Below are 72,089 nucleotides of genomic sequence, written 5' to 3'. Positions count from 1 at the left end.
CATCCCTCTAACGTGTAAAATCAACCAAAGTCTTACCTTTAAAAGTGAGAAAAATTCTGAGGTAATAAAATGGGAAAGTTCTAAGGATGTCATGATGTATACATAAGTGTGGCAGAGATGTATCTCAGTATTTCTACTTTCACTATACACTTGATAAAATGGGTTTCTGTGATCAACATACACCTGAGTCAGAATATATTCTCTTCAGACCAACTTAATGCATCACTACTCCTTAATATGATCTCTTGTCTTTGTTGGGGTAAGTTATTACTACCCATCTTTATCTTTTCTAAGTTAATATATGACTTCCAAGAAACTGTGATTGTTAATGAGCTTGGTCCTAAAATTTAAAACTTAAGAAGTTTTATCTTATTATTTGCTATTTGAAAATATGATGTAGTAGTCTAATAAAAATTATTGGGTACACCTGAAAGTGGGGTAGGCAATTAGAATTTTTGAGCACCTATTATGATGATAAACATAACTAGGTGTTTGCATATAGTACTTCAATCTCTAAACAAATTTTGGATAAATGTTACATCTGCATTTACAGATGTAGAAAGAGCAGCCAAAAATAATTAAACAAGGTCATCTAAAACCACAAAATAGTAAGGAGCAGAGGTGAAACAACTCTATCTTCTCTAAGTCCATGTTCTTTTCATTACACATTAAGGCTGAGTTTGCTAGTGATCTATCTGTTAGTGTAATATGGTATGGCTCCCCAACAATTATGTCTTAGAAATAAGACAACATTGCATGCATTGCTTATTGTTTGTCTACTTCCTCTTTCCAGGTGTAGAGTTAGAGTGGGGAGATTTTTATAAACACCAACAGGTAGTGCCCACATGACTTATTTTGAACTTCATGTTAAACACTCTTTCAAGAAAATAACAAATTTAAACTCAAAGATTCGCTGAGCTACACTTAATAATATACCTTCTCCCTTTTAAAGATTCGATAGTAGATGCATGGATTTGAGAACAGTTCTGTCTCTTATTAAACCATAGATTACCCATTGTGTTAATCTGTGTCTCTTAAACAGATATACTTGCCATAAATTCCGCCTTAACTTTATTCCAAGAAAATCATTTAACTCTCTACAGGAATTGGCATTACAGATTTTTGACTGAATATAAAATTTATTTAATGAATCATATTTTCCCTTTTTCTAGATCTTACATAATCTGTGACTTAGATAGTTTAGGATTATAAGAAAAGCCTGACTCTATCTCACCCAAGTATCTGGAAATAAAGCACGTACCGTCTGCTTTTCTTAGATATGGTTGTATTTTCTTCTGAACTTCAACTATACTATAAAGTCTTGTGACAAAAATTTAAGCCTTCTAAAGTTCTTTAAGAAGTCAGCTATATATATATATATATATATATATATATATATATATATGACAGTATATATATTTAAATACATTATGTAGGTATATCTATTCCATCAACTTTTACTCTATATTTAAAAATTTGCTCTCCCTGTGCTATGTAAGCACAGATTAGCTATATTCTCAGATAAATCTAAAAATAAACATATGCATTAATGAGAATGCATAGATCTTAGAACAGGGGAGAAGGAATTAATAATGTTAATGATACTTTGGATAACAGATATAATTAATCTATTTCTGTGTACTTGTTTATATCTTCTTTAATCATTACAGTATTATTTATACATTATTATCATTATTATATTTATTAGTACAAATTGAAGCTTAGAGAGGGTAATAAATTTTGTCATATTGCCCATAGATACCATAATGGGGACAGGAATTCATGTATGTTTAACTCAAAATCTGTGTTATTAACCTCATACCTACTGCCTTCTAATCTCATTACAGGGAATCCACTCTATTCTACATTCACAGTTTTACTGCTTCAGCTTCTAGTTAAGTTCTTGTAAAGAACTCAGGGGCAGAGCAAGCCCATTATTATATTACCAGCCTTTGTGATTATAGAACAACCAACCAAAATGGCCTAGGAAGATTTACAATTATCAAGTTTCTTACAAAGCTCCATAAACATCAATGTTAATAGTTCTGCTGTCTAAGGACTAATACAGTACATTTTTGCCTAAGTGCATATGCCACTTTGATGTAGTTGTCTTAGGTTTCCTTCAATAATTTTAGAGGGGAGTTTCATACTGGAATGCATTGACACAAAAAAATTCAGGAGGATAAGCTATGGGAATAGCCATTTTTATAAGGGTCAAATTGCCTAAAATATGTTTTTTTCCCCCTAACAATTGTTTCTGCATTTGATCACTGGCTTGAAAAGCTGTATCATTCAGTGGGAATCCCATGGTGTTTGAAGGTGTTACACCTGAGTTTTGAGTTCTAACTTGGCCATCAATTAGTTGCATCAACTTGGGTAAGTCAATCAACTAGCTCTAGGATCTTCATGTTAGAATGATGATTCTCAAATAATAACTATTTTATAAGCTTGTGCTGAAGTCAAATGAGATTATATTAGTAAAAACCCTCCAGTAAGTGGTTTGTAGTCAATTGCTTTGTGTTTTAATACACTAGGTGAATAAAACTATTTTTTTCTCCTTTTATATATATATTCCCATCATGTTTCCATAGATTAATTAATAGATGTCATATTCTTTTAGAAGGGGTATTTTACATATATTTTGAACTTAACAGAAAATGTGATATAATTGATCTCAAAAAGAAATTTCCTGATGTGTACTGCATTTGTTTTTATCCTTAATGATTATGTGAACTCAAAAATGCATGCAGAGCTATTTTCATTAGATTGAATTTTTGTCTGTCCACATTCTGGCCACTGCTGGAAAGAGGAATGCCATAAAGCAACTCAGGAGCTTCCAAGAGCATAGAGCTCATTTACTAAGTAACTCTAGGAAAGCAAATCAGGGTAAGTAGTCTCTCCTGACACATCACAAAAATACCTCCTAGATCCACCCTACCACACTCTTTCCTTCCCATTTCTCCTGTATCTTTCTTATCTCAGTTCTGAAGGCAGGTTCCAGAAACACTAAAGTAAGTTCCAGCAAAGCAAGATATTTTTGCTTGTTTTTTAATTGTAATTTTGTTGTTTGTTTTTATTTTTTTGTTCTGTGTATTCTCCCCAGTCCCCGAAAGGAGGTAGCTAACACATAGTAGGTGCTTAGCAAATATTGCTGCCTAAATAAATGAATAAATTTTAATTTAAAAAATAGACATTATGACAATTATTTCTCAGCACTTTTCAGCTAGACAATAATGGACTCCTACTGGAATTGAACCCAGGTGAGGAAATGCATAGCAATTTCCTAAGGGAGGGAAGGAACAAGGCAAACGCAAAAACCCATGAGAAGTGCTGCCTTTTAGATTTGACATTAATGGAGATTAGTTAAAAAAGAGCTGCTCTGCAAAAAATAAACAAAACATTTCAACTCTTTCCCTTCCCATCTGTCACTCTAGTCTTATCTTTTAATTAAACCTGTACTTTAAAATAAATGTAACTGGCCTGCTAGTTTATTAAATGGAATATCAATAGAGAGTTTCTAGATTCAGCAATTGGTATGCTATAGAACGCCTTTTCAAAATAATGGCCACAACAAAGGCTCTGATTTTATTGAAAGTCCAAATTTATAGTTCTCTTGTTAGAAAGGAGCAAAAGTGTGAAAATTGAAACAGTTTGATTTCAGACTCATTTATATGTTGACATGCTCATACAGCTTTATTTAAGGAATGATTAACTTTTATTAAACATACAATCTTTGCCAAGAAATGTAAAGTGCATTATGGTTTATACAGTGCAAGCCAACTTGAAAGACCTGAATTTGCATGCATTGTCCACTGTTGTACTTTGCTTGAAATCTACCCTAATAACATTCCCTCTCTACTTTTTCAATTAATCTCATAACATTTGAGTTAGCAGAGGTATTTGTTTTTCAGCTATTATTTTATCATTAGCTAATGGCATGAACTTATCAATAATAAGAAAACCAAGGATAATGACTTTGTATGTAGGCATACACATACCAATCACACTTATGAAACTTTAGCTATGCTAAAGTATATTATAAAAACACTGGGTGTCAGGAGTTTGGCTCTTAGCCCTGGCTCTACCACATTGTGTGATTTTGGCCTTTTCTTGTTATATGCCTCAGCTTTTATTATGAAATAAGAATGGTAATATTTGTCCTCAATTAATCCTATGGTGTATGGAAGTATATAAAGGAGATAGGTAGAAATGTTTCAGAACATTTTTTTAAATATTAAGGCAAAGTATTCAATATTAGTAATATTTTTAGAAATCAGGTTTTCCTAACAGGAAAGATAATAGTTTTACTATTGTTATTTACCTTTGTTATTCATTGTTTCTATCAGTTTGATCCTTTAAAAATGTCTGCATATTTGCATATATATTCAAGTATGAATGATATTGGCATAGTAGGTCTTTAAATGTACATTGTACTGTTTATATCCAAGGAGTATAAACTAAAGCAGGAAAAAAAAGCAGAAAAGAAGAAAAAAATGAAAAGGTGAATTGTGGAAATGTAGATCTTTATTCTTGGAATAGAGAAAATCATGGGAGGTGGTATTGGTCATTTAAAAATGAAATATGATGTCTGTCCAGAAGGTAACCAGCCATGTAATATGAAAAATAGAGACACTTATTGAAAAAGATATGATACAAGAAACATTGTACAGAGGATAATGATGCTTCAGTCCCCCGCAAAGTAGGCACCTTGGGACCTCACACAGTTCTCCCAGTTGTCATCAGCTGCCCCATCGTATTTTCCTGAATTTCATCGATGGTCTGAAATCTCTTACATTTCAAAGGTGATTTTAGTTTTGGGAAATGCCAGAAGTCACAGGGTGCCAAACCTAGGTTGGAGGGGAGCTGAATCACCAGGGTGGTTTGATGTTTAGCCAAAAAATCTCTGCAAGAGATGATGTGATACATGAGTGGATGTGCTGTGATGAAGCTGCCAATCACCAGTTGCCCATAGCTAAGGCCTTCTGAATCATCCAAATAGTTTCCATGGTGAAATATTCAAACATAAGGTAAAATTCAATGCAGACTTGTTGCTGTACTTGCTCAGTTATTTTGAATGCAACAGTCATGCAGTATACATGCTTGCTCAATAGTGCCTACTGCCCCCACTGACTAGTACAATGAAGTAGTCACTGTTCACACATGCACATTCCTATCCACTCTCCTTGGCTGTCAGGTTACATCAATGTCATGCAAACCATTCTCTTCATATTAGCAATGGCTGGGCTTTTTCTGGACAGACCTCATATATAATTAATATGTACTATTATAGAAGAAAAGTGCAGCTGGTTGTATCTTTGGTCTAAATCCATAAGATAAACTTAAACATAAATGTTATTAGCTAGGATCTGGATTTTAAAAGATGACATAATGCATACATGGCAACATAGATCTGGTTGGATAAAAGTTTATGTTAGAAAAGACTAGCAAGTATTATTCAAAAGTATCTTTTTAGGCTACTTTGATAAAATATATTGCAGTATTCAGTTAAGGTAGATGGTACTTCCACATTACAGTAATAGGTTTATTTTTAGCTACATCTTTAAAGACAACAATTTAGTGTGTATCTGAAGTGGTAAGAGACCCATAAGCCATGCACATGATAAACGTGTGAATTGCTAGGCCTGACTAGGTGCCACTCCCAAGTGCTATCATAGCATTTAGGGGATTTTAACATAATTTACTAAACTGTTTACTTGTCTGTAACCATTGTGAACTATAAACCCTATGATATACCATGTCTCTGATTCTCTATAGAATCCCATGTGCCTACCACATACTAATTTTACAATAATTTTCTCCTGAAATGGATGAATAATATTTTTGGAGGAAAAAAATTTCACAAATGACATATTTGGTACATTCAAAGTAGAAACAGGTACAATAACAACAACAAAATAAATTAAATATAGGTGTTATTCTATTACAACGAGTGACATGAATTTCAGCTCAGTTTAAAGGAAGATTTTATAACCATTAGATAAATCCAAATATTTAATAGGGTGCTTCAAAAAGTAATACTGATTTATCAGTAACAACATTCAGCAAGATACTGGATAACCATCAATCAGGATTATTCTGGAAGGAGACATCTGGCCGTAGGCTCACAGTTTAAGTTAAATAACTTTTAAAAGTCTTTATAACCTAGGTCTCTTTTGTTATGTGATTCAGTTTATAAAACCAGAGCAGACAGAATTTAGCATTATCCAAATGCAATGATGACAGGTCTTTCCTCATTAAACATGAGTCACTGTGCGGACCAGCTCAGGGCTGCAAAAGATGTCTGCTAGAAATGGCCACTTCCAGATCTGCTTGGTTTCTTGACAACATAGAAGACAGGGTACTGCTTTCAACAAACCCTGGTTTATTTTGTGCTCACTGACTTCACATTCTGCTTCTAAAGAATGACACACTTGCCTTTCTAGATACCTTTCCTTGTTGAGATCTAGCGTCTTTAACTCATTCACTTTTATAGGATCATGAAAATGAACAAACGGAATGATTACATTGCCAGCAGGTAGGCCTAATCTCATTGCATGTATGCTAAATACCTGAAATGTTTTGAAAACCACCTGGGCTGTGTTTCAAATGTTGACAACAAAAGTAATGGTTTTTACACCTAGACAAGCCAATGGTTTCCATCTATGGGTTTTTAGATTTGCCACGCAGAAAAATTGTGATCACTTTTTTTGCAATGGTAATAGCTTAATGTACATGGATTATTGTGAGGCAGCTGAAATAGCTGTGTAGTTCACTACTGTGTATTATCTCTCAGGGCCAGAGCAGGATTGCCATTTTTGGCAAGAAACAGCTAGCTATCCATTTACTGCCACTTAAAGGGAATAATATAGAAATTCATTTGCTTGCCAGAATTTTTCTGGCTCTGCAATCTAGGAAATGTATTCTGTGTTACTGCATTAATGCTCAATTTGAGGTTCATGTTTTTGTTTCCTTTTTCAGTGCTTTCTCTCACTCTTCTACTTAATTCACAACCTATAAGGAACTGCCGGGAAATCCTTTGGTCCTGTCACCTGGATTGGGCATTCAAATGTCTTTTGTCCCTTATATGAGAATAAGAATAGAGTCAGTGAGAAAGGAAATTATGTGAATTCAGCCGCCACAAGTTAATCATAGCATAACTGATGTCATGCAGATTCTGAATCTGTGGTTCATCAGAAGCTTCCAACCCCTGTTAAGGAAGGCCTACACAGACATGAAAACACTCGAGGGAAGATTTCTACTTGGCATTATGAAAGTATGATTTCCTTCTCCAGGAAGAAAGCTGTATTCAATAACTGCCCTCTGAAATAGAATCATAAACAGGACTAGCATCAAAAGACTGATATGAGAATTAAATGTGATAATATCTATGGGGCATTTGAAACAGTGCGTATTTTGCTGTGTTTAATCAATTATAATAATAATATTGTTGCTGTTGTTGTTACTACTATTGCAGTTACTGTTATTGCAGTGGGAAAATATTTAATCATTCATAGATAACTAAGATAGAAGCCATATAAAGAGACAGAGATGTTGGGAATGAATTATCAAATTCACCCATAGTAAGTCTTCAGATTTCTGGTGGACTGAATCAGTAAGTTGATTTACTTTTGAATCTATAGACTTCTTTCAGCATATTTTATTTTTATTTTTTTAATGTTCAATTACTATTGTCCCTATTCCCCACCCCCATTACTCTCCCCTCCCCTACTTATCTTTCAATGCTTTCTCTTGGTGATGAATTCTTTAAGCTTCAACACACTTAACAAATTCTTTATCTGACCTTTGTTTATGACATATATTTTTGGGGTGCATAGAATTCTAAGTTGAAAGATACTTATTATTTTGGTCACTACTTTGCAATGCAGGCAATGGTCACTCCATTGTTTCCTGGATCTCGTTGTTTCTGCTGTTTTTCTTATTTTTGTATCTTTACTTATTACATGTGTTTTTTTCTGACTAAAGACTTTAAGCTATTAATTATTATGTACCTTGACACAGTTTTCTTCATATTTCATATGTTTAACTGTCTGCTTTTATAGTTTTTTTCCATCATGTGTAGTAAAAGTTTGGCCATTGTTTTTAACAATGTTTTTCTGTTGTTTTATTTTGTTTTTCTTCTGCTTGAGTAATTTCTGTTGACCTATCTTAGCATTCACTGATGTTTTTTCCCATCACTTTCAGCATGCTGATGACAACTTTGAAGCAACTTTTTATCTCTGATATTTTGTTCTTAATTCTAGAATTTTCATTTTAATTTTTTTTATAGTTTTCATTTCTCTAATAAAATTCCCCATACATATTGGCGACATTTTTACTAATTCCTTTAATATGTTAATCATAGTTATTTTAAAATCTTTGCCTGGAAGTTTCAACATATGTATCATCTCTTGCTCTGGTTTTGAAACTGCAATATTTTTCACAATGTGTCTTTTTTTTTAATTGTATATCTTATACTGATATATTCAATGTCAGATGTATATTAAAGTATATTAGAGATGGATGTAAATATTAATTACATCCAGGAACATACACAACTCTTCTATATGTTTTGGGATATTGAGTCAGTATATTTCATAATTGAATTTGAAATTTGGTATTTTTAGTTGCATTACCTCCCTCCAATAAACCATGTGCTTCAAATTCCACAGAAGTGGCCTGCTGTACTCTTATTAATCTTGTACTGATAGTGGTGTTTTTTTTTTTTACCTTATTCTGTATTTACCCTCAGCTTTCAGAATGCCCAGCATGCCTGCTCCACATAAGTGACTCTCTCTAGGCCTTTTTCCTCTTGCTGCTCCACCTCATCAGAATGGCTTTACCATTCCTATTTCTGTCAACCCTCTGTTCAGGATTATGTAGAAATTTTCTAAAAAGTTTGAGGTTTTCTCTAGATCTCTCCTTTTTTCTTTCTGAGTTGTCACTATAATTAATTATAAAGGTTTATTCATAGTAATGCATGTTTTCTCTAACATGAACCTCAAAATTCTTCCAGCTTTTATCTATTACCTAGTTCCAATGTTTTCCAATATTTCTTCCCTATTTTGAAGTATTTGTTACCACAGTACCCTGCTTCTCATACAAATTTGTCTTAATCTATTATAATGGATTGGTATAGACTGGATGGTTTGTAAACAACAGAGACCTATTTCTCACAGTTCTGAAAACTGGGAAGTCCAAGATGAAGGCACTTGCAGAGTTAGTGTTTAATGAAGGCATGGCTTCTGATTCACAAACAGCTATCTTCTCTCTGCATCTTCACATGGTGAGAGAAGGAGCTCTCTGAGGTCTCTTTTATAAGGACAAAAATCCAATTCATGAGGGTTTCACTTTTATGACCCAATAATCTCTCAGATCTCACTTAAAATACCATTACATTGGGGATTAGGTTTCAACAGATGAATGTGGGAGGGACACAAACTTTCAGTCTATATTAGTCTTGTGTTCTTCATTCCTTTATGTATACCCAAGATTCCACCTGGAATTATACGCATTATACAAAAATAACTATTTGACATTTATTGTATTGTATATCTATCGGTCAAAAATTAATTCATCTTGGTTTATCCCAAATACGTCTTTATGTTCTCTTCTTTTTTTAGTAACAGCATTTCCCCTTGATTTGGAATTCTAGAACAATGACATTTTCCCCTTAGAATGTTAAGGAGGTCATTTCCTTGAGGTCTGTGCCTGCCTAGTTTCTAAAGAAAAGTTTTTGGTGATTCTTATGATTATTATCAAGCATGTGATACCTTCAGACACAGGTTGCTTTTAAGATATTTTTTTCTTTACCTTTACTTTTATTTACCTATGATATGCTAGTTATCGTTTCCTCATTGTTTATTCTCCTTGAGAGTTATTGAGCTTTTTGCATCTGTGAGTTGATATTCTTCCATGGAAGAGAACACTTTTTAGCATTATTTCTTCAAAATTTTTTTCTTCTCTATTTTTGATACTCAAATGACTAAAATGTTAGACTTTTTGGTATATTTCCAAAGGTGACAAATCCTCTGTTTATTTTTGCCAGTCTTTTTCTCTCTCTGAATTTCTGTTTAAGTAATTTTTCATGCCATATGTTCAACTTTATTGATCTTTTCCTTTGCAGTTTTCAATTTGCTAATGTTTTATCTAATAAATATCCTATTTTAAGTATTTTATCCTTCAGTTCAAGACTTTCTATTTCATTTTGTTTTGTCATTCATATTACTCTGTTGAAAACATCTTTTCTTTTTAACCAGTATATGTCTTTTCTAAATATTGATGTTTTATATATCTCATATCAAGATCAAAAATTATATTTGTGGTTCTATTGCTATTGTTGGTTTTCTTAATTATCAGCAAAACTTTAATGCTTATTTATATGTCTAGTACTTTTTAGGTTGTTAAAAATATTTTGAATGCTACAGTGTTGAATGTCTGGAGTTTATTGCTTTGCTTTAAAGAATAATGAGTTTGTTCTAGGATGTAATTAATTTACTGGTGGATTAAAGAGATAATAATTGAGCTTGATTTTAAACTATGGTGGAGTAGGTCTAGGTCAAGCCTTATTAAATGGCTCAAGTAATTCTTTTAAAGTATTATCTTTTAAAATTTCAATTGATAACCTTAGATATTCAGCGTGATCTCTCTCCTTTGTCAGGCTGGCATTCCTGTATCTCTGTATTTTTTGGCTCATGGGATCTCTGTTCATTGCTCAGCTTCACAGTAACTGGACCTCATGCAATTTCTTCTTGCATATGTGCAGCTATGGGATTTTCCATAGACTTAACTATAGATTTTTCTGTGCAGTAACATTTTTCCCAATATCCCACATTCCAATTTTTAGCTACTTTAGTAGGCTGAGCTAATTCTGCTTCTTCTGCTCAGCAATACTACCATGCGTTGCTAAGACTCCATTTCCTTATATTGTTGTCTTGATATACTTTAAGGCAGAAAACTGGAGTAACCATAAGGATTATCTCGTGTGTTTATCTTTTGTCAAGAATCATATTTCTGCACTGTGTATTCTCCAAAGTCTAAAAAATGTTTAGTAAATATTGTCCTGTTTTATACTTGCTTAAAGTGGAAGGACTAGTCTGGTATTAAGTTACTCTGTCACAGCACAAAAAAGGTATCTGGTTATATTTTGGATATATTACTTCAAGTGTTAAGTATATTTTATGAGCCCATTTGTTAGATTGAGTACAATCCAACAGATGGTTATTAAGGCATATATGAATCCATAGAAGAGCTTGGCAATGGAAAGTCAAACTAAATAACATAAGAATAGGAAGACAGTCTCTTTTCCCCTTTCAGATAGCTATTTGATCATTCTTTAATAATCTTTAAATAGTCACCAATAAACTGCCCCAATAAACAGTTCCAGTAAAACTGTTTTTTTTTAATTTAAAAAAATTAAGTTGTTTTCCATTGGCCTTTACAATAAATGAGAATATGATAATTTCTATCCTAAAATTGAATACCAATATTTTAGTTTCTATTTTAGAATTCAGAGATAACAGCACATAAGAACCATAAAAATCCTTAAGGTAAATAAGGCGTAACAAAATCATTTTAATCATGTTGCAGTTTTAGGATTTCACTGTCAAATATAACTCAGTCCCTTCACAGAAAGGACTCAACAGAAAGTTTCTATCCTTGAGGCAAAACTCAGTTTGTTTTCACTGTTTAAAACATGAATAAATATACCATGCTTTCAAGATTCTTTCATCAAATTGCGCTTTCATGTGTCTCTTTTTGCATACCCATACACATGTCCTACAAATCCAGACTTCTTCTAATTAGAATAGTGTGAGTTAACATTTTATTATACATACTAAATCAGGAAGTAATTAACTAATTTCCTAATGTAGACAGAGATTTATAGTGTCCCTCATAGCTGTGTAACCAAAGGTGTTTACAGTTGAAGTGCTGCATATGTAATATCTTTTAAGAAGACAGAATAGTAGACATCCTTTTTTGCAGTTTATAAGAAGTAATGACCTGTAATCCGTTTATTATTTTAACTGATATATTGCACCACTTAATTATAAAATGGACTGGCTCCCAAGTGATACTTATATTCTCAATAACCTATTTGTGGAAGCTATGAGGAAGAGTAACTGGTTATAAGTATTAGTTTGAAAACTACAGAGAAGGATATTAAAGTGACCTCAAGAAATTGTTTGATTTAGTCTTCTGTATTAGGTTAATGAGAAGCAAAGCATTGAAGGCAGATTGTTGTTGGGTATTTTCATAATTTCAAAAGACAAAGTTTCCTTACTCCCATACACCGGGGACAAAAATGCTGATAAACTGATATTCTTTCAATGTGGTTCTGTGTCTCATTTGAAGCATTTGTGTATGTGGAACACTCTCCCTACATCCTTATCCCACACACTCACATTGTTATAAACAAAGCCAGAGAGACATACACACATTATCACACCTTATATTCCCTAAGTAGTAAATAATATAAATGTAGGCTCACATACAATAAAATAAAATGTTATTTTAATGCAAGAGTTTTTTTGTTCTGTATGTTTGCATTATATTCACAAGTAAACCTGTGCATGAAACAGAGATAATTTCAAGATCATTCTTTATAGAACAGATTTTCTACCTTTGTGAAAATAAAAGTAAAGACCCCAGTAAAAACATATGTATCAGCAAGCATTCTGGTCTAAATATTCCCCTGGTGTTTATGCCACGAAATGCCCCCCTGTTCGGCCTTCAGCTTTTCCTACAATAGCATACAGAGGAGCAATGCCAGCCGGAAGTGCCTGGTAAGGCGTCCCACCTATGATCTGGTAGGAATCCGATAATGCCAGCCCACTGGGCTCCCCGCAGAGCTGTGTTAATACTAATATCTTGATGTACAGTTCTGGGGAAATAAGAAAGCCAGGGTTTCTGCTTATACAAATATGACTTTTCAGAACGTTTTTTGGCTAGTGGTGGGTATTTTAACTCTGGGAAAACTACTCTGGTCTGACCAACGTCTAGGGTACCAGACGTTACATTTTTTTCTGTAAAATGTAATAACTCAAAAGACAAAATGAAGTTCAGGAACCAAAGTTTGAAATGAAGTAACAATGTCCAATAAAGGCAAGTTGCATTATTTAGAAGGATATGAGAAGAAGTCTTAAATACTCTATAGATTTAAATAAAATTTTAAGGCTATGCTAATTTTTCCCTTTCTCAGATATAGTTGCTGAAATCCTCTTAAATATTACTGAAAAATAATGAAGCAACAGGATGCGTCATTTGAAACCAATGCCACGGCCCATTCAGACGGAGCCTCTCTGTGTCTCTGTCTCCCTGCTGCTTCATTTGCAATTGGCACTTAGATTCTCTCTTCTCAGCGGTGTCAGGCTGCTTATTCCTGGGAACGGGGGGTTTTAGCAGCCTCTGCTTCATGGGTTATCCTTCTGGGAGTAAGAGGAATTGCTTAGAGAGTGAGAGGATGTAGGGAATAAATTAAGCGGCCCCTTCCATTCTGCTAGATCCAGTCACTCAGCTGCCGAACACATTGTTAGGACCTGCTGTGTCGACAGAGGACATGATTTCCAGCGACATGCAAGAGCAAGGTTCTGACTGTGCATACCTGAAACAGATTCTTAGCACTTTTTCACAGAGAAATGATTCTGGTATGTTGGCCATAATCCATTATGGTAATTGCATTTCTGTTTACCTGTCCTCTCCCCAAAACATTTACTATTAATGGGAATTTTTAGAATGCATTGTAAAGTGACACATACAAAAATTTAGCCACCACATTGCCAGGAGAGTGTGTCCCTAACATAGGAAGAGGGGAATTAATAATAATCAAATATTATTTTACCCATCACATACTTATCTTCTGATGTTTGTAATGTACTTTGTATAAAAGTCTCACAGGAAAAACTTCTAATACTAACAAGAAGGGTTCCCTACTTTACTATAAAAACACTAAATCACAGGAATCAAGGTGTTTATGTAAAATTTGGTGGATAATCAGGAAGAACCAAGGAAAAAAAAAGTTAATTCAGAGGGCTGAAAAAAAAATGTAACAGTGCCTCTATTTTTGGTTATGTGGGGATTTATCTAAATGAATTCTTTAATAGCCAGTAATTTTAATTAGTTTTTGATTACCCAAGGAATACACAAATCTGTTTTCCTTTTTACAAAATAACATTATTACCTCTATTCAGTTATAATTCTCGGAGGAAACCAATGCTTTTAATTTGATTTGTTCCCTTTCAGTAAACATGCATGTGTGTACACAACCATATATATGCACCTATAAGAAATATAGTTTGTGTGTGTAATTTAAATAACACCATAATTATGTAGGCTCTGTAGTATTGTTTCTTTACTTAACATCATTTCTTAAAAATCTGCCACATCCGTGCACCTGCCACCCTGTGTATGTACATTTTAGCGATTCTCTGGCTACTTAATGAAACATAAAATTTCTGGGCCAATGAGCATACACAAGTTAATTCTTAAATCTTAAATGTCTTTGTATGCACACTCATTCTAGTTCTTATAGATTCCTGTGTCAACTGTTGCTACTCCTTAGGAGCACTTTTTGTAGAGCACCTTGTCCCCAAAATGCTACAGACCCACCCTTCAAAGCTCTGCTCAAAGCCATCTTCTGTTGAAGGCATCACCATCTTTTACTAAATATAATTAATCTTTCTCTCAGGTGAAACTGTACGGTATTTTATCTGTACTCCTACCATGGCACTTACCCTTCTAGCCATTTAAATGCATAATTTATCTCCCTTTGTTCCTCATTAGGCTATAAGCTCCCTAAAGGCAGGATTCATGCTATCATTTTTACTGTTGAATCCTCACATCCTGTAGTGTGTGACTTGCATAAGTTACTCCTCTATAAGTCTTTAATAAGTGACTAGAAGGATGAATAAATAGATGTAACCTGTTAGACCAGTGCCTAAAGAAAATGTTTGTTGTGTCATCTTGTGAATTCCATAAATCTTGAGCTGAACTAGTTGCCATGTTTAAGTCTGATCACATACTTGCCTCTTTTATGCATTGTATTTTACATCACTGACAATGGAAATAAACATATATTTTCAGGGTAGTCCTCATTGCACTTAGAGAAGAACTGTTTCTAAGTCGTTCCTCTCCACCAGCACTATTCTTAGGTGCAGTGAGAGACGAATCCATCAGAAGTGTTTCGAGTATACAGTTGCATTCCATGGGCCTGACATGCCATCACAACTCTCTGGACCCATCTCCAACCCCTGCGTCCAGCCTAGTTGGTAACTCGGGTATCAAAAACCACTCTGCCTTTTGGTGTCAAGATGGTACAAGTCTCAACAGATGCAGAGAAGTCCTTTTCTTCCTCCTTCCCTCCTCCTCTCCGTTCCTTCTTCCTTTTCTTCCTTCCTACCTTTCTTCTTCCCTACCTCCATCCCCCTCCCCTTCTCCTTCTTTCCCCCCTTCTCTTCTTCCCTTCCCGCTTTCCTTCCTTCTTACTTCCCTTTTTCTTACATATTCCCTCTCTCTTTCTTAGAACTGTCTGTAGATAAGGGTATGAGTTTGGCATACATGGACATTTTTATATTCACATTAAACTTAAGGGAGTAAGGGCAACATATATAATTTTAAGGGAAATATTCTAGTATTCAATAACTCATGTAATGCACCACCCCCTCCTCCCCCCAAAATTTGAGTGTCCAGAGCTGACAGATTAGTTTTAGGCAGACCAGCTGTCTGGTTTTCAACATTTTTCATCTGCTGTCTTTACTAAATCTTTCACTTCAAGATTTTTTAAATGAATTTCCAAAATTCCTCTCTCTAGTTTCTTCTATCTCCAGTAATGATAATAAATGTCCTCTTTGTTATGAAACAGCAAATATTTGTGGAAAAAAATGTCAATTCTAGTTTTTCCCCAATAATATACTCTATGCCTTAAATCTCTAATATTAAACCTTGTTTAGAATGTGGATATAAAATGTTGACTTATTGGTATAGATTGATTTAATTATTTCACATCTCATTCTCTTTTCTGAACTTATTATAGTCATCAAAACTAATTCAGATTAAATGGTTCTTCAGTAATGGTCAGCATCTTAATTATAAAATTGTGTTCTAAATATTCTACAAATAAGGGTCAGTCACAGACAAGGTCCTGAAATGTGTCCATTGAAGGCTGGAATAAGCATATTCTCATGTATAAAAAATCATACAGTTTCTTCAAAATATATTTTTGTTCTACTAGAATATTTTATTAGAATTTACTAGTTTTACTCTTTAGAGTAAGCTTTTAACTCAATAGCTAATGTGATAGTAATATTTCTGTTTTTCAATAAATAAAACATAACTTCAATTTCTCTAGATTATTATTTCTTCTCTATTTATGTATTTAGCTCTTCAATTTATTTTTATTTTCCCAAGAAGATTTTAAAACATTGTTAACTTAACTAATGATAACATTAGCATCATAACACTTTGTAGGAAAAAACCTTCCCTTTATAAGTATTATAATAATTAGATATTCAATTCTATTAGCCCAAAATAAATATTGTGTCCATTTTCTAAATTGTTAGTTTTAGAATCACAGTATCTGCAACAATTCAGCCTTGAGTTAAGTTAACAACTAAACACTATTTACAGAACACTATAAGTAATACATAATAATTTTATCTTCATTATCTCAAAAGGGAAAAAGAAAAAGACCTTCGTCATTGCTTCAGGAGACTACCCTTGCTCTTTGAACTACTTCTGGATATTCCTTGTTGTGACATAACAGAAAATATATGTATTTTTCCCAAGATCCTGGCATAGAGCTCCTAAAATCCTTCAAATTTCTTAAGTGATAAGAACACTAGGAGCACATTTTGTTCATATTAGGTCTTTGACCTTGATTCCAGACACAGAGATCCTAAATCCTTGGAATTTCCTGGGGGATAGCAGTGTCTTTTATTCTAATGAGATGACTCTGGTTGTGGTCCTAGATACTTTTAGGATGGAGACTTGTCCCCAGAAAGGCCAAGCCATAATGGGAACCTTGGAGTTTTCACCCCAACCCCCATCCTCTAGGAGGGGAAGAAGAGACTGGTGATTGATTTAATGATTGATTATGCTTGCATCATGAAGCCTCCATAAAATTGTTAAAGTGCAGGGTCCAGAGAGCTTTGGGATGGTAAACATGTGGAAGTGCCCACAGAGAGGGCATGGAATCTCCTTCCCATGTACTCTACCCTACGTGTCTCTTCATCTTGCTGCTCCCTTATATGTTTTATTATATTCTTTATAATAAACTTGTAAGCATAAATGCTTCCCTGAGTTCCACAAACCATTCTAGCAAATTATTAAACCCAAGAAAGGGGTCCTGGGCACCCCTTATTGCCCAATTTATTGTCTGTCTGTTTGATGTTCAGTTGACAACCTGGGACTTGTGATCTGTGTCTGAAATGGGGCAGTCTTGTAGAATTGAGAACTCAACTGTGGGATCTGACTGTAACTCTAGGTAGATAGTACCAGAATTGAAATGAACTATAGGACAATCAGCTGGTGTCACTGATAAATGTTTGGTGTGAGAGAAAAACCCCACACATTTAGTGACCATTAATGTCAGAAGTGAAGTGTCTGTGTGGGTAATACAGGGGAAAAATCCAGGAATTTGATTTTTCTATACCCCTGTGCAGTGTCTCATAGGAGGTGAGCAAGGGTCTTAAAGTCAGCTTTCGAGGTACTTTCAGAGAACTTCATCCTCCAGGCTCTTGACTTGCAAATTTGATTGATCACTGAACTTGATACAGGTCTCCATTTATCTTAATAAAAAAACTTTATTTAAAACAATTTCTACCATTATAGCTGCCAGAAGTATTTTTCAAAAGTATTTATTGATTGTTTTACAAAGTTAATTGAAATGAAAAGACGATATGTTTTCCCTTGAAAAAATAGTGGGCTTTTGACCCCTGCTTGCACAGGGTGCCTATTTTAAGGGGCCTGAGGTGTCATTGTCCTATGTACAATGTTTCTTGTAACTTCTTCAATAAATGTCTCTACTTTCCATATTACATGGCTGGATACCTTCTGGAGAGATCTCTTATCTCAAAATAGTCACTACCGATTTCAGGTACACTGAACTTTCTGTCCACAGTCTGCGACTGCTCCCATGCACAGCTTGAGTAAGACATGTGCTCAACAATAACAGTTTGATGATTCCTAATCTTCTCTGATATTTTTCTCCTTATTTCTAACTAACCATTCCTTGAACTGTGCCCATTAATTAATGTTCATGAGGTGCCATATGGCCAGGTGATACACTGACTGCATAAAATAGCTTCCTTGGTATTTGAAACATACAGTATGAAACAAAAGAAATGCAGAGAGAATTGTAAGACTAAAGTAACCATACTAGATAAACTCAATTGTTTGCACTAGCATTTTCTTCGTTTTCTTCCTTTTTCTTCTTCTTCTCCTTCTTCTTCCACTCCTCCTCCTCCTCCTCCTCCCCCCTCCTTCTTCTTCTTCTTCTTCTTCTTTTCTTCTTCTTCTTCCCCACTCCCTTTCCCTCCCCTTAGCTCCTCCTCCTCTTCTTCTCTTCTATCCCCTCCCTCCCCTCTATCTTTTCCACCTCCTCCTCTTCCTCTTCCTCCCTGTCCTGGGTATCTTTGACTTCATTTCAATTCATCTGGAGTGGCATCAGTTTTGGAGTCATTTGCACGGCCCTATCAGGAGTAAGCAAGTGGTCTGGTGTTTCTACCACTGGAGAACATGAGGCTGGAATTCAGCAGGAGATGTCTTTGGCAGTAGGCCAAAAGAATGTGCCCTAAGGATGATTTCAGAGTCCGTTGTCTGGAAATTTATCTTCAAGGGTAGCAATGCCTAAGCAAATTGAGGAAACTAGAAATAATATAAAAGTTTACAGAAAATGAAATGGCCAAAGAACAAATCTTATGCTGAATCACTTGGAGGTCTGCAAGTAAAATAAAAGAAACAAGGTGCATGTCAAAAAATATTTAAAAACTTAACAGTGAGATTCTATTTTATCAAGTAAAAGGCCCACTTGGCTTCCAATATGTAATAGAAGATTATCTGCGAGCCTGTCATCATCAGCTCAAATCAAACTAAAACAACCTCTCAAGGAATTGTTGCTGTTTATTTCTTCATTTTGAGTTTTATTATTTTATTTATGAGACTCAATTTAATTAGACAGAAAAATATGACATCTATTTAAGTCATTCTTTACTATCATTTTAGTTATGTTGGAGCCTTTGATTTACTGTGATTATTATTCTTCAGGTTCTAGATACAGCCCAGGAGCTTACGGCTACAAATCAGCTTCCTCACAAAGCTAGGTTGGATACACACTTGATTTGTGGGTATCTCCATTTTTGTCACCTTTCAAGGTAGTAATAATTTAATTTAGAGCTTGTCTCCTGAAGTTGGAAAAGTATGTATCTGAAACTCTAGGTTGAGTTCCTGGAGGAAAATAGTTCATATCACAAAGCACCACTCTTATTATTTTGGTTGTAGGTTAGTAGTTGACACATTATCATAAAAGATAATTTTAAAATTATATGTACAATAAAGTAAAAGATAAAGAAAGATAGTTGGACTTAGAGTGTTTTCTTTTTAATAAGCAGTATAAGGTATGGCTAAGGAGGGATTTTATTCTTTTCCACTTTGACTTTTTTCCTTAGATTTCTTCTTAGAAAGCAAGTCTCTTTCAACCTAAGGAACGTTATTAGGATTACATTCAACATAAAGGTGACTTTCTTTTTAAAAACCAATAGCTGTGTTCTTAAAGATGTTAGGGATAGGATAATTTTTTAAAAACACATTATATCATATCTTTAATCCCAATGAGTTTATATAGTTTAATAGACATGTCCTGAGGATTCTACAACATAACAGAACAAAATATTTAGAAAAATAATTGTGACCCTCTTATTTTCATCGTATGTATTATTTTAATTTTTGTATTCTATCTTAAAAGGCTTGATGAGCTATCATAGACATAACAACAGTAGTAGAAAGCAGAGATCATGGCCCTTGAAACCTCATGACTTAACGAAAGATAGACAATAATGTAAATATATAGTTAACAGTAAACTTAGGATTCACATATGAGCACTATGTGGGGAAATTACCTTGCACTCTACTGCCACAACTTTAATTCAACTCTCTTTGTTCTCTTGATTCGATTGCTGCAACAGGTTCTTACTGACTTCTTTGCTATCCTATTTCCCCCTACCTCTATCCATTTCCCTCATTTTGATCAAAGTGATCTTTCTAAGACACAAATATAATCATATCTCATATGTATTTAAACTAATGGATCCCCATTGCCCTTAAGATGATGTTTACACTCTTTATCAAGGGTTCCAGGGCCATTCATTTCATGACCACACACCTACCACTTCTGAGAAACGGCCGCCCACTCCTCATCCTGCTTTTCTGCATCACTTCATTCAGTTATTCCCAACGTCCTGAACATCCTCAGCCTCCAACAGCCCCCCTCAGCCCTCAGCCTTTGCATGAATCATTCTCTAAGTAAAGGATTGATTTCCTCCTCCAGCATTGCCTGGATAAACAGATACATCTTTGACATCTCAGCTTGCATGAGCAGACTTCCTTAACTTAACCCTAATACACAATTAAGTCCACACTATAAATGCTGAGTGGCCCTTCTCATTTGTGTGTAAGCCCATGGTCTTGCCTGTTACCCACCGGGAACCCTCATGGTTCTATATTGTTATTTCCCATTTACCCATCCAGGTCCCTCACTAGGCATCGTGAGGACAGGCATAGTTTTGATCCTGTTCATTCTTATACATAAGGTATTTAGCACAGTGCATAGCACATAGTACAGGACAGTAAATGTTGTTGAATTAATAAATAAATAATTAGGCAAGTGTTATGTCAAAGTCACATAATACTCATAATTCTGATGATTTGAGGAACTATGACAAAATTGTCTTTCTCTTAGGAAGAGTTTCTAAGACAGAGGAGCTTGCAAGCATAGGTGAATGAGGACACATAATTAACTTATGATTTTCAGAGAAAGGTAAAACATATGCCAGTTTGTATGATAACTGTCTGCCAGAAAGCACAAATTCAACTCTTTACCTCATCACACTGATATATTACATTTATTTTGGTTTTCTGTTTTAGATATTTTGTGAAAAATTGCAGCATTAATTTTTACAATGGCAAAACTAGATGGTAAGCCACTAGCAATATTATCAATTAATGAAACCTACAAATAAGCAAACACTGAAGAACTTAATAATGAAAGTGTTAATCTGCAATTGCCTTGAGAAGTGCCTGTAAAATGCTCTCCTTCAAATTTCGCTACTGACAACATTATGGGAGAAATAACATGGTGTTACAATAAGGAAGGTTATAAAATGTTATAGCTCCATATTTTAGAGTGTCCTGGGTTATAAAAAGGTACAAGAAATTCTCAAAAGTTTTACTGCTATATACTGGGAGCTCTGTATGAAATTGGTAAATTTCTATTGATAGAAAAGAAGACAGCTTTCTTTTTTTGTATGATGTTTGTATGATTATACCTGGTATATATAATTTGGGCCTAAAAATGTAACAAATGAATTAGATGAAGAACCACATTTGATTTCCAGGGATATTTGCTTACCAGCACTTTGCATTATATGTCGCCTGTCTTTAAGGCTCGAAGTCTATCATGCTCACTTTTTAGATCTCAGAATTTCATGTTTATATCTTTCTGTATGGTACATATCTCTATATGTTTGTTGAATTAGGTTGAAATCAAAAGAAGTTTGCAGTATATATGTAGATTTAAACTGTATTTACCGTGATTTGCAGTCTTTTAAATATACATTTACCAATATATTTAGAAAATACCATATGATCTCACCTATAAGTGGAACCTAACCAACAATACAAAGATGCAAGGAAAATAAGAACAGCAACACTGAAAGGAAAAGAAATCAACAGAGACAAGAGGGAAGAAGGGGGGGGGCGGGGAAAAGGAAGGGAAGGGGAAAGTCAAGGAGCATATAGCAAGGACTCATGGACAAAACCAAAGGGGAAGAGCTGAGGGAGGGAAGGGGGGGGCAAGGGAAAGTGGTGGGGGGAGGCAGAGACAAATGTATTTGAAAAAATAAACTAAAATAAAATTAAAAAAATATCACCTATATAATCTACATGGCTCAACAATTAAAATAGAGAAGTTGTGCTCTGAAACAATGCACACATCTAGGGTATTTATAAACCTAATGTAGCTGCTTCCGCAAACAGAGAGCACGAGTGCATTGATGTCATTCAGAGCATGGGGCTCTGGGGTCTCAAGACTTGAGCTCTAATCCCAGCTCTGCCACTTAATAAACTATTTTTGTAGGCATCAGCTGCTTTATCAAAAATAGAGAACAAATTAATAGTTGCCAGATTTGTGGGAGTTTGAGGGGCTGAGTGGAAAAGGTGAAAGGATTAAATAGCCATGGAGATGTAAGGTACAACATAGGGAATAGAGTCAAGAATATTGTAATAACTATGTGTGATGTTAGGGGTACTAGACTTAGTATGTCAGAGGGGGCCACCTAGTGAGTCATATGAGTGTCTAACTATTATTCTTTACACTTTAATATAATATTGCACGTTAACTATAAGTTAAAATAATTGAAAAATAATAAAATAAGAGTAATCTAGTACACACCCCCATAGATTTGTTCTAAATAGGTGTAATAATGAAAGCGAAATATTTTGAACAGGACCTGGTAAAGGAAGTTGTTAGATAACTTCCTTTATCTCTTTCTCAACTTATTAGCAGGGAAGCTGTCAATGAATAGGAAAAATAGCATACAGTTACTCTGGAGCATGCAACATAACTTTGAGTGAGCAGACATCGTTGTTGACACAGGCATTATCAGAAAGTTTGAAGCCCAAACAAACTAGGAGACCTAGACTAGGTAAGTCCCTGAAAATTAGTAGATTCCTAGCTATTAATTGAGGAAAATAAAAGCTACTTTGCTTAATTTAAGTAATTGCTACTGAAAAATTTTTTTAAATGTGAAGTAGCAAACAAATGAAATGGATACAAATGCAGACAGTACCAGGCTGTACTTAGTGACTTGCAATTTTAAATTGTTATGAGATTTCACAGGATATGAAAATATCCATATTGATATGAAAATATCCATATTGAAAATATGGAAGGCAAGAGCCAAATAAGTGAAAAATTAATTCTTGAAATAATGTTTGTTCAGGTTGTTAGAGCAAGTCCATTTTTCCCCCTCAGGCAGATATTTTGCAAGTTGTACTGGCTTCATTTTCTAAAGAACACATAAAAGAATAAGAAGTTAATCATATCTGTTCACATGTCATGTTACTTAGGAGCAGCTCAATAAATACTAATTGATGAGATGAGATTGCAAGGACTATGTTCTGTAAAATTGATTTACAAAAGTCAGCCCTAGGCAGTATTACCAATGTGATTGTATGTTTCCAGTATCTTTTATTTAATTCTTTTTGTAAGATCACGTCAAAGATATTTGATTGGGATCTTGCGCATCTTTCTCTCCCTTCCTCCCTCTCTCACTCTCTCCCTCCTTCCCTCCCTTCCTTCCTTTTTCCCTTCCTTCTTTTTCTCTTCCTCCTCTTTCTTCTTCTCTCTCCCATCATCGCTACATCTTTAAAATCATAGAAATTTACCAGAAAAGGTCTTGCAATTTATTATTTTGTATCAATTGTTCTGGAGACATGGTGAACTCTCTTTTTCAAACATGGATTCAAGTCTTCCTTTATTTTTGAACAGTTTGCTCCATTGCAAAGTAAAATATTTGTTGTTTTATTTTTCAATTTTCATTTCTTCATGACCACATCTTTCATTTTATGTATTTTTAATTCATTATTCACTTTAAGTCATTTTGTTAATTATGTTTTAGTCTACCCTTTCAGGCACTTATAGTCTGTTCAATTATATGCGCTCCCTTTTTTATATTTTCAAAGTGAACTTCATTTCTGTGTTATTTCATTTTTAATTTCAACTCCTTTCCTGAACAATGCCAGCTTAATCTTCATACCCTTCCACTCCTTGTCATGCTATTTTCCTTTATTTTTTGTATGCCTCATGCACGCGCATGTGCGCTTTAGAGATAGAGAGAGAGAATATAAGTGTTCTGGTTTAACTTTCCATATTCTCAAAAGTTCCTCAGTCCTATACTGACCTGCTTAAAACTCAGGCACACAGTTCATGTTTGGATTAGCCCTTCAGGCACAGGATGTCTGTGAATTCTTTATTGCAGCATCTCTAATGTGTAGTATCTAACAAGGTCCAGAGAACTTCACCCAACAACTCAGGCCTTTTTAAGTCATTGTCTCTAACAATAGTTGGTTCCTGTCCTTCAGGATGAAGCACCTGGACAGGACCTCTAGACTTTTCCAGTCTTGTCTGCACTTCCAGCAGCAAGCATGTCTGGTCTAACCACTTTTTTGATGTGACAACTCTCCTCATACATTGGACCTGGGGTTACAGTGAGTGTGACTGAAGAGTTTACATGCTTATTTCTGATCCTGCAAGTTCAGAGGGGAAAAAAGGGCTACTTATCCTGCCATGTTAAATGTAAAGTCCCAAGAGTCTTTCCTTATAGTTCTCTCTGTAATTTTTTGACACTTGTTAGGATAAAACAGTAAAAAGAGTTGTCAGCTACTTTATTTAGGAATCTTCCCTGGAGACTATTTGTCTTGTATACACTTGACAATGCAAACACAATGCAATAAGCAAAATAGCAGTTAAGGTTTGAGTATGCTTATAATATATCATGTAAGTACTGTCCTAAGCCCATTGGTATTTCAACCAATTTAATCTTCACAATCACTCTATGAAGTAGATGCTGTTTTAGACTGAAAAATCATTCAAGATTAAGTAAATAGATTGATTGTGATCTGTGTGTTATGTAACAAATATTAAGTTGTACTCAGCAAAACAACCTAGTCAGACTTATCATTTTACTTACACTATTGCTAAATGTGTCTCTAGGAGTCAGATAATGTGGTGGGATCAATAACAGGTATAGTTTTCCTTATCAGTTGGTGTTTAGAGAGAAATATGCCAATAAATAATTACCAGACTTGGGAGAGGAAGGACCAGGGAAGAGCTAATCCTTCTGTAATTGACTGGAGCTTTGGGGTAATTATGGATGGATCAGGCTAGAAGATGCTGGATGTAAGCTTTGCTTTATCAGGAAAAGTTCTGGTACACAAGTCAGTTACTCATGATCCCCTTGATGGGAAAAAGCCAAATAACAGAAACAGAGGCCCACACCAGCAAATTTCTGGTCTAATATGTATGAATAAAATCTGATTACTATCAGTTATATCTCAGTATGTCAGTGTTCTCAGTATGATAATCTTCTACTTCAGGATGAGGAATGAACAATGAAGCAAAGAAGAGGTTGGAATCATTATAATGTATTATTTTTTAATATTTTTGTATTTCTGCACTGCACCTGATGTAGAGGCTTCCTCTTATTTCTAATTAGTTGCCTGGTGATTTCAGGTGCTTAATTTAGCTGAAACTTTCAGGTGATCTAGGAAAAATTGAAATTGGGTGTCTGTACATAAAATTGGCCCAGAGGCCATTCTGCAATATTTCTTTTTTGCATTATTTTTAATAGCAAGCCCACAGTGATTCATATGGTGCTTAGTGCAATAACTCTTACATAGTAGAAAATCAATAAATGGTTTTTGATTGAATGTAAATTTTAGCATGAGTTAATTTGAAGTATTACCTTCTTTGTGGTATTCTGCCTGATCGGAATGCTTGAGCAAGGTAAGTATAAGGCTTACTATCATTTTATGACTAGAGAAGGACAAACCTATTGTACAAAGACCTGTAAATATCTCCTTAGACTTCTTGCTATACAACACATTGTAGTTTTGAAGATCACAGGCTTTAGGATCTAGCTGACCAGGTATTGAATTCCAGATCTAACATTCCTTATTGTGAGAATTTAGATATGTTACTCAAATTCGTAGTCTTATTTGTTTCATCTCTGAAGATAATGTTACATATAATATCTATTTCTAAGAACTTTATGAATATTATCAGAAAAAAATGAGTTAAAAAACTTTTCCTTGAGGTCTTACATTGACGAGAGAGAGAGAGAGAGAGTGAGAGAGAGAGAGGGAGAAAGGATACTATCTCAGTGAACTTGAAGTTCAACAATCTTGGCAGTTCAGCTGAGAACAGAGTCCCTGAATGCCTGCTATTTTATCTTCCTTTTTATTGTACTAAAAGGACTTTTTATTGGTCTACTTTGTGATCTATTGCTACATGTTAAGTCATATATGATGCCATCTTGATAGGATGACCCATTTCAGCAATAAAAATAGTTTATTTCTTTTTTTTCATACCAACTCTGTAAGGCAAATAAGACAAAATGTGTTCTTGTAACAACCAAGATATTGACTACATATTTAGTAATGAATGGGAGAGAATAATAAAAATCAAACAAGTAGAGCATTCCTCTTGCTTTTCAAATTCTTGATATCAAGATAAAATATTCTTATAATTTCATATATGATATGCAATACATAAGGTCCTCCTACCTTCTATTGGACCGTGAACTGGCCACTCTGCAGTTCCTTCTAGAAATTTTCAGGTTCTTGTCCCCAAGAAAGGCAAAGAATGTTTCCATCTCCAACATTGTTTGAGAAAAGGATGTTTAATACACTAAGTGCTGGAACTCTTACCTGCAACCAGACCTGGGTCTTTCCAATTCTGAGCGCCCTACTTCTGTCATCACAAATGGCGTCTACGAATCTCTAATCCACTTACACAAGGTTCCTGCAAAGAAAATATAAACTTATTAATAATTAGCTTATTTATTCTTAAGAAAATTGTATTAGGGATGATTTCTTCTGTGTCCCACAGCTTTATCTTTTATTTTAAAGCAGACTTTACAAATAATAAAAACAAGCAAACAAGGTACATCTGGTCATGAGTATACAATGACAGCTAACCACTGTTTTCACCAGTATACATCCTAAATACAAATGTTCTCAGTCATCCGAAGAGTGTCTCCTTTTTCTCTTTTTTTTGTGTGAAATAATTATCATGATATTCTTAATATAGTTAGTTGCTCAATTAAAATCAAACTTGATACCTATCGTATAGAACACACTCAATTAAAAGGAATTTTTTATTATTATTTGTTGTTTTGGATCATATGACATTAAACAGAAATGATGTTCTTCTAAGTGAAAGCTAAGGCAAATTATAAGACTTTTCCAAACCAGGGAGTGGCGGCGGGTGGGGGGGGGGAGTAAAGAGAAGAAAATCCCTAGGTAAGTCAGCTTTACTACCTAGCTCTTTGATCTTGAACAAGTTTCTTAAACAGTTTGAGCCTCAACAGCCTCAGCCATATGTGCCCGTGTCTCAGGTATATTGCAGTGGTTGAGTGAAATAATTCACATTAGCATTTATTATAGCACTTAAAATACAAGGCACCCAACAAATCTTAGTCATTTTGATTTCACCCGTCCCTTATATCCTACAGCCATGGGCCATGACACTTGTAGGACCAGAGAAAAAAATCAACTGAAGCTTGGGTTCCTTTTTACCCTAAATCAAAATATTCCTTTCAGATCTCTTTAAGGAGGGAGATACCAAAAAAGGTGAGACCAGTTTACAATTTTGTTCAAAATCATCAGGCTTAGAACAGATAAAATGAGTGAGTTGAACCAGTTTAGTTGTGACCAATCTTCCTTTTCCGTTGAGATGTAACGCATGTGCACATGAACAGCATTGAACCTCCAGGAGGGAGTTAAGGAGACAACTTCAGTCCTGGTGTTAGGAGTAGAGAATAGTAACATGCCATAGTTAGTGACAAGCCTTATGCTGCATATTCTCTGATAATAATAATAAAAAAAGCTGCTGACAAATACAAGTTGCCATGGACATCCCAATATTGAGAACGGGATTATTTGTATTGGGCTTACCCGCCTTAAGCTTAACGTGAAAGAAAAGCCATCATCCAGAAAGAGGCTGCAAAAAAGACCCTGGTTGGTAAAAGCACCAGAAGATCAGCACTGGCTTTAGTTCCTTAGGTAGTCACAGAGAATGTTACTTTTAGAACAGTGACATTCCTTTAACCTCAGGTATCCAGTGCTTGGATTTGGGAAGACAACCTCTGGAAACCCTGAGGGTGAGCAGTAACTAGACAGAAAGTCAGTGACTTCGGGACAGTAACTGATGTTGGCTCCTCTCAACACTGAGCATCAGCCCCCTGACAAAAAGCAAGGTCGTCAGCAAGGATGAGGCATCCTAAGTAAGAATCAATAGTCCTTGTTGCTGTAGGTATGGGCAGGGGCGGAAGCATTACACAAACTTAAATGAATAGTTAAAAATGATTTAAAAAAGAGAATTCAATGGGATATAGTGAGGTGACTTATGAGGACTTTTAGAACATTTTAGTAACAGAAATTTGATAGAGGTTGAACTCCTCATGGAGCGTGTAGAAATAAGTTGATAGAAATGCCATTTGATACTCATTTATATTCTTTCTTCTCCAACATATGTAGTGGAGAGAAGTGTTTTCCAAGACCCTCTTAAAGTCCCTGGCTAGCTCTGAAAATTACACTAACAAAGACAGATTAACAGGAGAAGAGCACGTTAATTTATTTAATATGTTTTATGTGACACTAGAGCCTTCAAGGAAAATGAAGAACCCAAGAAACAGGCAGATTTGAGTATTTTTAACTAAGTTTGATGAAGCGGGGGGTAGGAGGGTGGGGGCGGAGGGCAGGTCACAGAGGAATGTGAGAAGTTCAGGAGCGTGAGGGAAGTGTGGTCTAGTCAGATAAACTTAGCAAGGCCTGTTTGTTAGGATTCTTCTCTGTGTCCCTTTGTATTTGGGGGTGAGATGGCTCCACCAGGTACTGGGAAAATCTTTCACATGAGGATTTTATAACCTGCTTCAGGGAAGAAGGGCTGGGGAAAGGTCAAACAAAGTAACCTTCCCGCTTCTGCTGTTTTCTCAAATTTCTTCATCTTAAAATATTTAATATGCCAAGGGGCTATATTTTGGGATACTTTGTCCTGAACCCTACCATCTACATCTTATTCCTAAAATAACTTTTAAAAAAAGACACTTAAGTCTATTACAATCCAAACTAGCCACATAAACTTGAAGTCAACGTATAGATGTTTACAGGAAGTAAACCTTTCAAACTCTGAATTATTTATTAATTTGTTGTATGAGAAAGATAAGAGAACATAGAGGAAAAAAGAAAAATCAATTAAACAGGAATATTTTAAATTGTCGTATTTTTACCTCTATCCCACCTCCTGCTTTTAAAAAGCTTCCCAACACTAAATTTTACTTGGAAATAAACAGTTAATTTAAAGCTATTGGCTGCACTGCTAGAAACATAATTGCTCTGTTTGGCAAGCAGCATTTCTCTTTAAGAGTTCACATTTGGAGTGAGGAAGTAATTGATACTGGAGATATATATATATATATATATATATATATATCTGCAATATATATATCTCATAGAGTCAATTTTTGTAAACTGAATTATTTTCCTCCCCTTTTTGCAGAAACTGAAGTTCAGAAGCTGTCAGTTATTTTTAAGTTTGATGAAAGAAAACGCCTTGTGCTCTTTACAATGAAAAGGCAGGCAGGCATTCCCCAAACTCAAAGCAAGTTAAGCTGATTTTGCACCAACATTCTCAGGCGAGCAACACACTTGAAATAATCAGTTATTTATGATATACTTCTTTTCTTTATCAATTTTTTCGCCAGTGACTTTGAACACATTCATGTTTTACTGCACTCTATCTAGTGTGCCCATTGCTTCTGGTATTTTAGAAAATAACAGAAACCTGACCCATAGAATGAGACAATGAAACTTAACAATAAATATGGTAAACATATTATGGTCATTTGTTTCATTTATTTACAAACTTGTGATTTAGGGGAGAGAGAGCAATGCTTCATGGATCCTAATCTACAAGATCAAGGGCCCTGAGACTTGAGGGAACCGGGCCGCGGCTGAGATGCAGGGCACATCGCCCGCAAACCTTGGGAGATGCGGTCGCCTCTGGGTCGGTTTGGACCTGGCATCAGAGTGTCAGCTTCTCATTTCAACTTTTAACTAGCATAGTGGTTAAGGAAGGAACAACTGCAATGAAGCCCTAGATCTGATCTTTGTTCATTGTGGTTCCTCAAACTTGTAAAGTACAGGTTCCCTTATCTTTACGATGGGAATAAAGAAATCAGGTTTTTACAGCATAGCTATAAGCTTTAAATGAGTTAAATGGTGGAAAATGCTTAGTGCAGTTTCTTGCACATGCAGCTCTCAGGGGTGTTAGCAACTGTGGGAAGCAGGAGCGAGGGGGAGCGGTTCGGAGAAGCTTTGTCCATTTTGAATGTATTCCAGGCCTGTTCTTCAAACAATTTTTCTTTCTACTAACACAGGATTCCAGGTGACCCCTATCTGAGATGGTCTGTGACCCCACTAACTAAGAAAGGAGAGGACAGAGGGTGAAATTCAGGTTTTATTTTTCTGGTTTTCAGGCGAAGGGGAATGAATAGAATGAAAAATGTTGGCATTGGCTGTACTAGGTGAGCAGTATTTGCACAAGAGAAACATGAGTTCCTAAACTGAATGTTGTAAATAAGTTTGACCACTTGAAAAAAAAATTCTTGGCAGCAACCGAGTAAAAATGAAAAAGAACAATGAGCATGTACAAACATAAATTTTCTTGCAATTTATAAATTGATTTTCTCATGTACTGGCTCTTTTAATTCCCATAGATGCTCTCTGATTGAGATGTTATCGTCATCCTTATTTACCAGATAAGAAAAAGTATGATTCAGAAGATTAAGTGACTGGCTCATTATCTTATAGCTAGGGCTTCTAAGTTGAAATTCCATACTGATATGTATGTATATGCATACACACACATACACACACACATACACACATTAACTGTATATACACATATACAAATAGAGAGTAAATACTATGTATACAGAGGTATTAATTATATATACACTGAATATATTCTGGAAAATATAAACATAGGCTTTGGGACTAAAATGAAGATATTACTTTCAGGAATAACAATTTACATAAACAAATAATACCTGAAGAAAATTTAAAAATATTTGTCCTAGCTCTCTTTGTTCAAATTATTTATAATATTTACGATGTGTGATTTGTAAGTAAAAAAATATACTGCTCATACAGAAACAAATCGTATTATATTCATTTTATTTGTATCTAACTTTCTCAAAGAATGCAAGCAATTTTAACAAGTTGAGTCCATTACTTACTCTAAGTTGAATTACAATGATTTCTTCCCTATCTTATGTCAAAGCGGTCACTAGGATTTTCTTTCCTCTCAAACACACGTTACGAATCTGTTTTCTTTCTTAGATGGATTATGTGTGTAAAGTCTTTAAACAGAATTCAGGAAGTGTCTCAGGAGAAAATAATATTTTGACATTATTTTAAGGTAGAAAAAGTGAGATGTGTTACAGTACAAAATAAAATTACAGTTACTAAGCACTGATAGGTAAAGTACTTTCATTATATTGCCTAATTTAACCCTAACAATGTAACAATATAGTAACTGTTATCCCCGTTTGAATATAAAGAAATCAAGTAACCGATAGATTATTCGCTGAGCCTAGGATTGCACAACTTGTAAATGGAAATTTCACATTCAGTTCCATCTTTTTCTCACTCCAAAGGCCATGTTATTCTGTTACACAAAATTATAGGCTTCTTTTTTAATTGAAGTTGTCAATCCACAAATATTTTAGTAAACCAAATAGATGAAGGATGAACTGATGGGGAGTACCCCATTCCCCACAGAGTCCCCGCAGGTCCCTGTGGATGAAAAAATAAGTCATTCCAGACACTTCTCGGTCTGCCGGGAAAAGGGAGTGGCAATTCCCTCTAGTGGAGAAGGCCCCAAGCCCTTCTCTTGAAGTGGCTTTTATTGAGAATGATATGCACAGGGGTATGCAGCATGCATGCAAAGCTCATCAATCAATGTCAAAGGCTGTGATTGAAGGAACACAGAGATTTGCCTCAGGTATGGGTCTGGTAGACAGGGTGGTGCCCATTCAGTCCTGAAACCTGGGAAACTGATCTCTTTCTATGCTTGACCCCAAACATCAGGACTCATTAACTTGAGGGCATTCTCAGCAAAGCAAGTTTCGTAGGATTTAACATATTCCTTTTCCAGGCCTAATTGTCCCTGGGAACTGCCCAATCCAGGTTAGGACTGTCCCTGACTTTAGAATTGTTTCACTGACCCAGTCAGGCACTGGCAGAGCAGCCAAGAGATAAGGAGACTTCTTTCAGATAGAATGAGGACTCTGGCCATGACAAAGCTGAGAGATGAGGGTCTTTTGCCCCTCCTCCATGCCCCCCAAGTCCCTCCCTGATGGCCCCCATGTGACTGTTCCTGCCTTAGGTTGCCCCTTCCATTGGGGGGTCTTATCTGTCATTGACTAACCAGCCATCCTTGGTGGCCAAGCAGCATGATGTGAGGGAGGCAGGGGCTGCGCCTCTGCCCAGGGGACAGGTTTTGTCTCCTCAGTGGCGTATTTTCCCAAAGCCTCCTTGCTCAGCTCCAGCCTTGGGGCCCTCTGGCCTGTCGGCGAGGCTACAAGTCCCTGAAACCAGGTGGGACAGTTCCCAACAATTAACATTCTGATTTGGTTACTTTTCTCTCCTTTATGGGTTTCACATTCTGTAAGTTTTCAGCATTGCAAGAATTTCTGAGTAGGTACTACTCAATATCACAATCTCACGTAGGAGTTGAAGACAAACCCTACTTAAGTTCAGTTCTGCCTCTGGCATTTATTAGGTTGATGATCTTCCTAGATTCCACTGAACCTCCGTACTCCCAAACTGTGGTATTTCTGAGAGGGTCTAGTTCATCCATCAGTTTGCCCCACATCTATGAGGAATTTTACATTTATCACATGCCTAGCCTAACCACACTTTATAAAGCAGATCCATACCTACCAAAAGTTTATCATTTTTCTCTCTCTCCTGATATATTTCCTGATGTAATAAATTGTATTTTGAAATTATTTAACTTATTTGGTTTATTTACTCCTTTTGGATCTTCATGGAGTTAGGTATCTTGTTTGTATGATTATTTTTCCATGCCCAATACTTAGGACTATTCCTGGCACATTATCAGTATTCAAAAAATATTGACTGAATGGAGGAATGATTGAAATTACTGGTATCCAGTTTGAGTAAAACCAGAGAGGCAATAACATTAAAAATTGTTTCTTTAATTTTCTTCTGGCTTGATTATGGCACACATTATAACTCATTTGTAAATGAGGTAAATTTAGAGTGTTTATGTTGATTTAGAGTGTTAAGATTTGTGATTTTCCTAATATAAACTTGTTTCTTAATGGTGTGATCACACAAAAAATTCAAAACATTGAATGAAAAACTAAAATAAGTCAAAGTGATATATAACATTGTTGATATCTTTTAGGAGTATAAAGTAAAGAGAACAAAAATAAAAAGGAAACGAGTTCTGAATAAAGCTTGTTATGGTAGATAGACATTATAATCATCCCAAAGTATTCTCTCATGACCTTTCAGAATCAGTCCCTGTACGTACCACTAGACTGAGCAGAACTCTGATCTCTGTGTCTTTATAATTTTACCTCTGCTAGTAATATCACATAAATGGAAACATATATTATGTAAAATTTTATTTCTAGTTTTTTTTCACCTGTACAAGTCTGAGATCCAACCACGTTGTTGCATGTATCAGTAATTTGTTCATTCTTATTATTGTGTTGTGTTACGCTTCAGAAGTGCACTGCATTTTGTTTATTCACTCATTTGTTGATGGGCCTGTGAGTTGTTTCCAGACTTTGGGTAAAACAAATAAAACTGTTACAAATATTTATGTGAAAAACTTTATATGAACATCTCCTTTCCTTTGTTTCGGTAAAGATAGGATTAGAGTAGCTGTTCCATGTGGTAGGTAAAAGTTTAATTTTTAATGAACTATCAAATTTGTTTTCCATAGCAATTGTAACATTTTATACTTTTAACTGGCAATGTATGAGGTTTCTAATTTCTCCCCATGCTTGAAAAACTTAGTCTTTTAAAATTTTTGGTTATAGGCATTCTAGTCATTTTGGAGTGGTCTTAAATATTAGCTTTAATTAGCAAATTAATCAATTGAATTTATATGTGTTTATTAATCATTCATGTATATTTTTGGTAAAATGTGTATTCAAAGTTTCTGTTCATTTATTAAACTGAGCTGTGTTTCTTTATTATTTGTATTTAAAAGTTGTTTCATATACAAATAAAACTTATTCATCAGGTATATGACTTGCAAGTTCCTCCTAAGTGGTTTATCTTTTCATTTACTTAATAGAGTTTTCAAACAGTAGAAATTCTTGATGTTTATGAAGTCCAATTTATCATTAAAAATAGATTATGCTTTTGGTAACATATCTAAAATTTTTTAGCCTAACCCAAGCTCATAAAATTTTTCTTCTATGTTTTCTACAAAAGATTTTAGAGATTTAGTTTATATATTTAGATCTTTGATGTATTTTGAGTTAATTTTTATGCATGGTATAAAGCAAAGTTCTAAATTAAGTAAAAGATAAATAGGTAATTAAACTTGAAAATTAAAAAAAAAACCTTTTGCTACCAAAGTAAACCATTAAAAATAAAAGTTAAGCCACAACATGGAAACATTTGCAAAACATCTCTCTAACAAAGGACTCAATATTAAAATGGCAAATAATTCAATTAAAAATTAGCAAGAGGTTTGAACAGACACTCCACTTAAGATGATATAAAAATGATGAACAAGCACATGAAAAAAGTGTTCAACTTCATTAGATACCAGGCAAATGCAAACTGAAACCATAACAATCTATATATCCAAGAGAATGGCTAAACTTAAAAAAAAAAAAAAAGATTGACAATACCAAATGTTGATAAGCATGCAGAACAATATATTTCTCATTCTTTTGCTCTGTAGGAATACAAAAATAATACTACACTTTGCAAAATATTCCCAGAATTCATATAAACATATACACACACCAACCACCTCACCAAGAAATTCAAAACCCAGGTGTTCATCCAATAAAATTACAATAGGTGTCCTAAAAATACTGTACAAGAATGTTTATATCAGCTTTATTTTAATATCCAAAATAGAAAACAGTCCAGATGTTTACTTTACAGAAGAATTTCATAAATATAATAGATATACCACTACAATAGAATATGACCCAGTAATGTGGTAGAACAAATAATTGTACACACATTATCATGGATGAATCTCAAACATAGTATACTGAATGTAAGAAGCTTTATCCTAAAAAATATAATTCTATGTATAAGAAAGTGTGCAATAAACAAAATGATCTACTCCAGACAAAATAAGAACAATAGCTATTTGTAAAAACAGCTATTTGTTAAAACAGCTTTTTGGTGGCATTGGGACTCAGACTGCATAGGTATATGTATGCATTTTTAAAAACTCAGTAAATGTGTCTTAACATCTGTATATGTTATTTTATATAAATTTTACATAAAAAGAAACAAAAACTAAGCATATTTTAAATTTACAATACTTGACAAAATCCATGCTAAAGTATTTAGGAGGATTTTTTTTTTTTCCAGAGCACTACTTGCAATTCTTTTATTAATACTGTCTTGTTCGAGGAACTGTTCTCAATCTGGGCTTTTCAGTTGCATGTTTATACCTCTAAAAAGCATAAATACAACACATCTGACTATATAATCAATTTCAATCAATATTGACTAATATAAAACATTCTATGCATTTTCAGAAAACAGAGATACGTGATAGAACAGAATACAAATTTCCCAAGAAGGTTTGGCATACAATGTGTGACTTCAAAGAAACTTGTTTGTGTTGTGCTGATTCGGGCTCTATCTTTATACTCCCTGAAGGCACACATTCAATCTCCTATGCTTTGAGGGAATTTTGATGAAATAGAGAAAACCTGCAACTGAAACAAAAGATCAAGAATGGAATTATGTGAGAATTATGTGGAAATCTTTTAGTACAGAGGTCATTTTAGCAGGTACAGCTTGGTAAGGAAAGCCACTTAGTCCCAGAATGTGATTCTCCTGGGCCACTTTGATGTTAGATGTAATAATTGTAGTTAAAACCATCCAGAGAGGTGTTTAACATCGGATTCCAAATAATAGGCATTGGATTTTGTCATCATAGATCATAAAACGTCATTGTCACTCTCTCAAGAAATACATAAAATTCAGCAAGAGAATCTGAACTAATTTCAGCACATACAGTTACAATAATTGCTTTTGAGGAGAAGATCTATGGCAGAAATATTTAAACAGGTTGGACAGGATTTACTCTCTGAGATTAGAAAGTACAATTCCTGATCTCAGTAAACATAGCAAAAAACTAAACTTTAACAGCAGTTCTCAAGAACCAAGCTGGTTCACCTGTCCTACTCTTTGTTTTAAGTGTGTCCAGTTAAGAGCATTGGTGGACTTTCAAGATCAAGAAAGGATAATGAAATGTATTTTTGGTCATGGTGAGTTTTCACTTATACACAGAGAGCAAAATCTAAAAAAGTCAAAATGTAGATTTTGGGGGATATATATGTAAACATATATATAAATATACTAGCTACATATATTTATATATTATATAAATATAATAAGTAGTTAAGTATACATCAGTACATTACCCCTCACAGGAAAAACTACTGGTAGTAAAAACAGATCCTTATGATTGTCTAAAATTTAAGAACTAACGAAAAATAAGTGGAACTGAAAAAGAATCAAAGAATGAGATATCCATAAATCTAAAAGAGAACAAGTATAATGAAGTATTATGACAAACATACAGATGTTCCATGAAATTAGGGGAGAAATAAGATCAAATCAAATATCCTGAGAACTGGAAAAATGTGGAGGAGAAAGAGAACTGAGAACCATTGAATTTGGCAAACTATATACCTATTGACTTAGGCAAGAGGAGGTTTGTTAAATAATTCTAAGTTTTCAATTTTTAATTTGTCTTTCTTCAGAACTTTGCTCAGCTCCTTTTGGAATTGTGCATAAAGCTATCATTTCCAAATTATTAGATTATGAGAACACTATTCTCCTCTGGGAGCTCTCTCTCAGTTCTTCCCCTAGGAAGAAGGAAAGAGAAGAGCTATGTATTCTTCTTATTGTACTATATTCTCTCTCCATAACTGAATTCAAGCAAGAAAAATTAATTTAGGCAATGACATCCCTTACATTTTATCAACATAGTGTCCTATCTGAGACATGAATTGCATTAATTTGATGAATTTGAGGCCGAGGCAGGGGGCAAACAAAAACATTCACACTAACAATTGTCCACCTACTAGTACTTTATCTGAAACAACCCCAAAGGCAACAAAAATATTTATAAATTACTGCTTTAGCACATTTCTTTCCTCTATTATAATAAAAAAGAAGACCACTTGCCCATGGAATTCAACATTTGTTCATAAAAATAAACCATTGATTTTAGTTGTCAAAGCAGATTTCCTCCAGAGTGTTCCAAATGAAAACCCATGTTAAGGATCCCCAAGTCTCCACTCAATACGCTCTCAAATAGCACAGTCTGTATTTGACAAATATTCCCATTCATAGTACACTCTATCTATACTAAAAACTGTAAAGCTAATGGTTGTATCAAAACATTGCTCCCTTTCCAAAAAAACAGAATGGAAGACAGGCCTGCAGAGGATAGGTTTCTCACAAGCAATAAAAACCATGTGTGCCTGTGTTCAGTCACAATAAACGGAATATAGTGAGGTCTAAAAGATTGTCTATCAATATTGTTCTCAAATTCTTTGTAAAGAAAAACAATTTCTTACTTCCTTAAGACCTCGTGATTAGAGTAGTTCCTGACAAGGACATTATTGCTTGTTATAAAAGTAGAGGCTAGTCTGCTTTCTTACTTTATATATTCATCCATTGTTTTAAACATAAATTGTATGACAATCCAGTCATCTAGTTTACCTCCCTCCCTCCTGTCCTCCCTCCCTCTTTCTTTTCTTACTATTCTCCTACTTTCCTTTCAGTAAAGTTACTAAGCATCTAATGAATGCTTACAAATGCTATCTCCATTGTCAATGACCCATAAGTAAAAACAAGTATAATAATAAAAAATAGCCCTGGCTGGTGTGGCACAGTGTGCTGAGTGCTGGCCTGCGAACCAAAGTATTGCCAGTTCGATTCTCAGTCTAGAGCACATGCCTTGGTTGCGGACCAGGTCCCCAGTAGGGAGCAAGCGAGGGGCAACCACATATTGATGTTTCTTTCTCTCTCCTCCTCCCTCCTTTCCCCTCTCTAAAAATAAATAAATAAATAAAATCTTTAAAAATAATGATAAATAATAAAATTAACAATATTTTCTCAGAATCGAATGCTAAACAAATATGTAGAATTTTAAAATTCACTGACAAAATTTCTCTAATTTTCCCCAGCTACAGTTAGATTTAGGTTTCATGTGTGTTTGGCTGCAGTGGACCAAGGGTGGGTGATATTTATTTTTTTTCATAGCCTTGTTATACTCCACTTTAATTTCAAATTCAAAAATTTTTTTTTAATTAATTTATTTACTTTTTAAATACATTTGTCTCTGCCTTCCCCCCACCTCTTTCCCTTGCCCCCTCCCACCTTCCCTCCCTCAGCTCTTCCCCTTTGGTTTTGTCCATGAGTCCTTGCTATATGTTCCTTGACTTTCTCCTTCCCTTCCCTTTCCCTGCCCCCCCTTCCCTCTTGTCTCTGTTGATTTCTTTTCCTTTCAGTGTTGCTGGTCATAATAGCAAAACTATAGAAATTAAATATTTATCAAAAGTACAAGTCTAGTTTAGTGAAAGAATTTTGACTTGTACAAAAAAGATAATGAAACATATATTCAAAATTTTAAAAATATGTTTCATTATCTTTTTTGTACAAGTCAAAATTCTTTCACTAAACTAGACTTGTACTTTTGATAAATATTTAATTTCTATAGTTTTGCTATTCTCTGATAGTCAAATACTGTAATATTTCTAGTTCCTTCTTATGTCCTTTATTTTTCTGCCTTCTTATTAGGGCATGATCTTCATCATTTTATCCCAAGATGACCAAAATATCTTATCAGCTGGTTTTTCCAGTATTTTATCCATTCACCTTCAAATTGGTTATATGTCATCTATGGCCAATATTCTAAAAATAAAAATAAAACATGATTCTATTGTTTCATGTTTTTAGTGACTCCCAATTTCTTAAAGAAAACAATTCAAATACTCATTTTGTGTTTAACAATCTACTACATGGTTGTTGTTGTTGTTATTATTATTATTATTATTTACAGGAGATCTTCAAGCCAATCAGAATAACCCCTAGTTCATAGTTAGAAGAGATATCCCTACTGAACAGGAGTTTGCATTTCAATGCTTTCTCAGGCCTTTTCCTCACCTTAGATGGTTTGATTCTATTTCTACATCTTGATCTTCTTTGACTTCCTTATATGAGCTTTTTTAGCTTTCTCTGATTCAGGAACTCATCATCTGCTGACATATCCTGTGCCTTGTTGTTCCCATGCATTTACCAATATTTGACACCCCTTCTTCACTTGCCTGAGAACTTTCTATCTTTGAAAGAGTATGAGGAAGGGACTGTATTATTCCATCTCATCCAGTTTTTAATCTAAGTTGCTATGCTGAGCCTGCTGTCTAGCGAGCTGTCTTCCCTATAACCTCATCTGGTCCTTTTATGAAAGAGGCAGGCCTATGTTCAAAGAAGGGCACAACTACCTTCAAGTTCTGCTTCTCCCTTGAATCCTTCACTGACATGACTGCCTTCTAAAATTTTGGCAGAAAATTCCAGTCTTCATTCTCTGTTAGCGAGGTTATGGGCTGAATACTGGACAAGTGAGAAAGAGAAGCATGTAGGGTGGAACGTGTGATTTTTTTCTTCATTGCTGCCTCTCACCCAGTGGGCTATTGATCAGTTACTCCTTAGCAATAATGCTCCTGACTTCACATTTTGATATTTTTTCTTAAATGTAAAGATCTCATTTAGATTCCCTTGAAGATGGGAGATTGAATATTTACATTGGCTTCTACTTCTTTGTGAATTAAAACCAAATTTAGAATATAACTGTCTTTGGAAGATGTCAGAATGGAAAACTGGTTTGTACAACGAGTGTGCATATGTCTGCACGTATAAAAATACAAGGGGTATAAAAATAGCAACACAGACAAGTCATTTAGAGAAACAGAGGCAAATACCAACATACTTGGCTAAAAGATTTAAAAACTTAAAAAGAGCCCTGGTCTGAGTGGCTCAGCTGATTGGGTGCCATCCTACAGAGCAAGCGAAAGGTTACCTGTTCAATTCCAGGTCAGGGCATATGCTTGAGTTGCAGATTTGGTCCCTAGTGGGAGTGCATATTAAGGGCAACCAATAAATGTTTCTCTCTCACATTGATGTTTCTTTCTCTCTCTCCTTTGCTTCCCCTCTCTCTAAAAATAATTAATAAATGAAATCCTTAAAAAATATTTGAAAGAACTGCTGACTTCTTGGCAGCAGCAAGTGCATTAGAGCACAGAAAAATGACATCTGAACTACATTTAAGCATATGTTTATAAAAATAAATACTAAATTACTATTAATTATAAAATGAAATTGTCTCATTTGGGAAAATAATAACAATGGTGGAGAAACATAGACAAGTATCATGCACAATAAAGAAGTTGTGATTTCTGATTGGGAAACACTGGCCAGCTGGCTGTCTTCCAAAAGGCTGATAGTATTTCATAATTGTACTCAGTGTGTCATGGTTCAAGATATGGCCCCCAGCCGTATACACTCAGCCCCGATAGCTCAGCATGCCAAGAGCAGATGCTGCTCTTGATGGCAGATTCAAGTGAGACAAGTGTATAAAACTGATGAATAAAATCAAAATGTTGCTTTTTAACTATTCAATGAAAAGTATAGCTTGTGAAGGAAACAAATATTTCAATCCATATGATCAGCTGTTCTCTTTTTCTACCCAGTTCTACCTGTGAAATTGCCTACAATAAGAATAACACTTAACTAATGTAGAATTAAAAATATAGACAGACTTGGGAATAGACGTTAATGCTCTCCATTCATATGTACCAGTCCTGCCCAAAGTAAATACAATAAAATACACAAATGGGACTCCTGTACACAATTTTAAGTATTCCAAATTTTCTAAAAGGGAAGAAACAGGTGAAATTAATTTTAATAATTTTTACCCAATATGTACAAAATATTTTAATGTCAACATGCAATCAACTCAAAAGTTACTAAGATATTTAGATTTTGTACCCTGTCTTTGAAATTCCATGTGTCTTTTATACTTAATGCACATCTCAACTGGGACTAGACACAATTAAGGTGGTTAATAGCAACATATGTCCAGTGACTACCAAATTAGAAGGGTGCTGAGCAATATTCTTGTAAGCATTCAACAAGAGAATTGAACAGCAGAATGCTGCTTTTTCATTTGGACTTAGAAATTCTGGAGCTGGTTTTGTAATTTGGATGTATATTGTCTCAGACAAAGATAACAAAGAATAGTTTATGCCCATAGTAAGCGTGTGCCCTTTCTGGGGACAGCACAGGGTCAGGGCTCGCACTACTAAATGGTGCCTCTTTAGATGTAGTCCATGTTTACCTCAATGAATTTTCTTTTCTTTTTCTTTTTTCTTTTTTTGTTTTCTAGGTAAGCCAACTAGTCTGGTGGGTGATTCATTCTTTACTTAAAAATGTTAATCTTATCAGTTAAAATAGAGCTAATTCTTACTTATCTAAAGTCTGTCTCTTTTTTGTGAATTTGAATATCTTCCTGTTTTCCACTGTTTCAGAAAAGAAGGTTTCTTTCCCCTTATTTTTATATTTTTGGAAAGTATTTTATTGTAGCCATCGATTGCGGGTAAATGAAGTCCATTTTCCATTATGCGATTGGTGCATCCTAACATAACTCCCTGTGGATATGAATGTCTAGCTGCGCATGTTGGCAAGCTGGAGAATATACAGTCTCATGATTCTTTTATTTAAAAGCATAAATTATTTTAAATGTGCCAATAACACTCAAAATATTAAAATATTGCCATAGCAATTACTTTTTATACTTAATTTATAAAATATTATATATTCCTTGGGATCTTTCCAATATACTTTATTTATAAACTGTAGAAAATAATAATAACATTCTGTACAAATGTATAAGAAATTCAATGAGATAATATATAAGATTTGTATGTTATAAAATAGTTCATATTGATTTAATATCACTACACATTTGTCTTATTTTTAGAAAAGGTATATGGAATTATAATGTAAGGGACATTGCCATTGGCATGTGTCAGCAGAACATTCATAGGTTGGGTATAAATATACCATAAATGACAGTTATACATAGACAAGTACCTTTAAAAGTTGGCATACAATTATAGAGATAATAAGTATGTAAAATTGTAAACACAAATAACATTTTTCTGTTAAACTCCATTTCTCAATTTCTTGTCAGTTATTTTCATGAAAATTTATTTCAGCAAGGCCCATTTTCTACATTATATTTGACAAATAATGTAAAAAATTGTAGTGATAAGATTCGTGGTTAGCAGGCCTGGCTTCGGGAGATCTACTGCAAATTGGGAAAGATGCTTTTCTTCATGTACAAAATAATCCCTGAGGATCTTTCTGAGCTCTAACATTTGGGAATACTCATATATATATTCCCATATGTGTGTGTGTGTGTGTGTGTGTGAGTGTGTCACTGGGCTCAGGTGTGAATAGCCCCAACCACAGCTGCTTGGCATTCACTCTGGCTATTTTTGAAACTTAATGAAGATTGTCTATAGTCAATGAAAGAATGCCTCAATTTCTTAGAAGAATTCAGCTTCATAAGCATAAACATGAATCTATGGCTTCCAATACCCTGAGAAATCAGAAGTGCTAAGTTTGAGTTCTACTTGTATGAAGTAGCAGACCCTGGAAAGTTGCTTAACATCCTTGCACCTTCAAAGTCCTCTGGCATAAAATGGTGATGCTTTGTTCTTCTAATTTGTTGAGATGTGTGAATGCATGTGCATATATATATATATATATATGTATATATATATATGTATATACACACACATATATATATGCGGCTAAGCAATAATCAAATGAATATTATTTGATTCATTTGAATAGATGTATGTTTGTAATGTGTGTATATAGGTATGTAAATATTAAAGCTGCTAAGCAATAATCAAATGAATAGTATTAGTATATTTTATTCAAATACAAAAGCTTTCCTTCATTTTTACCATCAGTACTGACCCAGACTGTAGTGCTAAGAACTTTACTTACATTGCCTCTTTTTATCCCTGTAAAGTAGGATTGCTATTCTTGATTTCTAGATGAAGAAATTGAGATTTAGAGTTGTTAAATAATTGCCTAAAACAATACTAACAGTAAAAGACAGAGTAGGGATTTAAAAATCAGAACCTCATCTAATGCCAAAAGCCTGTTTTTTTAAAGACATTTTCTTATTTCTTTAAGTACACTTGTGCTCATTTCAAAAAGCAATTACTTACACATTGTGCCGTGTGCTCAGCACCCTAAGTCAGAATTGTACACCTATATATTTTATTAACCGATGTCACCCCCATGAATTCAATAAAAACATTTTTAAAAAGACAATTACTTAGTTCAGGAATAAGCTAGTTTTATCTAAAATAATTCTGAAACTCACAACAATTTAGGGTTTGGTCTGATCATTGTTATTATTAATATATATTCTCTATTACTTAGGATATTGTGACCTCATTTATCCAGGGCATCCTCTGACCTTTTTAACTGCCTGTTCCATCTGTGAATCTATGGTCTCCTATTATCTCATCTGTTACATTACATAATGGGATTTCACTAAGGTCCTTTGCTGACATTACTATCTATTTTTGTTTCCCGTTGGTTGATTAGATCTGTATTACTCCCAGCAGTAAGTATTCTGTGAGTTTCGGCTCTAGCATTATTTTCATATTTCTTATCTCTCTTATCTATTTCTTCTTCTGTACAAATTCATTACAATCCAATATCTTCATTCTCACATCTACAGTAACCATACTTTTTTGCACTTAATTATCCTAAAACTACATTCTAAGATCTCTTTCTTTCAAAATCTCTAATTGGTGTTTTATAAACATTCCTCTAGTTAATGCCTCCACACCTCCATGATACTACATAGAGTTTGCATTCGTGCTTCCCTCCCCTACATTGTACTTGAAATTGCTCTTTCAAGGTCAGCAAAGGCCTGTGAAATGCTGTCAGGTGGGTTTTCTTCTCTCTCAGTTCATTTAACTTTTCTCTAGGACTTAGCACTGTTAGTCACCCTTTCCTCCGTAGAAATCTCTACTCTTTTGACAATTGCAATTTCCAAAGTCTTTTACATTTTTATTTTCAATAATCTTTATTGTTACCAGTTTCTACTTGTGTCTTCTAATAAATAAAGAAACAAACTCAGAGAGACACCTATGGCTTTATACTGTCCTTTGTGAAAATAAACAAAGACCACCTAAATGAGAACTTGTACAAGCAATTTATTCAGAGCTTGATATAGCATAGAAATCAGCCGCCATCTCTGGTATTTGGCAGAGATTTGTAGGCAGGCAGAAGTGTGGGAAAGCTTTATAATTAAAACAAGAAGAAGGGAAAAGGAACATTTCTGTTGTGCCCTGATTGTTGGATTTTGTTTTGGGTAAACTGAAGGCAGGTAACAATAAATCTGGCATCCTATTTGACTAGTTTAGGAAGCATATTTGGCTTTCTCTGGTGGATCCTGACTTGGAAGCAAGGATGAAGAAATAAAAATGTGGAAAGGTGGCAGTCACTGATCAAGTCCCCAATATTTTGGGCCAGTTGTTGTAGAGGTCATGGTTTGGCTTCCTAGAATGGGAGCTACAAAGTTCTGATCAGAGTTTTATTTTTAAATATGGTTCAATCATTGCTCTCATCTCTCTCTCCCTAAATTCCCCAAGGAGGTTACTTTTAGAAACAATCTCTTGCTTCTGACCCTCTTTTTTTGTCATAGACTATGTGTCTGCCATAGAGTAAGGGCTGAATAGATATTCTCTCTTCTTAAATTCCTTTAAATAAGAACATGTTAATGAAACAACATGATTATTATAGACCACACATGACTGCGTGGTCACATGAAGAAAGATTTCTCAAATGCATGGCAAAGACATTTCATTTTCACAGTGGCTTTGAAGGTAGATACATGATTTGAAATAACAAATTTCTAAATATTTAATTTTACTCCTGATTTATACAAAATTAGATAAGCTCCTTAGAAAAATTAGATAAGCTATTTTTTCTTCTCCATTTTCACTTCTTTTTCTCCAGAATAATTTTTTCTTTTCCTTTTCTTTTCCCTTTATCTGTTTCATAGAGAGCAGTGCATTTCCATTTTGAAAACTACATTGTGTCGCCTGGGCCCAGTATACCACAGGGATTCAAATCAAGAAATGAATAAATCACGTGTTATTGATAACAGAGTTATATGCTGGCAACGGAAAGTGAATTACGATAAAGAATAATCAGCCCAGTCAAGCTAGACAGCAAGTATTGTGGGGCTTAATGTTATATAAATATAAAGCCCTAAGATTTTAAAGTTTTATGTAGTACTACCATAAATCATGACATAAAACATTTCTGTATTTCACAGATCACGCACCCACATTCTTTTTCTGTCATCTGATAGACACGTTTCAAGATTCATTAGACAAGTTTTTGCTGTGCTTCTGTGAGCAAAATGTATCCTGCTCTAAGGTACATTCGAGGGACACAAAATGTTTCAACAAGCCACCTATCAGAGCCTTAAAAAACTGCATTATCCCCCAAACTGAGGATAGAGCAAGTTTTAAATTGTACCATGTCCTATACTGAGCTAGTACTAATAACATTATTTTTATTTATTTAGGTATAATTTACACAGAGTAAAATGCCCAGATATGAAGTGTAAGATACAGAACATTCCTACCACTTGAAAAACTCCTTCGTGCAACTCATCCATTTACCCTAATCTCAATTCCTTGTCAGAGGCCTACTACTGTTCTGATTTCAATGGCTGAATATTAGTTTTGTCTGTTCTTGAACTTCATATAATTAGATCATATGGAATGTACTCATTTGTGTCTGACATCTTTCATTCGACATGCTTTTGACATTTATTTAATTTTTTTGTATATCTGTTGTTCTTCCTAGTTATTGCTGAATTAATTACTAATATTTATAATACTTATTATAATTAATTACTATATTAATACTCATTGTATTAATATACCACACTTTATTCTACTTATAGAAGCCTGGGTTCTTTCTATTTCTTTTCCCCACTGAAAAAAATTGCTATGGTCATTTTTTTAAGGCTTTGTGCCCTCGTTTCCTCTTGCATATATACCTAGAAATGGAATTAAATAGGTGTATACTTAAGACAATAAAAACTACCAAAGACATTTCTAAATGGCTGTACCATTTCACATTACAACCAAAACTTTTGAGAATTTCTACCCCTCCTCTCCAAAAGTTAGTATTGTAAATCTAATCCATTTTTATGAATGTGAATCAGTACCTAACTATGTCTTTAATTTACATTTCTTTGTTAATTAATGATGTCAAGTAACTTTTTCAGGTGTTGGCAGCCATTCATTCATCTTCTCAGCATGTATTTATTTCTTCTGCCTATTTTTTACTGAGTTATTTGTCTCTTTCATATTCACTTATAGGTGAAATTTATATGTCCTGGATACAAATCTTTTATTCTCAAAGTTATTTTTGACTTATGTCTCTGCTAGATTTCTAACTACTTTAAAGAATCTTGTTTTAAACTATTAAGACATATTTCATACAATTAAAAATAACATAATAAACACCCACAGTTAATCTGCTCACCCTATCAAGATATGCCAACCATTCCTCTTAGAAAATAAAATACTACAAATACAGTCCAGTTATTCCAGTTATACCACTTTCTGATTGCATTCTCTTTTAGCACCATCAGACTAACAAACAGAAAGTATCATGATGTTAGGATTTGCTCTTCTATATGTTTATTTATACTTTTATTACAAATATGTATATATCTAATGAATAAGTAACATTTCTCCCATATTTTAAATTTAACAGTATCATGCTATGTGTATTTTGTAAAATAAACGGCTTTTTTTGTTTAAATATTGTTAATTTTATTGATGTTGAGCCTAGTAATCAAGGTGCTACACAAATGTCCTCAAGTGCAAATTGGCACATGCATTTTGGTCTCTTTGCAGAAACAAGACTTGTTAAATGTACTCTGATATTGTTGGCTTTGATGGAGTTGCAATTTTTATTAAAAATCCTTGCCCTGGCCAAGTGGCTCTTTTCTTGAAGTGATGTCCCATACACCAAAAGGATATGGGTTCAATTCTTGCTCAGGGCACACAGCTAGGTTGTGGGCTGAATCCCCAGTCAGGACGTCTACAGGAGGCAGCCAATTGGTGTTCCTTACATTTATGTTTCTTTCTCCGTCTCTTTCCCTGTCTCTCTCTCACTCTCTTTCTCTCCCTTGTCCTCTCTTTCTACAATCAATAAACATCCTTGGGCGAGGATTCAAAAAAAATTTATAATTATCTTTTCTTGGTTTTCATGCAAAAATATGTAAATTCTTGTGTTTATGTAGGAGGTGTCTCTGGGTATGTTGTCATGCTGCGTCACAGACCAGAAACTTCAGTTATCCTTAAATTATAGTTAAGTCATAAACACTGGATTCATGAGACTGGAAACTATCTTATATCTGACTGAATAAGTGGAATTTCTCTGCAGTTGTGCAATAAAAATTCCAACGTGAATAAGTGCCAGGGAAATAGCATCTGTAATGAAAGAGCAATTTAATTATCCATCCGTGTGACTCTTGGTTTATCCTGAGTTTCAGAACCAAATATAGTGAGTTGTAAATGCCATTTACTCTTGATGCTTGGTAAAATCAGGGACTGTTCTTCCTTAATTCTGTCCTTCCCTTTTTTCCCCATCTTATTACCACTAAATTCCCATGTGCTTAATTTAAAACATTATAATTCATCATTCATTTCTTTCATTGCTTCAATCCCTACAATCCTTATAGCCAATCAATTACCAAGTTCTGACCAGCCTGTATTTAAAGCATATCCCCAACTAACTGCTATTTCTTACCATCTAGTCTATACTACACTCATCCTTCCAATGCACTATGTCAGTAGTGTTCTCACTAATCTCCTTGTGTCTATAATTATTTCTATAAACTGTGGCAAGCAAGAAAAATCTCTTCTAAATAATATAAAACATGTTTCTCTTGTGCTTAGAGCCTCCTAAAGTATGTATGAAGGCTTTATGGCCCTAAAAACCAGTGCAGATGTTCTTTGACTTGCAATTGGTCCAGATAAGTTGAAAACCAGATAAGTTGAACCAGGTAAGTTGAAAAATACTATCATAAGATGAAAATGCACCTAATACACCTAACCTACCCAAATATCATAGCTTAGCCTGCCTTAATTGTGCTTAGAACACAATATCCACAAAACACTAGCAACAAGTACACTGTAGAGTATTGGTAGTTTGCTCTCATGATCATGTGGTTGACTGGGAGCTGAGACTTATTGTTGCTGTCCAGCATCAATCAGCAGAGAGTATAATACTGTATATTGCTAGCTCAGGAAATGATAAAAATTCAAAATTTGAAATACAGTTTTTACTGAATGCATATTATTTTCACACCACTGTGGAGTTGAAAACCTGTAACTTGACCATCATAGGTAGGGGACAGCCTATAGAGCCTTTGCATACTTCTATGGTGTTAACTTATACTTCTCATCTCCTTGCTCTAATGTCCAGCCAAGCTGCTTTCTTTCTTTTACTTTTTATTTAAAATATATTATATTGATTATGTTATTACAGTTGTCCTACTTTTTCCCCCTTTACCCCTATCGGCCTAGTAACCCCATTCCATCCAGTGGTCCCTCCATTATGTCCATGGGTTGTGCATATAAGTTCTTTGGCTTCTCCATTTCTAATACTATTCTTATCACCCCCTGTCTATTTCATACCTACCAGTTACAATTCTTAATCCCTGTGCCTTTTCCCCATTCTTTTCCCTCCCTCTCCCAGCTGATAACCCTCCAAATAATATCCATACCTATGAATTTGTTCCTGTTTTTATTATTTGCTTAGTTTGTTTTTGTTTTTTAGATTCAGTTGTTGATAGTTGTAAATTTGTTGTCATTTTAATGTTCATAATTTTGATCTTCTTTTGTTTTTTAAATATATCCTTTTAACATTTCATGGGATATATTCATAATCGGTGATGATGAATTCCTTTAGCTTCACTTTGCCTGGGAAACACTTTACCTGTCCTTCCATTCTAAATGATAGCTTTGCTGGATAGAGTAATCTTGGGTGTAGGTCCTTGTCTTCATCACTTTGAATACTTCTTGCCAGTCCCTTCTTGCCCACAAAGGTCTTTACAGATATCAGCTGATAGTCTCATGGAAACTCCTTTGTAGGTAACTGTCTGTTTTTCTCTTGCTGCTTTTAAGATTCTCCCTTTATCTTTAAACTTTGGCATTTTAATAATGATGTGTCTTGGTGTGGTCCTCTTTGGGTCCAACTTGTTTGGGATTCTCTGAGCTTTCTGTGCTTGTATGTCTATTTCCTTCACCAAATCTAGGGAAGTTTTCTTTCATTAGTTTTTCAAATAAGTTTTTAATTTCTTGCTGCTCTTCCTCTTCCCCTTCTGGCATGCCTAGGATTCATATATTGGCATTTTTGGAGTTGTCCCAGAGTATTCTTATACTCTCTTCTTCTTCTTCTTCTTCTTCTTTTTTTTTTTTTTTTTTTTTTGAATTCTTGTTTCTTCTTTCTGCTCTGGTTGAAACTCTGAAACTCTGGAATTTCTTCCTTCTGTTCCAAATTGTTGATTTGAATCCTGGCTTCCTTCTCTTCACTGTTGATTCTCTACAATTTTTTTTTTATTTCACTTTGTGTAAACTTCATTTCTTCCTTTATGTCGCTGTTATACTCAATGAGATTTCTGAGCATCTTGATCACCAGTGTTTTGAACTTTTTATCTGGTAGGTTGACTATCTCCGTTTTGTTTAGTTCTTTTCTGGTTTTGTTTTTCTGTTCTTCATTTGGGCCATATTTCTTTTTCTCCTCAATTTGGCAGCCTCCCTGTGTTTGTTTCTGTATATTGGATAGAACTACTTTGAGTCCCTGTCTTAGCACACCTGTTAAGTTGTATGGGGCATGGCCTTAGGTATTCACCAGGGTGGGAAACTCTCTTCAGTTATTTGTGGTTCTATGTGGTGAGAGGGTTTAGAGAGGGGAAAATGCTACTGCTTGGCTCCTGGAGGTTTTCCCGGAACTTGCCCCATTTCCAGTCACTTCCCCCATTTCCTGTCTGTGATTGGTGCCCTTCTAGTTGTTGCCCTGGTGGTGAGTCCCAGAATAGGTGGTTTTGTGTGCATGCTAAGTCTATGCAGGCCCTTTAAACAGCTTCTCCTGAGAAACCAGCAATTTCTTCTGCTGTCCCAAACCCCACTGGTTTTTACATCTAGAAGTTATGAGGCTTTACCTTCCCAGTGTTCCTAACCTGGGCTACACAGTCTGGCTTAGGGCTGGGATCACTCACTCCCACAGTATCCCTCCCAATTTTTATCCACCACACATGAATATGGGACCTCCTGTTCCACTGCTGTAGCCCCCTCTCTGTGCCACACTGAGTCCTCTTCACCCGGACTCCGTGACTCTGCCCCTCCTACCCATCTGGATGAAAATGTCTTCTTTAAATCCTTGGTTGTCAGACTTCCATACAGTTCAATTTCTAGTACTTGTGGGTGTTTTTTGTTTTGACATTAGCTATAATTCTTCTTGTGGTTGTGCAAGGAGGCAAAGCATGTCTACCTATGCCTTCATCTTGACTGGAAGTCTCTTTTCCTCAAACATCTTAAGTTGTTTCAGCTCTAGAATATTTGTTCTTGCTTCTCTCTGCATAGAGAACTCTTATCCCAGATTTTATCACAGATGCCTCTTTTTCATCAACCACATTCCAGCTCAGGTTTAATCTCTTAAATATTTCTTATATGCTTCTTTAAATCAACATGTACTCAACCCAGTCTGCTATCACAGCAGCCTCTTTAATTGTCTTCATAGATTTTCACAATCTGAAATTACAGTGTCCATTTATTAGTTATCCTCATTTTGCTTATTGTTTTCCCACTAGAATTTAGGATCTAATATTAGAGCAGTAATATTATTTTATTTTTATTCTGTCTCTTGTGTCTGGAAGTATATCTGTTAATAATAGATACTTAATAACTCTTTGGGAGTTAATTAAGCCACATCTAATTTTAGTTGAATTTTGGTTGTTTTGAATGTATGTTTTCAGTTGGTTTTTAGATAAAACACATTTTAACTGGTGAATTTTTCTATATTTAAGTAGAGAGTAAAAATTTAGAGTCCATTTATATTTGAGTTTCCATTTAGAATCACACACACACAAAAATCAATTCCTTGTATTTGCCTCTTTCAAGGTTATACCACTATGTTCTCAGTAAAAATGGGATGGGAAGTGGTTGGGTTTCTGTAATGACATATTTTTAATACTTAACTAAATTTTTTTGAGATGACCAATAAAAGCCTTTGACTGAAGTTATATTGTAAAGAAAAAAAAAAATCACACTAGCCATAAAACCACACATTTCTGACGATTTAGGATTACCAATGTTATCATCTGTATTTAATTAATTATTAATAAAAGAAACAGGGGTAAATGGACTTAGATACTGAGCTTAATAAAGTATGGAGCAGGACCCTGTTTGTTTAACCAGGAAGCTACAGCTTCATATCCCAGGGGATTATATCTGTGCTCCACCACGAGGATTAGCACTTCCCCCTACCCACATCAGTACTAGATTGTTGGTGGGCATCAGGATGAGAGTTTTTGTTTTGTTTTGTTTTGTTTTTTTTACTAAAGAGGCCTGTCAGTCTAATTCTGAGGTGGACCTTTCAAAAGCCCATGAAAGACTGAGAAGTTCATTGGTCATTTTTGACAACATACTTGGTCCGTTCCAAATCTGTTAATACCCCAGAGGAACAAAGAAACTCTCTCTCTTGTCTTGCCCCTGTGTGTTTGTGCATCCTTTCTCTACAGCTATGTGACCTTAGCAGCCATATGACTCATAGCCATGTGGACTCTACATGCAGGCTCCAGGAGGGAGCCTGAATAGGCGCTGGAAACATGAGCTGAGCTAGCCAGATGCTGAACTGGACCATACATTAATTTGGTGCAGAAACTCTGGAAAAAAGTGGCCTTTTTTCTGGCACTACTAAAGACAAGGTTGGACCTTCTCCATGGCAAGACGAATGAATATGGGGCATTGAAGAGTCAGGAGGGAACCCCCTAATGTTTTCAATAAAATTTATCATGGAACCCCATCCTCCCATGAAGGTCTCAGGAAATTCTTTTCCTTGCAACATTGAAAGAATTCCATTTCTTCTGATAATAGTAAGGTTTATATTGCAATCATCCAAAATAAATAGCAAATCACTAGTAACAAACATAATAACAGACTACTTAAATAAAAGAATTCTATTTCTCATGGAAAACTGAATAAGTGTAATAAGTCTTCACAATTTTTTTAGGAATAGTAGAATCTAATAAAGCTATCAGTGGGATTTTAAAATAATTTGGTCAACAGATTTGAAAGTTTTATTTAGAAGAATTAGAAAAGGTTAATATTGTAACAAAACTAAAAGGGGGAACTCATTGCATAACTGGAAAATAAAAAATTCCCATAAAATAAAAATAAACAGCAACATATCATAGGATAAATAAAAATTACAAAGGATAAAATAGTAATAGCTAAGTATTAAAATATTAAACACAATAAAAAACAAATAAGTACTAGTGAAATGTTTGATTACCAAATTATCATATTGATTACGTTTTGAGTATTTATATACATTATCTACTTATCACTTTTCCATGATGATTCTATAGATCTACATCTATAGATTTCTGAATGAAATTCTTTGGACTATATACCTAAGAACAAATTTACTGGGTGATAAGTAAGGAGACACATACTTTCTGTTTGCTTAGAATAGAGTTGGTTTAAGTTTATTGTCTCAGAGTTAACATAAATGGCATCTCTTTTCACTCTCAAAATATGTTCACCCTAACAAAAGGCTCTGCGTATATATAAATGACTATTTCCAGAATATTCTTTAGAATGGTTGCATTAGTTTATACTCTACTCAGCACTGTATCATAGAGCACAAGGCAAAATATAGATTTCTTTTTTTAGCAAAATAGATATAAAATGACAGCTCATGTAGTTTTGATTTGTATTTTTGTGATTACTAATAAGTTTGAGTTTATCTTGTTATGCTTGTTAGGTTTATAGATTTTCTGTTTTGTAAATTGCATGATTATATTATCCATCAACATTTTTACATATGTTCTTCAGTATTCCTGGTTGATTTTCATAATTGAAAATAAGATATTAGCTTTCAAGAAGAAGCTGAATATTAGGACCATAAAACCACTTAAGGCAAATAAAACAAATATTGCTTTGATAATAGGAGTCCTCTCTATTTTTCTACTGTATTCAAAAAATGATTATTGCTGCTTAAATATGACCTATATTCACCTGATAATAATTTTTATCCTTTTTTCACATATGCACATATTTTATTGTAGTGGACAAGAAATGCTTCTTTTTACATGGTTCTGCTATCTGTGTGGCATTTCATTTGAAGTTAGGGAGTACACCGAATAAGGAAATTGGAAAGAGAGCTACAGCTTTGTCTTAGAACAGAGAGGCTGATTTGGGAAGGCATAAATTATGGAACTATCTATATGAAGCTGGGTTTGATCATCTGTTGGATGTCCTTGTTAAAGTCAGCTCCTCCCAAGAGATTTGAATTAACCTCTAAGAAATGAAATGTAGTTTTAATCTATCTCATGCAGACTCTAAGGTAGTGGTGTATATTAGCCAAAGTGCATATATGCAAGACCATGACCCGTAGACAAGGACAATGATGAGGGCATTGCCTGATGGAGGAGAGCAGGGCTTAGTGGAGGTGGGTAAAGGGAGGAAAAAACAGGACAACTGCGATAGCATAAGCAATAAAATACAAAAAAAGTATTTTGAAGAAGAAAAATAAATACAATAAGGTTCCATTAATTCTGTATAGTTACAGAGAAAAATAATATTATTCTTATATTTCTTTAAAAGATAATTATAGAAATCATGAGATAAATTAATATTAGTCTCCCAGGTCAGAAAACCAGAGCCTCTCAGTTTCCTAAGTTTTTTCCTAGTTTTTTTTCTTTTTTTCCAGAAAATAAGTTCAATTCTTCAGGAGATAACTTAAAATTAGCCCACAGCATAATTAAATACCCTTTGCATTGGAAGACATCTATACTTCAAATTCAAAAAAAGCACTTACAAATGAATGACCTTATTAGCATATTTAGCCATTAAGATTATACTCAAGAAATATAGTGGGAAATTAGCACAATATATGTGACCTTTCTTCATTTGACCATCAAGTGAAGGAATATCTATTTATTCTATTTTTCATTATGTTATATTTGGATAATGACTTTCCTTTACATTAAAAAAATTCTTAACAGACTGTGGCATAGTCAGTTTTCTAAACTTAGCCACCTTAATGACTTATTAATATTACTTGCCTGCAGGCTAGATTCATTGCTGAGCATTCAGTCTTTAACATGACCCCAAATTCCAAATCGAGCATGTTATGCTCGATTTGGTAGGACAATTACAACACTGTTGGTGTGGACACTAAATTTTTGTCAGTCTCACTCTGTGTCCTTGGCCAGTTCATTAAATTTTCAAGTGGATGAGCATCTTTCTCTATTAAGTTGACATTCTACTTGTCAAGAATAGAGGAAGAAAGAGCTAATTAAAATCATGAAAGTCCTTTTAATGTTAACAAATATAAAAAAAAAGGAGGTTGAACAGTTAAACTTCAATGTTTGTGCTACATGACTATGAAATATAGTTAGTTACAATATTAATTTTACTTTTTTACCCCAAAATATTTGCAATTGATTATACAAGGCAATTAATGTGGATATGATTTTAATTCAGGATATAAACCAAGTTACTCTTTAACTAGGAATAAAAAGGGAAGGAGGGTAGTCGATGAAAATTATTGGAAGAATAAGCTCAATATATAAGACATTAGTCATTAGACTAATAATAATTATGAACATATGACGTATGAGTTCTTGACATCTTCTTTTAAATACCTAGGTGTAATTCATATAATTGATTGCTTAACCAATTCACAGTTTCTCTAAAATAATCTGAGTGTGGTTCCTTCTTCATGCAACTCATACTCCCCCTCTGAACCCCCAGCTCCAAACTCCTTTCTAACTGGCTTAAAGGTAAATGTAAACACTGGTACAAATAAGAAGTTCAGAAACTCTAACTCAACCAATAAACTAATATCATTTCCCTGACCACAGAAATGGGCATACAACACAATCCATACCAATTTTTAAAACAAAATTTGGCTTGCTAGTATTTTTGTGAAGTAAATCTACTTCATATGTAGTTTAAGAGTGAGGCATCAAAAGAACCAGAAAGTTCTTCTTTATTTCCACAATCCCAGAATACCATGTTGTTTGGTTGAGAACTTTGAAGCAGTTACAGAAATGTGTCAGGATGAGAGATGCCAGCCAGAACCTGAAAACATCTAGCTTATGGAAAAGAGGATGCAGCGACAGGCAGAACAAAGAGTTGGAGACACAACTATGCAAATTAACCAGGAAGTTTGGTCTACCTCTGGACTTCCAGGTAAATGCATCAGTGTTATACCAATTGTTTAAGATCAAGGTCTTCTGCATGTACATTGGGCAGGCTGTATTCTACAGAATCCCAATAGGAGATACTCACATAGACCTTAATTTTCTGCTGGTTTGCTCCTGAGGCAAAAACATCCTAAAGTATGCAATGATTAATAATCGACTTACAGATAAAGCTCTTTGCAATGTTTAGCATTACTAAATGTTTGGTACTTTTAAAATGTTTAGAACTGTGTAGATACTAGTGATATTAGCAAAAGTTTAAGTAATAACCATAATACAATTATTTTCAGCTTAATTCAATTAACATTTTTGCTGAGCAGTTACTATGTGCAAAACAATGTACTAGATGATAAAAAGAATATAAAACTCAGGAATTAATACAGTCCATGTCCTCAGGGATTTTACCTAGTTCATAAAAAATACTGTAACAAAAATAGCCAAGTGCTTAGCAGAAGACTCAAAAAAGTGAAAAATCCCATCTAATTTAGTGTAAGGATTACTTCCCTATTGATATGGGACATGTGTATCATGAAAGACAGAAGTTAAAAGATTTTGAGAGATATAAATGTATCAGTGCTATTTTGCAAGAAAACACATTGAAACTGAAAACAAATGAAGAAACATCCAGAAAATTATGCAGAATGAAACATGCACAAATTGATGTGAAAAAAATTACTAGAGGGTCTCAATAACAGATTTGAAATAGTAGGAGAAAAAAATTCAGTGAGTTTGAACATAGATCAATAGAAAAATATGTATTCTGAAGAGAATGAATATAAAGAAAATGATCCAATACTTAGAGACCCAAGAGATAACATAAGCATCCTAATGTACATAAAATGGGAGTCTGAGAAACAGAAGAGAATAATAAGCAAAAGCATTTAAAAAAAAATAATGGCTAAATTTCCCAAACATGATTTAAAAAAACATTAATTCATATACACAAATAGAAGAAACACAAAATAATCCATACCTAGACACATCATAGCCAAACTGTTGAATATCAAACCAAAAGAAAAAAAAAATCTTGAAAGGTAAAAAGGTGAAAACCAGTAAATCACTGTGTAGAGAATAACAATACAAGTAAAATTGACTGTTTATAATAACAATGGAGACAACAGGGCTGAGGAATGACAGATTCAGTGAGTATTGTGGGGTGTGGGGTGGGAGGGAGGAACAGAGGGAAAACACTGTTAACCAAAAATTCTGTATCTAGAAAAACTGTGTTTTTAAAATACAGGTGAAAATAAAAAAAAAAATAGTCTCGGATGGACAAAGCCTGAGAGAATGCTTTGTTAGACAACTTACATTACTGAAAATATTCAGTCCTATAGCTTCAAGTGAAATCACATGAGATAGAAGTTAATTTTATGGAAGTGTAAAAATCAATAATGGCACTGTATTCTTGAGTTTATAAAATAGAGATATATGGCAATAACAGTAAAAAAGGAGGAAGGAGAAAAGAGCTGTTTTCAAGCAAATTTTCTATACTGTACTAAAATTAAGGTAGGAGTAGTCTGAAGTAGACTGAAATAAATTAGTTGGATATAATCTGTAGTGAAATCACTGACAGAATAAATACAAAAATGTGGTTGATAAGTCAATAGAGGAATGAAAGTGTTCACTAAAAGTATTTATTTAGCACAAAAGTAGACAGAAAAGGAGGAATGAGGAACAGAACCAACATGAGCCATGTAGAAAAAAAAGAGAAGAGAAAGTTTACTTTTCCTTTTTAATTAACAACCACAGAAGACCTGCAATATTTATGACAAGTTAGTTTTAAAACTTGGCGCAAGATGCCCTCTTAAGATAGGCTCCTATTGTCCACAGAGACTGGGAGGTTGGGGTACTGGGTTCCTTCATGATTCCATTTCAAATGGATACCTCTTAGGTCGTTGACAAAGAGCGTCTCAGACTGTAAAGTTAGCAAGAGAGTTTTAAAACTGTTTTACATCTTGTATGTGCAGAGGAAGAATTTACAGTTAGATGTTTTCTAAAGGAAATGCTCTCAGGGACTGGAGATCAGTGATCTAGAGTCAGGAAGGCGGCTGTCAAAAGTTTGGTCAAGCTTAGGAAAATGTTAAGTATACCCTGGTCAATAACAAAGCGTGAAAAAGAAAAAAAAAGATTGTACAGCATTACCAAGTGGGATTTATACCAGCCATTCAAGGATGTTTAAATGTCTGAAATTCAGTAAAGGTAATACATCATGTTAACAGGATAAGGCAGAAAAGTTCCACTCTCATCACAATGGACACAAAGAATGCATTTGATAAAATACAACACTCATAAAATCTGTTAATAATCTAGGAATAGAAGGGAGTTTTCTCAACCCGATAAATGACATCTATGAAAGACCTATATTTAAGAAAGATCAAATGCTTTCTTTCAAAGAATGGGAAAAGACAACATGTCTGTTATTGTCATTCCTATTCAACATTAGATGGAGATTCTGGTCAGTGAAATAAAGCAACCTAATAACATGTAAATACATACACATACATGCACACATTTAAAATAGCCAGTTTGGGAAACGTTTTGAAAATTTCTTTAAAAATTAAACATGCACGTATATATGAACCAGTAATATCATTCTTAAGTGAACACAGAGACTTGTACCTAAATGTTCATAGCAGCATTATTCACCAGAGCTCAAACTAGAATCAACCTTAAATTCAAAACTAGTCAATGAGCAAATAAAATATGGTATATCTCTACAATGCAGTATTACTCAGCAACAGAAATAAATGTATTAATGAAATATGCTAAAACATGGATTACCTCAAATATGCTGTGTTGATCAAGAGAATCAAGGCAAAAAGACTATACATTGTATGATTCTATTTTATATGAAATGTCCAAAACAGACAAAATCATAGAAGCAGACAATAAAACAGCAGTTTTCTAGGCCTGAGAATGAGAGCAGAGATAGATGGCTAAGCGGAATGTGAGAACTTTCAGGGGGTGACTGAAATGTTTAAATATTGGACTGTGCTGATGATTCCAAAATACTATAAATTTTCTAAAAATCTCTGGATTGTACATTTACCAAGGCTGAAGTTTTTGCTATGGAAATTATACCTCAATAAAGTGTTCACAAGAAGTACCAACAAGATCCCTGGTACCTGGGTAAGTCAGTTCTGGAGTTGGAATGCCATCTTTGGCATTTTACAAAAGGTTATATAGTTAAACAAAAATGAGAAGGACTTTTGTCATTAGGCTGTTAATATTTAGGAGGATATCTGTGAGTAGGATTGTAAACCAAAAGGTGGGTGAAGGCTAGAAATCTTCAATTAGACTTTAGAGCATGTTCGTTTGTCTGGGCTTGTGCAGATATACATACATATGCACTAAATTCTGAAGTGACCTAACATATAAATTAGTGGCTTAATATAATAAATAATTAATCGTTCAAGAAAATAAGCTAATTTTGTAGGTGATTTTTTTCAAGACAAATTTTGATCATCATATGAATGCCATGTAGTGTTGATTTGTCTATTCAGATTAAATAATAGTCAATTAGCACTGCTGATGCCAAGATCTTTGCGAGCTCGGCATCCACAGTTCAGATGCTAGTCTTGGTCTCTGTACTGTACATGCATATATGGCTGGATCTGTATACATTAAACCTAAGCATAATATATAACAAGAGGTAGTAAACTATGATCTATTGTCCAAAACCTGCCCACTACTGCTTTCTTAAAAATAAAATTTTATTATAATACAGCCACATTTATATATTTATATGCTATCTAAAGATTATTTCAGGTTATACAGTAGAGTTGAGTAGTTATAATAAAGAATATACAGCTGAAAAAAATGAGTATATGGTTGATCCATGCTATGTAGCATTCAGTATCTTTCACAGCTCTATAATGAAATTAGCATATTAAATTACAATGAATACACTAAACTTTTCTATTTCATTTTAATTATTTGATATTATAAAGTATACAAGTTTATGTTTGTTTAGTTTTTCAATGAGTGTAATGAAAACTTGTCAAGATTATGTTTAGATGATGTTTCTTATGGCTCACATAATTTGAGTTTCTGCTTACTTTATTCATTTATTAATATTTTCCATTCATTCAGAAAAGCTTTTTATATAAATATTTTCAAATACTTCAAAGCAATAATGATTTTCTGATGAGGATCACTATATCTACTTTTTTCATCATTAGTTTATTAAGTTACAAAGGATAGGGTTAGAATTTTAAATGAAGCAAAAATAATCTGAAATTATAAAAAAAGAGTAAACTGGAGAGATGATGCTTATTTTAACTTCAGGGAGCAGGGATAAGATAAAAGTACTTAGGAAAAAAAATCAATAGTCTAAGAAAGATAGGGTGTGTGTTTGGTCCTGAGGTGCCCTGTCAGGTCACGTGACTGTCTGACCGGCCATTCCGGCCCTGAGGAGGGGCCTTCGATACCTCGGAAACAAAGTCGGAGCATAAAAGAAAATGCTTATTTCTCCATGGCCCTCCCCTGAATGGAATACCTAATAGTTTATTGTAGAGCTTTGACTAAGTGCATTTGGTGACACTAAATGCAGTCCACATGACTAGGAATATATTTCTTGTTAAAACTTAACTGCATGGGAACTCAGTAAACGCTTTTGCACATAGGTTTGTTACTTTAATATATGGTGCCAGGGATCAAATTTACTGCTATTGGTTGTAACTGACCTTCAAGTACACATTCTAGAATCTCATCATAAAACTATTGATGGAGATTCTTCCAGAGGGCTCTTTTGGACAAATTAGGTTTCACTGACACTTTGAATGATCTATAAGATAAATTAGAGGCATATAATATTTTATCTTATTCTAATATATGTTATATATATGAGAGGAGGAAAAAACACTCATTTTGTGATGCTATTATGCGTATGTGGAAATTTGATATTGATGCCCAGTTCATTCTAAGTGCTTGATAAATTTTAGCTGTATTATTATTATATTAATTATCTATAATATATTTACATGGAACTTTACAAAGAACATACATATGCCCATATGCCTGGGTATAGATACATATTTTTTTCTCTTATGAAAACTGTGTGGCATGGAAAAAAGAGATCTCACACTAGAAAAAATAAGGTGCAAAGCTTGCCCCTGACTACAGTGTGCAGGAATGAGGGCTGTGATTACACTCAGACAAGCTATTTCTCTTCCTGTATTCCATGCATGACACGTGTCTCAAAATCTCCTTCTCACTTATTCAGATTCAAGACTTTGCACTTTGTTTCACATTTGATCTTATATTTCTATCTCTATCTTCCTCTACCAAAAGCATATTATAATGTTTATGCTCTAAAAACCTGAATTGAGTTTTTCTCTTTTCTAGTCAATGATACAAAATTAAATTTAATGATGATCCTTCTGCTTTAAGAGCACCAACTAATCCAGAATGAAATTTAAAATGGCATTTTATAAAAGGAATCATGAAAGCAGACAGTAAACTATTCATACTTTTCTTTAGAGTAAAGACACATTTTCGATGCCTTTGCTGCTTCTAATCAAACAACCAGCTCACAAGTACAACTACATAAAACAGATGGCAAAACCTTTGCACATTAGACTTTATATCTGAAAAAGAGACACTCTATTTTAAAATTGCCACTTGGGAACATAAAGTGCTCTCATGAGAAAAACACATTTTACACTTTAAAGGCAGTCCATAAAATACGGGCAGATGTTTAAATGACTTCTTAATTAACACAAAACAAATATTTACCTCCACTGTGGGATGAAACATTGCAATTAAGAAGAACCTTTTTAAAACAGTCTGTAATATATTTTAGGCAAAGAAATACCAAGCATTTTATCTTTTAGGATTTTCTGGTTTTTTAAGAAAAGTAATTATTATTTATCCACAATGTATTAATTTGAAACTGTTACAAAAAAGAATGGGAAGAGTCATCGAGGATCATGTATAAAGGACCCACGGACAAAGCCAAAGGAGGGTAGGACTGGGGGTGGGAGGTGGGGGTGGGTGGGGCAGGGGAAGTGGTGGTGGGAAAACGGAGACAACTGTACCTGAACAACAATAAGAAATGAAAAACAAACAAACAAAAAACAATAGCTAGTGTTTTGTGGTTTGCTTAAAATGCTTTTTAAAAAATGTGTTGGAGCGGGGAGGTTAGGGGATGGAGAGAATGAGCAAAAAGGAAAAAGGGCTCACGGACGTGGACAGCAGTGTGGTGATTTCTGGAGGGGTGGTTTAAGGGGGTTAAATGGTAATAGAAAAAATACCATAAAAAATTTTTAAAATGTGCTTAAGTCTAAAGAATATTATAGTTACAAACAAATATTATTTTCAACTAATTATGCAATTATGTTACCCCATTAACACTGAAGACTTTTATTATCCAAGACTATGATTCATTAAGGGATTAGAGAGGTGGTGATTTTTTTTAATGTCCTCATACAAAAATTTTGGAGAACATGTTGTTTATAAAATATTATCACACATAGCATAAATGCCTGAATAATCATGTGGAACAGAGAGTAAAACAAAAATAAATTATTTTAACTCGTAAGAATTTTTTTTTAAAGCATGTTGACATATTTTTGTAGGCTTAAGGTGAAAGAATAGAAAGAAATACCAGCCCCACCATACAAGGAGATGATGGTCAATTTTGCTTCTTTTATACACAAGGTCTATCTACTGTTTTAATATATCAAATAAAGGTAAGTAGCGTAAGAAATAATAAAACCCAGGATGCATAAGACTCACTTCCAAATTCTACTTAAGTCACTAAGTTTATTCCTCTTTGTTTAAGACAAGAAGAGCATGTCAATGGCAGTGCTTTACTTGAAATAGTTGAAATTAACATAAAGAGATCACACAGAGAAAGAAGACCTCCTGTACATTTAGAGGGCTTTTCTTCTACAACAAAAAGGATGACGTGAGAGCTCTAAAAAGATAGAATGAAATAAAAAAGAATCAGTGACAAAAGTAGGTGATCAGAAAAGGAAGAGTAGATTAGCATCTAATATGGAAAAAAAGGGAGTGTTGACATTTTATTCATTATTGGAGATAAAGAGAATAGTGCACAAAAATAAAATGACTAAAATAAAATAAAATTATGCAAGCTCCTACTAGATTGATGGAAATAGCAAGTCATTAACTAAGAATTATAATCAATTAGCAAAAATGATTTTGAAATCCAGCTGGTAGATATAACAAATTACAGAAAAAGGAAAATGTCAGACCACTATAAACTGGGTGATGATGTTTTAATTCTCTAGAAGTGACAAAATGTGAGTTCCAAACCACAAACCAGGTTTTGTCATCACAATAATTGTTCCTCAACATTCATTTCACAAAAAGCAAATATTTAAACATTTGTTGAAAATTTGCCACCTACCAGTTACCACCCAGAGAACATGCATGAATCAAGAAAAATATTCTTCCATTTTGGGAGAGCACAATCAGACAGGGGAGATGAAACACATTATCAAGTATGCTATATTAAATGCATGTAATGAAAATTGGTAAGAAATGTTATAAATTATCACATTGTTAAATGAGCAAATTTGTTTACAGGAATCAGTAATGTTAACCTACGTATGTAATTTGGTCTTGACAAAGACCAAATACATTTGCATAAACTTTGAATTGATTGTTCATGTGAGCATTTTAAAAATATCAAAGAAGTAAATATGGAAAACAGAGTTTTTAAAGGCAATTGCACTTCCTTTTAAAAAAAATAATTTGGGAAAATTATATATCTTTATATGTATGTTATATATGTATTTAGAACAAGATTTCATGATTTACTTATGCCCTAAATGTAAAATGTGGGCTGGAAAATGTTACATGTAGATTTTGTTACTAGTTTTACAGCTATACATAAAATATTAATTAATAGATCCCTTGTCAAACCTACAGTTGCTGAGAAAGTGCAGGACCAACTTCAAAATGTGTACTTTGTTACTGCTATGTCCATATTGTGAATAAAAACTTGAAAAATATAGAAGATATTTCAAAACTAAAAGCAGGGTTTATCTCAAATGTTGGCTGGAAAAATGATTCAAAGTATTTTGCATCTTGAAAGTTTGATTTAAAGGTATGAATCCCCAAAATGAGATATATTTTAGAAGGGAGAATGTAAAATGATGCCATTGAGTTTAAAAAAATTAATAATAGAAATGTAGTTTTAAAGGTAACTGATGTACAATTAAATTCAAGAACAAAAAATGTATTTTATTTGATCAAGAATATTCTAATAAGTTGTATGCACCTGCTTTAAAAAATTAATAGAATCTTAAAGACATTGACTTTTACTTTTATATAACTAAATCTTAGAGTGACTTAAAGAAAATGTAGGGCTAAGATCTAGTAATGCATTAACTCTCCTGCATTTCATAAATTCATGTACGTTCTAGGCTTCTGATCCCAGTTCTGGATATTACAGTGTGAGGGGCAATACAAGAAAAGATAGCAAGAGAAATAATTCACGGTAAACTTTACTTCTAAACATGGAAGAAACATTAAGTGGAAAAAGTAATGATGTGAAAGGTTTCAAAGTGTTATGATGAATATTTATAGTAGCGGTTTTAGGGGACAGAGGTAGAATCAGAGTGTGGTATCAAGGTGAAGATTTGTTTTTAAGAGCAGCCATGGAAACATTCATGCAATGAGGACTTGAATAATGTTCACAATGGCATGAATGAATCTCTAACCAATTATGCTGGTATAAGAAAGACAGATTACAAGCTATATGACTCCATTCACATAATACCTAGAAAATATAAATTTATATGATGGAAAATAAATAAGTTGTTGTTTGGGGACAGAGGAAAGGAAGAAGCAGGAGGCAGGGGTCACTAAAGGACACAATTAACCTTTAGATTAGAAGAGATAAATTCTCTTGATTGTGGTAATTGTTTTTCATCAAATTACATGCTTTAAATATTTACAGTTTATGTCAATTATTCCCAAACAGTGGGCTACTTAAAATAAACTAGAGTCCTAATTCATAAAGTGCGCATGAGTGGCTGTGCATATTTATGCTTGTGTATGTAGACAGGTACGTGTGAGTATACGTGCAAAATCAGAGGACTTAACAGAATTCAGCCACACCTTCAATCCATGTAAACCTCCATACATTACTGTAGTTCAGAGGATTTCTGACAGTACAGAGGAAATATTTGTCTAATGGAGTCCTTCTGGGCCTTCAAGCTTTTAAAGCCAGGATTCTCAGAGTGATCTCAGGAAAGTTCCCTCTTGTTCACTTTCCTCCTCTTTCTTTCTCCATTTCCTTTTCCAAGTGGAAAGAAGAAAGCAGCAACATGTATAGCTCCTTTCTTTTCTTTCACATAGGCTGATTTTTTTTTATTGATTAAACAATTATTTATTGAACCACTACCAAGTGCCAGGGACTGGCAAAATATGAGTGGGATTGGGGAGTACCATAACACATAATGTAATAGGGGTAATTAAATCAAGGAAGAGATCTTAATGGCCGGAATGGTTTAGTTAGTGTCTTGGTGGCCCCATGAGTAAAGGGAAGAATGTTTTTTCCTCTGACTTCTTACTCTTCTTCCTTGCCATTCCATAACACTGTCCTAAGATTGATACCCCTCCCCTCCCTCTATGTGGCGCTAGTGGCTTTCCACATTGTGGGGGATTACTAGGTGCCACCGTGTAGGGTTAATGTTCTCAACTGGCCCCAGCATCTACTTCTAAGCCTTTAGCTGGCAGGATATGTGCTCCAGGAAATACCGTTTCCTGCTTCTTTGCCACCAAGGCCATTGGCTCCTGACCTGCTTGAGAACTTAATATTGAACAAGATAATCATCTCAGATATTTGGTTGTCCTCTGTTTCTAAACAGCTCTGTGATCACTGTTGATCTTTCCTATTCATTCCTCCCTGTTTACTGGAGCTGGCTTAACCTAATAAAACACTGACGTTCCCAAGTGACTGAAATAGCTTTTAGTGGTGTGGGCCCTTGGAAGGGCCATTTTATTGCGTTGATAAGATTGATTAGCCATTTCTCAAGTGGAAATCATGATCATTAGACTCTATATTTGCTTCTGTTTCTTAAATTGAAAATTAAACAAATTAAACTAAATAACTAATTATCCAACACATGCAATAAATCAAATTATGTAAACAATTAAACAGCTAGAGAAATAAACAGTTCAGTCAGCTGAAAAAATACAAATTTCTGTTTAAAGCAAAACTATTTTAAGTCTGTATACTGTGAAATAACTGCCCTCTCTTACTATAGGACATTCAAAAGGAAAAGCTGTGAATGCCATTCTTAAAAATTCAATTGTTTTTCTTTTTCATTTTTAAAGACTCGGTCGCTTTTTAAACTAGAATATGGTTCATTTGATGCAGTTCTTTCACTTAGCTGCCATGGAAACAATAATCAGGTCTGAATTAAGACCCTAGGCAGTCAAATTAGTCAGTTTTACAGAAGACAATTCTCCTTATCATTTTGCTTAGACTTGTTAGTAAACTTGGGTGAACTTAGCACATCGCCAAGTCTTCAGGACCATTTTCTCCTTGAAATTACAGAACAAGGTGTTCTCATGGAAAAGAGCACTATTTGACACATTAAGAAGTTTGGTAACTTAAAGGCAGAGTTGAAAGTTGTCATAAACCTCATGGTGAGACTAAATCTAGCCTTCTTAGGGAAGTATATACCATATGGAGATATTCAGGGTATACTCTGACATGGATGGCTGGATGGCTGGATGGCTACATAGATATAGAGATATTACCCTTCCTTGAGGACAGGGATGGGATGCTACCTATCATAATGTTTTCTGATTGTAATAACTTAAAGACTTTGGAACTGAGCAGCAGCTTTACATTTTAAATACCTCCAAGTGTGCAGTTGAAAAAGTTCTACTCAAATCAGGTGGTACTCTGACAATTTTATTTTAACATATGTTACCTGCTTGTGGAATATATCACACATGCATATCTGTTAATGGTCATTCAGCCATAATTCTTTTTGAGGATGTGTGGTCCAATTATTACTCTCGTTATTACTCTCAAAGTCCTATAGCTTATCTCTTGGGCTAGAACACAAGACTGTTGGTTTTCTTGCTCAAAGGATGATGCGCAAAGGCCCTCACAGTATTAGAAATACAGGCAGAACAGTAGGTATTATGCTCACATACATTTTATGATACTTAAATGGAATAATATTAAAAAGCAAACTGTATTTTAAAATGAGGATGTGATTGAATCTTGTAACTTAAAAATTGTCAAAATCAATTTACATTCAAAGGATATTGGTTCAATTTATAATGAGGTACACTGATAATTTTTGTTTGTTTTTAAGGGATACTTCATGATTTTAGATATCAGAGAAAAAATCTTGGAAAAATTGTCATTCTCTTATCTTTAAATTGCCTTCAAAATAACATCATTACATCACCATAGGATCTGAATATAAAAGATAAATTATCTTTGAATGTGTCCAATTGTACAATACATTTCTTTTTGGGGGGGCTTTTCTAAAAACATTTTTTATTGTTGTTCAAGTCCTGTTTTGTCCATTCCCCCCCATGACTCCCCCTTCTTCTCCCATCCCCACCTCCCACCCTCTGTCCTACCCCCTCTTGCTTTTGTCTGTGTGTCCTTTATACATGTTCCTTGATTACCCTTCCCCTTTTCCCCCTGTTATCCCCTCCCCACCTCTGGTTACTGTCAGTTTGTCTTTTATTTCAATGTCTATGGTTATATTTTGCTTGCTTGTTTGTTCTGTTGCTTAGGTTCCACCTACAGGTGAGGTCCTACGGTATTTGTTTTTTACCGCCTGGCTTATTTTACTTAGCATAATGCTCTCCAGATCCATCCATGCTGACTTGGAGGGTAGGAGATCCTTCTTTCTTTCTGTTGCATAGTATTCCATTGTGTAAATGTAACATAGTTTTTTGATCCACTCATTTACTATTAGGCAATGTATTTCAATAAATTTGCTTATGTCCCTCAAATGTCTAAAGAGTGTTAAAACAATTTTTCATGTAAGTTCGTTTCCCCTGAATTTATAGAACTGAGAGTACTGTCTCATAAAATATATATTAAAAAATCACAGTTGGCCCTGTAATATGAATTAACTAGAAATAGTATCCTTTTAGAGATGAAACTTTTGGAAAATAGGGTAAAGGCTTAATTCACTTTGGAAATATCTCTTTTTTAAAACACATATGCATGGAGTTTTTTTTAATTGAAATATTTAAATGCTTATATAACTAACTGATTATTTTAAATTAACTTTAGTGACTATATAGTAAATTATCCTCTTTAAATATGTTTTAGAGTTTCAAAGTTTAATGTTGAATGTTTGACAAACAAGGTAAAACTTTTTCTGAGAAGAATGAGATTTTATACACAATTTAGTAAATTTATTTAAGTGCCAAAATTGAATCAATGATATTTTTATTATTAACTTATCAATATTTTTTATTTGTATATATTCATTACAACAGACTTATTTATTTTATGGTTATTCCTGTGTCTTAGAAATTTACATAAAATATCTTATAGCAACCTATTTTAAGCTGATAAAAACTTAACTTCAATAGCAGACATAAACTGTATAGCTTGAGTTAATTAAACCTAAAAAAAATACTAAAATCTTAAGAGCTGTATAAACAGGCAGGCTGTCTTCATGGATGTCAAATGTTCCAGCTGAAAGATCTGCATTGTGTGTAATAAATTGTTTGTATGACCCCGAGTGACATGTCTAGTTAGGCCTGTATTCTCCGATTCTATCTCCACTCCACGTTCATTTTAATCAAAGGACAAAAATTATGATCTCATCAGATAAAGGATAATCATTCTTTGATCAAAGGTGTGTGACTCAGCTTTGCTGTAAGTAACACAGAGGCATCAAGAAAGAAGTTTAATAATTAATTAAAATTTCCTGGAATTATTACTGTGTGATTCATGTTATAATACTAATAGATGGAGAATCGCTATTTGCTTCGTGTAGTATACGTACATTTAGTCTAACATTTAAGTTTAAATAGAATGTTAAAAATACTAGTTGTTTCTATTACTATTATGTAGTCATTAAATTCTGCATTTTCTGTGAAAGCAATGTCAAGTCCCCATTTTAGGATTGGAAGAAGAAATATAAGTACAGAATATTTGTATTTTAAAATGTTTTAACTTTCAGAATCACCATTTATGACATGACTAATCAAACAAAGTAAAAATACATATGAAAAGGAATACACAATTCACCTTAAATAAGTATTTACCTTAAGTTTAATGAGCTAGTCACAATATATTTAATGAGTCAACTGGTGCATATTAATTAAATCTCTAATGTTTGTTTTAAATCTCCTTTGGAAGATTTCATGCCATCTGGTTAACTTACTTTAAATGACAAAAGCAATAAGTACTTAATTGCATTCCTATTAATGCGATGTTGTTTCCATACATGTGAGAGTTTTAATGAGAATTTCACAAGGTTTATTAAAAGAATATTATTTAGATAAGAATAAATGCTTTGTTAACTTCTTTGCTGCTAACCGTGGGTGTAAAATAGTGCAAAAATGTTACTCAGATTCAAATTGTTACCTGAAAATCAATTCTCACACTTCGGGAGTCAATTTCTAAAAATATCTTCCTACAGCATTTTTTAATTTCTTGCAGTGTAGTCACAGATGTTAGATTTAACTTTCTCTGTTTTTTTAAGTCCCAGAAAAGAAATGTTGTGAACAGAGACATGCACAAGTGGTCCATCCTAGTGTGACACTGAAGACAGAAGTTAGAGCTTCTGTTTTGAGTTATTCTCCAACTGTGAGAGATATGGAAAGGTGGAGGACTACAGTTATACACTGATAAAAAAAAAAATGAACATTGTTAAAAAAATAGGCAGAGCACAATTTACGCCTAAATTCAAGTGCAAGATGTTTGCCAATTGACTGTTGAGACATTGTAAAACATTTTCCTTCCCTCAAATGCCTGATCTGGAGATATGGTTCCTTGGCCAATCTGAAGACAGACCTGACCTATACTATACCAGAAGCAGAGTTCAGAGTAGTGCTTTTCAGATTGCAGGGCATGACTCATGATGGGTTTTTAATTAAATAAATAGATAATGACCATTTTTTTTCCTTAATGATAACTATAGAATATATCAAGTTAATTCTACTCATTGAGGATAAGAATGCATTTGTGACACCTTTATTTTATTTTTATAAGTGTGTCTAAGTCATGTAGGTGTATAGTTGTTTAAAGTTTTTCCTATACTGTGCTGTGATATCAAATGGGCTTTACTGTAGGTTGCTGTGAAAAACTATGAAAATCACTGGTTTAAGCATTCTATAAAAGCCAATGACTACTGGTGTCTAAATTCTTCCCTGATGCAGTTCAAAAAAGTGCTGGCTAGTAAACTATTTTTAAACATTTGAGTCTATGGTTTTGCTAGATAAGCAACATAAACTGCGTTTTGTATGTGTTATGTCTAAAAATAGTTGCCCTTTGCTCTGTGGTAATTAGACATCCGTGGTAGTTCTGGTACATGGATTAATAAAATATCTGGGTAACAAATAAACCAAGCATTTCTGGGTTTAGGTGATGTTTGGGGGAATGAAGCTTTTTTAGGTCATTCTGTCATTTCAGGGGCTCAGATGCATGAACTCTCAATTTCTCCCTAAAAGGGGTGAAACTTATGCCAACTGCCATCCTGGCTAATAGGTCACAGTTGTTTATTTCTCCACGTGGTGGGAGTGAAGAATATTCTCTGGCTTTGTTTCGCCTAAGAACACCACGTTTTCTAGTGTGGCTAAACAGTATATTAAGAAGTCTAGATCTCAGGAAAGGAAGCTGTAAGCAGACATAAAAGGGACCACCAGCTTAGTGCTGCTGGGTGTCCTCCACTTCAGGAAAAGAGAGCTGGGTCACTTAGGGTGTGCAGAAGAGAAAGGGGCATTTAGGAATCTTTGCTTTTGTTCTCCCACATTTGAAATATAGATAAAAATACAACTTGAGGCAAGATGAGGCTGGAAAGAACAGTGCAGAGGAAGTGCAGATTTTTATATTAGACTAGTAATGGAGGTATTGTGGAAAAATGTAAAAAGGTGAAAGATTTTTGAGGAAGTCTCTTCACATTTTGTTTCCTTACTCTGATCCGAGTTACACTTAGAAAATAAGTTTTGAAAGAATTAGGGGAAAGGAAAGATGGGAAGTTAAAGTCAGATCATGAGTGATTCTAGGAATAGACAGAACTGGGTAGGATATTCGAGCTAGAGAAAAACCATAGCCACCTTTGCATTTATTTTGTTCCTGAACCAAGTCCAGTCTTTATCACTGACAGTTTTTAATGATAAGCAGTGGAACCTGATTCTGGTTAATTAACGGAAAATGATATGGGGCTCACAGATTATTAGAAGGGCCGCATATATAGGATTAAATCAAAGCTTTGAAAAGTAACACTGAAAACCATGTCAGAGAACTCATATAATGGGAAAAGCACAGCTAATATCGCCCTTCGCGTTGCTGCCAGAAATTGGACGGCTGTCTTGCTGCTACTGTGGCCTGCCTTGGGGGCACTTTTAGAGCAAAAACTCCACTTGGCAACTAACACTGTCCCCCAAACTGGACAGTTCAGGTCCAAACCTTGCAACAAAATGCAGACCCCTGGCAGAGGCCCTTTCTTCATCTTGAGCACTTGTGAACTGAAGCCTCCTGTGCAGGTGCTGGCAGTTGGGTTGGTGGAGCCTCTGTCACCTGCTTGTTTGTGTTTTGATGCAAAAGAGGCTGAGAAATCCAGTTTTCTGGGTTACTTTTTAAGAAGGCTGAATTTACTAATCTGGAATTCCCTATCAAAGCAAGAGTCTTCAGAATATGCTAGAAAGCTGAAAATATTAGTCAGCATCGTGGGCCTTGTCACATGCATGTATTCCTTTTGGAAATCTTTTAAGATCTTGAGATGGCTATCTCTGAAAATCAAGACTGAAGTTCAGTATTGCGTCTTCAGGAAAACCTTCGAAAACCACCCTGCCTAAGTCACTCTTCCTACTCTCTGTCACCTGAATTTATCTCATTCACAGAACTTTAGGAATATTTGAAAAGTTTAATTTATCCCCCCTTTCCTCCCTCTCTCCCTCCCTCCCTCATTTCCTTCCTCCCTCCTTTCCTTCCTTCCTCCCTTCCTTCCTTCCTTCTTCCCTCTCA

The sequence above is a fragment of the Pteronotus mesoamericanus genome, unplaced genomic scaffold, assembly GCF_021234165.1.
Source record: "Pteronotus mesoamericanus isolate MK-2021 breed Mesoamerican mustached bat unplaced genomic scaffold, CSHL_Meso_final contig_101, whole genome shotgun sequence".
In the NCBI taxonomy this organism is placed as follows: Eukaryota; Metazoa; Chordata; class Mammalia; order Chiroptera; family Mormoopidae; genus Pteronotus; species Pteronotus mesoamericanus.
This window is presented reverse-complemented; position numbering follows the sequence as displayed.